Here is a 72,089-nt window from a genome sequence, read left to right as displayed (position 1 = left end):
TTGGGGAATATAGATCGTAAACTCCACTGGGGCAGGGACAGATGTGAATTTTCAAATGTCTGTAAAGTGCTGAGGAACATGTGTGCGCTATATAGATAACTGGTAAAAATAATAATTTCAAATATATATATATATATCAATGGATAGAGAGCTTAACTCTATTATTTGATTATATTTGCCTTCTGCCTATTTGTAATTTGAGTGTATTTGATGTTAGTCTATTCTCAAACTAAGGTATGAACAGGCTTACCTACAGTATTTATTTACCCCTGAAGAAGTCTGTAAGAATGAAACTCGTAGGGCTAAAAATACATTGTTCACACATTCAGCTGGAAATCTGATTATACACTGTTTATCTTCAAGGAGATCACAATGACCAGTAATTAACCTTCTACTGATGTGGACATGTACTGTATATTTAATTTAGGGATGTCCACCGGCCACTTTTTTGCATTTTGGGTTGTGGGTTTTGGGTTCTAATTACCTTCAGGTTTTGGGTTCTAATAGATTTTTCTTTTAAAAAGCATAAAACCGTTAAATTGCATAATTTTGGTGTTTTTTTTTCCCTCCTACGCTATTATTAACCTCAATAACATTAATTTCCACTCATTTTCAGTCTATTCTGAACACCTCACACCTCACAATATTGTTTTTAGGAGAAAAGGTTGCACCAAGGTAGCTGGATGACTATGATAAGCGACATACTGTAAGTGGGCGGCACAAACTGGACTGATATAGCATATGACAGCCACATTTCAGATGTCTATATTGTGAACATTTTGACATTATTTCTGAGGATGTTTACAAGCTGATGTCAACATACAGTAAATGAATAAAGACATAGTAAATGTCCATGTTGTGGCAGGATAGCTTTCTGAGCAGTGTATCCATGGGAAATTATAGACTGTAAAATATTTGTATTAATATTACAGCACAAGTCTTTCACAGAGCCTTACAGTGACACAATATTGTCACATGGCCTCATTCATCTATTATTGAGCTTAGTACCATATTCCATTTAATAGCATTTACAGTGTATTAACAACACACCTTCTATTTGATGCATTTAAGGTCTATTCAACCTATAAATGTTATTCATCATTATTGCACTGAAGTCTTATAGTTCATATAATATCGCATATTGAATTCTAATATAGTTACTCATTGTTCAGTTCAAATTGTTCTTCATCTTATGTTTCTTATCTATTTTGCAGTCACAATACTCCTTACCTCTTGGATGATTTCAGATTAAACTGTTCGGCACTCTCAGCTCACTACACGGCAGATTTCAGATCATAAGGTTACACTGTGCCAGATGGCTTATCCTTGTTACCTGTGAGCATGTATTTGTTCCTGCAAATTGCTTTAGGGAGTCAGGTAGTGGTTTATAACCCCCGGTGATCACTGCAAGAACCTACAGCCTGAAGACAATCGTTCAGGTAGAGGCACAATGTTGAAGAGCCAGTGAAGGTTCAGACTATACCAGCTGTGAGGTGTGTGGAGGCGTCTGATAGTGCCAGGGCTACAGTTGCCTGTTTAATAAGCAAATAATAACATTTGATTACATAAAAAAAATTGTGTATGATTCAGGGATGCAAGCAAATAAGGAAAACAATATGTTGCTCCGAAAAAAAAGGCAGCACAGAAAAAAATATGTACATACAGTATGCACTGTATGCACAGCTATACACATCTTGAGATACAACCACCCCTTTGTGTATGTATGGCTGGTTAGCTGGTTGTTGTCATCATCATCAGTGTAGAGTAGTACCTGCCAGGACTATGTACAAACTGGACCCGGACAAGACCCCAGACCGCCGGACTGGGCATCAAAATCTGCAGTCCGCAGCTTATAGTGTTCGGTACGGGGGGGGGATGGGGTGCCCTGTCCTGGGGGTATCTTGTCCGGGGGGATGCCTGTGAAAGCTGGGAAAGGAGGAAGGGAGATTACAGCTTCCCCGTGTGGTCTGGACAATTTCGGTTTTTGCTACATGCCCGGACCATACAGGAAGGCTTTATTCTCGCGCTCCTCCTCTCCCTGGTGACAGCTGTCATGTGTAGCGCCCCCCCCCCCCCCCAGACAGGGACACCCCTCCGAACAGGACACTACAAGCTCTGGACTGCAGATTTTGATGTCTGTGAGTCCGGGGTCTTGTCTGGGTCCAATTTTTACACATACCTGTACCTGCCATATATCCGGTGTAAACATTATATTTCTAAACAGTGTTTTTTTGCTTATGTCCAGCTCTACATAGCCCATAGTGGTATCACTATCAATGCGCCCTCATTGAATTGTACCTACTGTTTGTGAGAGTGCCCAGTCACACCTAGTTGTGCCTCCTCGATCATCAGTGCAGATGCAATAATCGCTCTTACAGCATATGAGCCATACTTGTATTCTCAGTACCGAAGCATATACAGTGCAAAAATTCACAAAAAATATACTAAGCAAACATGCTTGAATGTGTAAGTCAGCTTTAATTATATAATAATGGATAACCTTTAATTTTGTATAAATGTATTTTAGCTTCAGTTCTACTTAATTAATTTTCTCTCAGTCCTTGATCTCCTTCCTACCAGACAGATGTTTACATTTCAATGCAGTTACTACAGGTGGTGGGTACTGAAAGGCAAGGACTGCAACAGCTGCTGCAGGATGCCATCTGTTCCTCACTCACTTCTGCTTTAGTAATAATGAGAAAAATACTGTAATAACTCATTATACATAAATGAGCCATAACCTTTCCACCACAGTTTGTGGATGTGCAGCCAGACTAAGCCTGCAACAAATAGAATCGACTGTACTCATTGGGTGGATTCTGTAAACCATGGCCTTACTGCGGAAGTTGTGCAGGTGTTTAATTAACTCCATAGCTACTACTAACCAGATTTGTTTATTGCTGGACGGGAGTGGTAAACAAAATGCTTAAACATCTATTTTAATGTGTATATCACATTCCAAGTCATGTTTCACATGGATGGCTCTGTTAAAGCCCAAGCTAGTAGGAAACATGTTTGCATGGCTGATTACACTAGACATTACCACATTTCCAAGACTAGTTTAAGAAATATTTGCTTATTTTTAAATCTTACTGGCTTAGTTGGAGCCAGTGCTGGAGAAACCCTGGTCTGGTATCCCAAGGATAATGTGCACCGTGCTGTGTACATTACACCCCGCAAGGTAGAATAAGAAGACAGGCTGTCATTGGGGTCACTGACACATCTATAATCGGTGCAGTTTGTGTGGTGCATATGGGCCCCTAGGTCCAGAGGTGCACACCCTGTACCCATTATTGCAATTTTTACCTCTCCTGAGTTCAATGACAGCAGCAGTGACTCTGAGCATTAGGTGGTGTGTTGGTCTTCATGAAAAAATGGCACAGCTAACATTTTATTGTCTGTTTTGTGCATGCACAGTGGGGAAATCGCTGTGGAAATGGTACCAGCACCACCACCTACTGCTCAGAGACACAGATGGAGATTGCACATACTGTACCTCCCAACAGTCCCAAAAACCGCGGGAATGTCCCGGTTTTCGGGGATATTCCCACGTCCCTCCCGCAGCCGGCAGTGTCCCGCAGCGAGGGGGGGGGCTGTTGGGAGTCACCCCTGTCGGCTGCTGAGCAGCGGGGAATAAACGCTGTGCGCATTCCCGCAGCCAGGGGGCTGGGGGCATGGCTAGAGGCTCACAGAGCCTCTGGGTCATGCCTAGGGTGACCAACTCATCCCTTTAATCCGGGACACATATTAATTACACAGGTTCTGTGGCAGTTTAAAACCAGGTGAAATGGAGTCTTGAGGTGTGGCAGTTTAAAACCAGGTAAAAGCCAGCCACAGAACCTGTGTAATTAATATGTGTCCCGGATTAAAGGGATGAGTTGGTCACCCTAGTCATGCCCCCATAGCGTGGCCTTGCGGGGGATCCGCGTGTATAGGCCACGTCCTGAAATTAGGATACGCCCCTCAAAATTATCGGCGGGCAACACACTGTCCCTCCTTGGTGCCCAAGAAAGTTGGGAGGTATGGGGTAGCAACTGTGTCACACCCTTGCTTTGAGCAGTACTAATCAAACTCTCACTACAGTATGGCCCTTGTTTGGCCTTAATTTTCCAATTCCTTAATCAAACACACCATAGTAAGTAAAATAAATGATCTGTCATTTATCCTGGTTAGGTAATTTATTGTAAAATCTTCAAATGCAGGGGGAGATTTGTCAAAGCTTGGAGGGCAGTAAAGTGGAGAGTGCTAAAATTTCCACCAATCTGCTCCAAAATGTCATTTTGCAGGCTGTTTGATAAATGACAGATAGAAGTTGATTAGTTGATTTGGTACTTCATTTGTCTGCACTTTATTTCTCTCCGATCCTTGATAACTCTCCCCACTGTATAAAATGGAATCCCATCCATGGACTCCATTCAACATCACCGAAATGTCCTTGTTACTAGAACTTGTAATGCTTGCATTATCTGATGGTAAAACCAAAATCCCAGAGTATACATATGTCTGTACAATGAAACTCGCGGCAAGGTGGGGGGCAACAATATGCATTTGCTTTTCTACCCCCACTCGCTCTGTTACCTGAGCTGATTTACTGATTTACAAACATAATTTAATTCCCCAGTACAGCAAAGTACACTTAGTCAGGAAAATCTCTTGAAATCAAGCCTGTAGCAGTGACCCTTCCAGAGGGGGCTTTATCAAATCAGAGTGTAATGCTTCACTGGTAAATGCATGCAGAACATCACACAGCCTCTTGAGCACGACAGGCCTGCAGAACATCTCCTCATCTTAGAGATGAGATCTAAATTGTGCCTGATTGTTCTTATTTTCCGTAACCTTCTTAATGGCTTCAGCCAAGTGGGTTAACTCAGGCAACATGTGCAGAATTAGCTATTGTGGAACTACATGTTCTAGCATGCTCTGTCAGCCAAAGGGAAATTACAGTAGATAAAACAGATATCATCAGAGACACACACAAAAAACTAATTGTGCACTAAACAATGAAAAATGAGGGACCCACTGTCACTACCAATAGGTATAAACATTATTAGATTCTGATTGCAACTCTTTTATCACCAAATAAAAACACATTTATCAAAATACAAAATATATAGCGCTTTCCGTGTTGCCAGGTCAGTCTCTGCATTGTGGGCCTAATTCAGACATGCACCTCACGAGCAGGTAGCCTCCACCCTTGCCAGTGCACTCACTGCATGGCTCCCACCAATGTGCACGGCTGCAAATGCAAATGCAGCTGTGCACATTCAGTATTAAATCATTTTACCCTACTCGCAGCACTGAGTGGGCCAGTGCTCACTCAGCAAAGCGAAGGCCGTGGGGAGAAGGAGGCCGCTGATGATGTCAAACCCCCCAAATGCCCATAGGGTGTCAATCACTCTGAGAGAAGATAGCGAAAGCTAGCCTTCGATCTTTGACTTTGGGGAGTGAATGCATTTTGGGGTGCACTGCTATCGCAGTGCTCATGCACGGTCATTCGATAATCGCTCAGTCTGTGAATTCGCAGCCTCGCAAGCGGGTCTCAATGACCCACTGTACTTGTGAACGCGTTAACTGGCTTGTCTTAAGCATATTCAGGGACACTTGCAAAGCCAGCAGAATTTTATTGATGGCACAGTTATTACTGTAATTAAACAATTCAATAATGATCCCTATGACTTATATATAAAAGAGCCACTCATTTCATAAGTCCCGAAATCAAATCTATATGCCTCTATAGATGCTGAGGCGCACTTGACTAAATTGAGGCACAGACCAACTGCTTCCTAGTGACTTTCTTTGTTTGACATTGCAGAATCATGCTAATCTACAGATGGAGACATGCTTATCATTGGTCCCGGCATGCCGCAGCATCCTGCCTCAGCAAGCAAATGACGAGAATGGGACGTATGTGCATTTGAGATGCTTGCGCACCCCATTTGGCGCAATGGGGTGTTTGAGCATCTCACACGCACGTGTGTGGCCCATTCTCGGTGATCGACGCGTCAAGGTGGGATGCTGCAGCGCACCAGGAGCAAAGATAAGCATGGATCCATTTGTATATGAGAGGTGACAATCAGAACCAACTCTAGGATAAAGGGCCTTGTTATAGAGAGCCCGCCCTGCGGCCCCTCTAAATACTCGCCTGCCACCTATCCTCTTCGCCCCGGCACATATCGTCCCGTCCCTGAAACCATGAGAATGGCCAGCGTTTTCACGGAGACACCCATGAAATGCTATGTGTTCCCATGGGTGGTCCCCGGGCCACCCTGATCCCTGCGAATGGCTCGTCGACTATGTAAGTCGGCAAAGCCGCTCGCAAAGGAGACCTGCACATGCGCATAAAACACCATGCACATGCACAATCCCGCAACCATCGGGATGGGGCTGAACTCGCATCAATACGAGAAGATTAAATTCACACCCAAAGTGTATACCTGCAGATTGTTTTATTCTGACAAGAAGTACAGAATTATTTTACCGGTTTCATTGCGACAGCCAACACCACACTCTAACCTTTCCATTGGGAGAGTAGAGAACATTATCATTACACCAATTTTATTAAGATTTAACAGTAAACGCCTGACCCCAAATATCAGCTATTATTGGTCTGCAGGGTTACTCTTGTAGCTATGGAATTATTATCAACACTGTTATTCCTTTCATCTCTGGGACCATGGCTACATCATATTGTAAGTTAATATGCAACAACTGCTCCAAATGCTACACTCTCCGGAAGAGAAAAAATTATATGTGTTTCCAAGCAAACGTTGATCATTTCTTGTTTTATTTTAGAGGAGGAATGCTGAATTAACTCACTTGCTGCCAAGTGCAATTTAGCTCAGAATGCTTATACAGATTTCTCCATTAGGAATATGTTTGTGGGCGAAAGGTTAAAGTTATCTCCAAAGGAATCAACCCAGTATCTGTGGTTGGCATCTCCGCACTGCTGGCTGCACAATGCAGACCTGTGTAATCAACAGAGGGAGAACATATGGGCCCCATTGAGAGCCAGCGGCCCATCCACAGGGGCTTGTGTTGTTCTTGGCATCACAGATACTGACCACAGCACTGTTCACAATGTGCGGCCACTGGAGGAGAGGGGGGTCGGTTTAAGGACACACATGCAGATCCTTTCACAAAATACATGTACAAGTCACATATTTTACATATACACAGTGCCAACATTATGCTGTGAACTTTAAAAAAAAGAAGTTATAATTCAGTCCAGAAATCATAACACATTGGAGAAAAGCGCATGATATGTTGATCGACCACTTCACAAGACCCCAAAGAACCCAATGGGCCTCTTTTACAATGTGCAAAATGGCTTAGTCACAGTGCAAAGTCCTGATTGGTGGCGCACACTGGTGGGTCTACTTTACTTACAAAGAGCATGGTTTAGCCAAGGCAGAGCTAAAGGCCCAGTGAGGGCTAATAGCAAACATTTATACTGACCAATAGGAAGCATGTTCCTTGTTATGCACTGGTGTGGCCAGGTTTAAAGAGCAGCACATATATGACATTACTACACTGAGATATACTAGACAAAGGACATTCTTTGGTTTGCACACTGGAATTTTGCAACAAGCCTGAGTCACTAGGTATTACCACTAGTGGCTATCACAGACATACAGTAGGGAAACAGAATATCTCGTGGGAGTGGTGGCACCTGTTCTGTCCATATGCTACCGCATTCACAAGGTGGTGATAGCAGCTGTGGTAAAAAAGAAGATATGTTTATTCTAACTGTATTACAGTCATACTTTTTCTGCTTTTGTAACATTTAAGAAAAAAATATACTTCTTTTATCTGTGGTATGAGTGCTTACTGTGACTATGAAGGGTATGTTAAATATTATCTGTAAAGGTGTGACAGGGTAGGGATATCCAGGTGATAATTATCAGACACATAAGTAAAGACGTGTTCTGGGGATCACTTCCCTATGAACCACAACAGAACCCTGTTTTCAAGCAGGTAAATAATACATGACCACTGGCGTTTCTTCCATAAAAGAGATTATTTATAGATAGTGAAACCCAGATAATTTCTGGACACAGTGCCCCCAACGTCAGACATTTAACTACAGTGTGCAAGGCATCTAGGCGCCCTAGGCAAACCTACAGGATACCGCCCCCCCCCCCCCCATAGATTGAGGAAGCACTACCTTGAAAAAAAAATGACTGCCAGTGACAACCCCCCCCCCCCCCCCCCATAGAGGGAGGAAGCACCACCTTGTAAAAAAATGACTGCCACCATCCAGAGGATAACAGCACCACTGCCCCCCCCCCCCCAACCGCAGACACATTACCCTTACACTTACATCCTAATAACAGAAGCAGCACCTTTTAAAAGAATGACTGCCACCATCCACCATGCAGGATTTTTTCTGTTTCCATGGCAGGCATCTTGGACTGTCCCTGAGTAGCTGGGCAGGCCAGAGATTTACAAGTAAGCAGCATTGCTCTCTGTGCCGCCTGTGTCGGTGTCTAGTCCAGCGCACCGGGTGCGGGGGCAGTGGATTGACGCTGACTGGGTGGCGGGGGCAGGGGCAGCCGCCGCCCGCCGCCGAAGTTTCACGCTGGCTGCTGTAGGCCTGATGACTGGGGACTGACTAGACTGACTACTGTCTGTCAGCGGCTGGCAGTGCAGCAAGGTACATGGGTGGGGGGGAGGGTCCGGGGGGAGGGGGGTCCGTCGAATAACTTAATCACCTAATAGATGCTCTTGTTGTTGCTGTAGTCTGCAGCAGGCAGTTTCTTTTAGTTTTTCTTCCGGACTCTCCTCTGCGGTGTTGGCCGGCTGCAGCTCACTACCGCCCTGCAGTGGCCCTCCAGTGGCCGGCGCCCTAGGCAAATGCCTAATCTTGCCTAGTGGTGGCTCCGGCCCTGACAGTATGGCCCATTTTTTCTTACATTTTAACATATACTTTTTTCAAAATATGGTATATGTGCAATTCATTGTGTTATTATTGCATTGGTCATTTCTGATTGTTTCTAAAACATGTATTTTATATATAGGGGTGCCTAAACATGTTATCAAATAGTAATTATATTGCTTATAAATTTTTAGTTTTGCAAATGTACAATTAACACATACTGGCTGCCAAAGGATATCCAGATGGGAAATTACAGAGAACCACTTATTATACATGTTTCTTCTTATTCTAACTGTACTGCAATAATTGTGCTCTGTTTTGTAACATTGATGCAATAAAAAGTGATTTAACCTGTTTATTTTGACCCAGATGCATTATTCACTCATGGTCTTCACTTGAGTTTCCATGGCATCTGTAATGGGTCATTGTAATACCTGCACTGGCATTCTGGGCATTTTAAGAGCCTAGGCAACAGACTAGAAAATAATTATATAATGATCAGAGCAATTGGGGAATGAGCAAGCCAGGTTGGAGACCAGATCAGCACAAAATTCAATCTGTGGTTTGATTGGTGCTCCTGCAACCCTTCTACCTCTTATACACATATTGCCTACTCTTCACATTCTCAACTTGAAATGGGTATCAATGGGGCATTTAGCCACATCTCATAGCTAGTGGAAGTTTCTCACTGTGAAGAATTATCCCTGCATAGTCACTGCTGATACGATTACAGAGTTTATTAAAGAAGGTGATATATTAAAGCAGAGGCCTAACTCTTTGGGCAATAGAGTCATCTGCGTCCGGGCTCCTGCTCCCAAGTGGGCACCTCCCTCCTCTGTGAGTTTTAAACAGTTAATTAAAAGCCATAACTATCACTTCTGTGGATGACTCAACCTCCTAACATGATTTTTGCAAGTGTCACACCCTGTATTAAAACCCATGACCTGTCTTACTGGAGACAGACACCTTAACACACCTTACCGACTGAGCTATTTGGGGGGCACCAATATTTATCTTGCCTCTTGGCAACTGCGATGAACTTACGCTACTGTACTAAAGGGTAAATTGTGATGTTATTGCATTAGAGAGCTTTATGTTTGCAGACACTCCTGAATCTTCAATGACGGTCCCTAGGACCATGGGGATGCTGGGAAGTGGGTGTAGTTCAGTATACTGTGTGTTTAGTGCTAGCAACATAATAAAGGAGTTTAGCAGTGTCCTAATGATTGGTATTATAAACATATCAACATAACATGATACTAGCGCTCAGAGTGTGAAGGATCTGCAGCTACCTGTAAACTCTGCTCTATGACCTTGTCTCATCAACAAGTGAGTAACCATGGATACATTTTTTCCTCAGATAGGCATGCTTATGTCTGGGGATCTACAAAGGAAGAACATGATTCTAGAAACAAGTCATGGAACTTATCAAGAAAGTGAATCTGGCATGAATACACTTACCTTTATGGGCAATGTGGTCTCAGATAAAGGTGTAAAACCTGACCCAAGGAAAATATCAGCCATAATAAACACAGACAGACCAAGACAATGTCAGAAGATTCCTTGGAATCTATATGTCGGGACCCATGTAATATCTGCATTGCTGAAATGTTTTCAATGTAATGTTATCACTAATTTTAAACCTAATGGTAATGGTAAGCCTAGCCCTAAGCCTACCAGATATATTACCATTATGATAATGTAGACATTTTCTGTATTGGCAGTATGTCAACATGACTAGTGTTGACATTTTTGATGCTGACGTCATGAATGTTGGCATTATAACTGGTGGCATCATGACTTCAGGATGTGGCATAAATGAAAGAGCTATTTTACAGAAACACTAGTTTACTTGTATTTATATTTGTATGCAAATGATAATTCTAGATTGTGCATTCACTAACTACTGTATATGTGAGGTTAGCAAGCAATAATGACAGTTACAAGTGGGTTCTAAGTATAGTGTTGGCTTATCATACCCTATTACAGCTTGATGCAAAGCATCCAAATCTATAATAAGGTGGTAAGTATTCATTTGCATATAAATTAATATGACTTACATAACCCCAATGAAAATGCAATCAACTCATTACTGGCAATTTGCTTGGTTTTGAATTCAGACATAAACTGCAGTGCCACCGGGTGATACAGAAAGTATACTGATATACATATACACACACCTTTTGGTCACACAGTATTTATCTTCCATTTCTTATCTGTTTATATTGAATTAATAATCAAGAAATGTTTCTTTCGATTATGTTATTATGTATCGTATAAAAAGTTATTTTCATTGGTATGTGAATAAATTGTACAATTTCCCTTCAAAAGCCACCCTTATTGTCTATCTGCATCTGACAATAAAGTTGACTGCATTATTAGATGTCATAGTTTTACCTTTTTCATTGTTACCTTTTTATCGTTATGTAAATTGGTTTTTCTGCATACAGTATTAATGTGTTTCCCCATAGAAAGAGCAATTGGCAGCAGTGTTTTTCATGGTCACTGGCACCTGTGATGTTAAGTAAAAAGCTGATCTTGTTGCAAAGTGAAGTAAGGCTTAATTGACTCTGAAATTGGAAGCGCAATGCCCCTTTAACTTTCATTGCCTTTAATTAGAAAAGTTCATCTTGCAAAATAAAAGCTTATTTTATTTCCATGTGTGAATCATGCACTATTAAGGAAATACTGCATTCTGCATGGAACACCCTCATCATACTTGCCTACTTTTATTGTCACCTCTCCGGGAGAACCCCCAAAAGGCAACACTTTGGGGTAGCGGACTAGGCTGACCACAATAGTCCTCGCCCCATGCCCCTGAAATGCTGTGATTCGCAAGCCTGCGGAAATGGGGCGGGGCTTAAATGACGTGATATGCAGCTAATTATGTCATTTTAGCCCTTCTCCGTGAACCTGTGAATTCCTGTCAATCAGCGACAAAGGGGGGTGTGGGGCTTTGCCCACCTTCCCAAGGGGCCGGGAGGTGGACACGATTATCTCGAGCCTCCCGGCCATTTCAGGAGGGTTGCCATGCCAGACCCAGATACGACCAGTTCTGACATGTTTCACTTAGGAAGGAAGAGTTCACCCTATTGCATATATTACCATGATGCTATGATAACTCGTGCATGTGTCCATTAAATCATGCACATTGCCAGGTCCATGGTAACTTAAGAGCATTGTCAGCCCCAGGCAAAGGCCTACATTCATGGGAAAAAAAATGTAAACAAAAAATTCATAAACACACCCCTCCTGTGGTCCAGTGCCATGCCATGTGATACTGGTGCACAACACCATCACTGATTGACATCATAAAGCAGGAAAGCACACAAGTTTTTGTCAATTACAATCTATTTATGCTCTGAAACCAGCGATGATGTACAGAAGAAGACATGTAAATGTAACTCTAGCACAAGCGTCAGAAATCAGGGGCTGGCTGGCAATACTCCTGGGGGGCAGACACAAGCATGTGAATCTAACATTTCTAACAGCAAATTGCCACAAACTTTTTGGCAGGGGGGAGCAAAATCTATAGTTATGCCACTGCAGCTGCTCATATAGCGCTGGGCATGCCCCCCAGCAGGAAAAGAGGGGCTTGGCTTCATGGTCACTGACATTACCTTTTACTCCACTACACTGCCCCTTTTTTTTTCAAAATTATTTTTATTAAAGGTTTTGTTCCGTTATGCACGGAAGGGGAATTGGGTACAGAATAAAGATGGGGGGGGGGGGGGGGGGCATACACTGGTGTGATTTCTCCACTTTGCACCTGATTCTGATGGATCAAGCCAAGAAATCTGGTGAAAAGTGACCAAGTTGAATGTGTTTGACATCTGATCCGATGCATGGTCCCTTCCGCATTGAAGTCGGAGATCGGATGTGCTGCATGGTCGACCTGGGGTGAGGAAAGGGAATGGGAACGCATAGGAATGGGAATGCACAGGATATATCATATGTGAAAGGACCGCATACGATATATGTGATCCTGTCACCTGGGAAGCTCCCAAGCAGTTCAAGGGGCATCACATGCGACTTCTCCCCACGGAAAAGTCGCATAGTGTATGGAGGGCTTAAGATTTAACTCTGGGACATACAGTAGCACCCCACTATTGAGAGGCTATAGTTTTAATAAGAAAAAAACATGAACTTTGTGCTGTGTAACATAAGTGACAGACATAAATTCAGGGCCGGAGCTACCACTAGGCAGGATTAGGCAGGTGCCTAGGGTACTGGCTGCTAGAGGGCACCCCTTGCTCAGCCCAACATTTAATTGACCACTGGTTTTATTTTTTCATACATTTTTGTGGGTTTTCTGGGGGGGGGGGGGTGGCAAGAAGCCCATCCCTCACCTGGAGCAGCGCTATACAGCTGACTGCACTGCAGCTACATGGAGTGGTACCTGAGTCCTTGCCAGCAGCAGACTCTCAGCGGTAGCTGAGCGGTGGGACCACGCAAGGGAACAGTAACCAGCAGACATAGATGATAGCAGCAGGGAGCAGTAACCCCCCCACTACAACCCGGTCATCGGTAAAATACTATTTGTTTTTATTGTGGTGTGGTGTGGTGGGCTGGGCAGGTCCTGTATGCTGATCCTGACAGCCGGGTAAGCTCCTCTGCTGACTCCACGGCTGTCAGGCAAAATGCTGTGGTTGTGGTAAAGATGGCACCAGGGCATTCTCTCTTCGTTTTGGTGCTGATTTTTCCTGCTATTATTACACTATAGAAATACATATGTTCAGCATGCCCCAGTATAGCCAGGCAGGGACAGGAGTCATCAGCGCTATATCTCCCTCAGGATGCAGTCGGTCAGACAGGTTACATACAGAGTGTTTACTAGATCTCACGCTGGGAGCCAGGGACAGTATGTAAACTATTATCTCCCTTTTCAAGTATATTCAAATAGTGTTGAATACACTTGAATATTGGCATGTAGTTTGCAGACTACCCCTTACTCCCAGAGTTCGTGTGACCTCTCAGACCGGGAGAACGCAGACGAGCTTCCCAGCAGTAGCAAGATAGAAAAATAAGAATTATGAGTATGCTCAGCTGTATGGGGAGTCGTGGATTTAGGTAGGTGCCCTTATCACACTGTGTGAGTGAGGTCCCTTTAGCCTATGCTAAATCCAGATGATCTGTGTCCTCACTACTCCTCCTCCTATCCAGTACATTCTACTACTCCCACCCTTACCTCACCAGCTCCCCCAGCTACCATGTGCCACTATAACTACCCCCCATCCAGTCCCTACTACTACCCTCACCTCCTCCCCCAGCTACCATGTGAAACTACATCCTTACTACCTCCCTCACCCCCACCAACTCCACCAGCTGCCATGTGCCACTATATCTACCCCCACCCAGTCTTTACTACTACCACCCTCACCCCACCACCTCCCACACCTGCCATGTGCCACTATAACTACAGTACCCCTACCCAGTTCCTACTACTATCACCCCCACCACCTCCCCCTGCTGCCATGTGTCACTACAACTTCCCCACACAGTCCCTACTAATAACTCCCTCACCCACAACATCCTTCTGTGTCACTACTACTCACAACTACCTGTCATGTGTCCATACTACTATTAAATCTCTGGATGGCAATATGAATTAAAAACAACAACAAAAAAACATCTTCTCGCTAAACATTTTTTTAAGGACTTTATTATTTTATTTTGTAGCATATTTTTTATCCAATTTCTTTTATTATGCATATATTTAATATTCAACTATTTCACTGGCATGCAAAGGTTTCTAGTGCGCAATGGTTGGGTACAAAACCCGATGCACAGCACAATGACGGTCAGATACTTCCAGACCCCATTGAGTATTTTTATCCTAACCCACCCTTCCTACCAGGACCATATAAATAATGGATATACTGTATGTATGGATGCAGTGTATAATTGTATGTATGTATGTGAAAGGAAGTATATAGATGTGTATATATTAGAGATGAGCGGCGGGCACTTTTTCGGGTTTTGGTTTTCGATCTGGATCTCCCTTCGTGTTTTGGATCTGGATTGGTTTTGGCAAAACCACCCTTGCGGGTTTTGGTTTTGGATCTGGATTTTTTGGGAAAAATGCTAAAAATTGCTAAAATAACAGAATTTGGGCCTGTTTTTGCCCCTAAAGTGTTATTAAGCTCAATAACATTAGTTTCCACTCATTTCTAGTAAATTTTTATCACTTCACAGCTCACAAAATTGTTTTCATTTACTGTAGTTGGGCCAATTTCCCCAGTATAAGTTTCCTGCTCTTCCGCCGGTCTGTGCAGAGACTGACTTCTAACCTGCGGCAAGTGTTTATCTGTTCTGATCAGTTTAAAATCTAATAAGACCCCTATCTGTCGTGATCAGGTTGATGAACTCTGGAAACATTACCAGTTGCCTCCTTATCCATCACCTAATGGGTGGAGGAGAGGGGGGTAATTGGTGGCAGATAACCGAGTTCCTCCACCTCTCTAGGACCCCTGGTTTGAAGATCCCTTTCTAGTCTACCCTTATAGACCCCTATCTAGGTTGTGAGGTCTATCAGTCTGCGACATCTGTCACCCAATTTACCGCTAAGGTTAATTCGTTTGATATAACTGGCTAGGCGTGTGTTCCCTTACCTCCCTCACCACTTCACAACTTCACGTGTCCCTCCCGAAGCCACACACTCGGTCTAATTGGATGACCATCCCCAGCTGTTTGGACTTCCTCTCCCCACCATTCATCCATCATATCCCCAAAAAATATTTATTGCTCCAAAGAGCCAAAAAAAGACGAAAAAAGAGCAAGAAAAAGATTTGCTGGGGCTCTCCCACCCAGCCATCCATCCTGGACATCCCATCCAAAAAAGAAGTACGATAGGAATGGATGAGACCATGGATGTCCGTGAGGACATATTTTCATCCATAATGGATGATGTGGAGAGAGAAATCACCCATCTCCCCACCATTCATCCATCAAAGATTTAAAAATTAATGACGCTACAAAGAGCCAACAAATGACGCAGAAAGAGGTGCAAGTAAAAGAATTGCTGGGGCCCTGCCACCCAGCCATCCATCCGGGACATCCCATCCCAAAAAAAAGTACGATAGGAATGGATGAGACCATGGATGTCCATGAGGACTTATTTTCATCCATAATAGATGATGTGGAGAGAGAAATCACCCATCTCCCCACCATTCATCCATCAAAGATTTAAAATTTATGACGCTACAAAGAGCCAACAAATGACGCAGAAAGAGGTGCAAGTAAAAGAATTGCTGGGGCCCTGCCACCCAGCCATCCATCCGGGACATCCCATCCAAAAAAGAAGTACGATAGGAATGGATGAGACCATGGATGTCCATGAGGACATATTTTCATCCATAATAGATGATGTGGAGAGAGAAATCACCCATCTCCCCATCATTCATCCATCAAAGATTTAAAATTTATGACGCTACAAAGAGCCAACAAATGACGCAGAAAGAGGTGCAAGTAAAATAATTGCTGGGGCCCTGCCACCCAGCCATCCATCCAGGACATCCCATCCCCAAAAAAAGTATGATAGGAATGGATGAGACCATGGATGTCCATGAGGACATATTTTCATCCATAATAGATGATGTGGAGAGAGAAATCACCCATCTCCCCACCATTCATCCATCAAAGATTTAAAATTGATGACGCTACAAAGAGCCAACAAATGACGCAGAAAGAGGTGCAAGTAAAAGAATTGCTGGGGCCTTGCCACCCAGCCATCCATCCAGGACTTCCCATCCAAAAAAGAAGTACTATAGGAATGGATGAGACCATGGATGTCCATGAGGACATATTTTCATCCATAATAGATGATGTGGAGAGAGAAATCACCCATCTCCCCAGCATTCATCCATCAAAGAGGTAAAAAATCAGGACGCTACAAAGAGCCAACAAATGACGCAGAAAGAGGTGCAAGTAAAATAATTGCTGGGGCCCTGCCACCCAGCCATCCATCCGGGACATCCCCTACAAAAAAGAAGTACGATAGGAATGGATGAGACCATGGATGTCCATGAGGACATATTTTCATCCATAATGGATGATGTGGAGAGAGAAATCACCCATCTCCCCACCATTCATCCATCAAAGAGGTTAAAAAAATTAGGACGCTACAACAGCCAACAAAACAACGCAGAAAGAGGTGCAAGATGACATTGTCCTTGGGCCCTCCCACCCACCCTTATGTTGTATACAGGACATGCCCAGTTTAACAAACCAATCATTTCAGCGACAGGGACTTCAGCGGCAGGGACTGTCAACTGTGGCTGAAATGATTGGTTTGTTTGGGCCCCCACGAAAAATAAATGGCAATGGGCATTGCACAAACTGGCTTTACAAGATGTCATCCTCAGCATCAGATTCCTCAGCCTCATCCTCTTCTTCACACACAATTAATTTGTCGTCGCTGGAATCAACCAATACAGAAGGACTGTGTGTATTAGGAGGACGTAAGTGCTGGAGAAGGAGGTCCAGTTCGTGGAATTATAAATTCATTTTTATGAACATCATCTTGTCCACGTTTTGTGGAAGTAACCTCCTACGCCGATCGCTAACAAGGTTCCCAGCTGCGCTGAAGACTCTCTCAGAATATACACTGGAGGGTGGACAACTTAAGTAAAGCAAAGCCAGTTCTTGCCAATAATGGAATGGACAATCTGACATACCTATATTGATGCTATCGGCAAAGTAGTCATCCACTATTCTTTCAATTGTGATAGCATCATAGTCAGTAGCAGTCGACATGTCCATTATGCTAGGAAGCTCCTTCAGTCCGGACCAGATGTCAAATATATTTCCGGACTGAATAGCAGTGGGTCTCTTAGGAAAATTTAGCTTTTTCCTCGCAACCCCAGTGGTAGAAATTGAAGGAAAATTTTTGTGTGCCTGCCACTTTCCGCTTCAGCTGACAATTTTTGGAGCAAGAGGTCTTTGCACCTCTGCAGATTTGTTCCCATTGGTAACAAAGACACAATGTAAGACTTAAACCTAGGATCCAGCCTTGGATCCTTGCTAAGTGAACTAATAGCGTGATCCACTAGTCCTACATATTTAGCAGATTGACTCTGCTTCAACTCCTCCTTCAATTTTGCCAACTGCTTTTGCAAAAGGCCTATCAAGGGAATGACCTGGCTCAAGCTGACAGTGTCAGAACTAACTTCATGTGTAGCAGCCTCAAAGGGCTGCAGGATCTTGTACACCACAGAAATTATTCTCCACTGAGCTTGACTCAGGTGCATTCCTGTTCCTCTCCCTATGTCATAGGTTGAGGTGTAGGTTTAGATGGCCTTTTGCTGCTCCTCCAACCGCTGAAGCATATAGAGGGTGGAATTCCACCGCGTGACCACCTCTTGCTTTAGCTGATGGCAGGGCAAATTTATCTTTTCTTGCAAGTCTTGCAATCTCCTGCACGCACTTGCAGAATGGCGAAAATGTCCACAAATTTTCCGAACAACTGACAACATCTCTTGAACACCCCTGTCCTTTTTCAAGAAATGGTGCACCACCAAATTTACTGTGTGAGCAAAACATGGGACATGTTGTAATTTGCCCACATGTAATGCACTCACAATATTGGTGGCATTGTCGGATACCACAAATCCCAAGAGAGTCCAAGTGGGGTAAGCCATTGCGCAATGACTTCCCGTAGTTTTTCTAGGAGGTTTTCCGCTGTGTGCCTTTTACTGCAACCGGTGATACACAGTGTAGCCTGCCTCTGAATAACAATGGGTGATGATGTTGCTGCTGCTGCTGTTGGTGCTGCTGCTGAAGGCAATACATCCACCCAGTGAGCAGTCACAGACATGTAGTCTTTTGTTTGCCCTGTTCCGCTTGTCCACATATCCGTGGTTAAGTGGCATTTTTAAGGACAGTAACAACGCTTTTTTTAATGTCCGTGTACAGTCTGGGTATTGCCTTCCTGGAGAAGTGGAACCTAGATGGAATTTGGTAACGGGGACACAGGATCTCTAGCAACTGGGTAAAACCCACAGAATTAATTGCGGATACTGGACTCACGTCTAATACCAACATAGTTGTTATGGCGTCGGTAATACGCTGTGCAACGGGGTGACTGCTGGCATACTTCATCCCCCTTGCAAAGGATTGTTTTACAGTCAGTTGCTTGGCTAAGTGATCAGGACTAGCATTCCTGGTCCCCCTCCTGGAAGCAGCAGCAGTTAAGGATGCTTCTGAGGAATCCAGGATAGGAGAGGATTCAGTCAGGATCATGACATTGGGTGCAGGACTACTTCCCAATCCCATAATCTCTGATGATGTGGATGATGCAGGTGTTTGAGGAGATTGTAGGCCCTTGGATTTAACAGAGAAAGGGGAGCAGGACGGTGACGCTGGGCAGGCTGCTACATGTTTGTTCACAGTTTCTTTTGACAAAAACTTCTGATGGATGCACTGCAAATGACGTAAAAGTGAGGAGGTCCCAAGGTGCTGCACGTCCTTACCTCTACTTACAATAGCTTTGCAAGCGCTACACACAGCTTGACAGTTGTTGTCCGGATTTGGGTAGAAATAATTCCATACATACGAGGTGGATTTTTTGGTCTTTTGCCCTAGCATGACAATGGGCTTTTCCATACTCCGGACAACAACTGTCTCCGTCGGTGCCTTAAAACAAACAACATCATCCTCAACATTGTCATCATCCGCATCCCTCTGTGTGCCAGCTTCACCAACAGAATCCACATCCTCATCCAATTCTTCAGAAGCATCCTCAATAACCAGGTCAAAATCTTGACTGGGGATGCTCTTGCACACACTTGCAGAGGGCATGCAAATGGTGGAATGAATCTCCTCTTCACAAACAGTATTTGAAAGGTTCAGCTCACATATGGCATCTGCGGACACACTAAAGGCCCCCTTACACTTGTTCAACTTATTGATCAACAAATTGAACCTGATTGACTCGAGATTTATCCTATGTGCAGGAGGATCAATCTCTTACAATCTCTTGGTTATACCCAATGGCACGGGATTGTGGATTGTGTCCTACACATCAGGCACATAAGATTTTGTCAGACAGGCACATCAGATCTTGTCAGATAAATTGACTCAATCCACCTGAATTGGATCAAATCTCACAAAATCTTACAAGTGTAAGGGGCCCTTTAGACTCTCCTCTGGGATTTGTGACATCTGTGAACTCGCCTTTGTCTTAAAAACTTTAATTCTTTTTTTTTGTAGTAGCAGAAGGGCTACCATCATTCTTCTGAGACGCTGTACCATCAGTCAGAAACAAAGGCCAAGGCCGTAGCCTTTCCTTCCCACTGCGTGTGGTGAACGGCATATTGCAAATTTTATTTTTCTCCGCACATGACTTAATTTTTTTTTTATGGACCATTGTAAAATGAGATTTCTGCTTTGCTTTTACATGGCCTCTAGGCCTTTGACCATCGGCCTTGCCATCATGAATCTGACTGGTGGTAGCAGCTTTAGTACTTCTATCAGGTTGCTGATCTCCCACTATTTCCTCCTCCATCATCCTCCAAAAATTAGTTTTTATTTTAATACTTTTATTTATTTTTCTTATTTTTTACACTGGACACAGCCTGTGACACTGGACACTGCCCCTGGTCACTGGACACTGCCCCTGGACACAGCCCGTTACACTGGACACTGAATATATGCCGTCACACTGGACACTGGATATAGTCCGTCATACTGGACACTGGATATATATGCCGTCACACTGGACACTGGATATATGTCGTCACACTGGACACCAGAAATATGTCATCACACTGGACACTGGATATATGTCGTCACACTGGATAATGGATATATGTCACACTGGACACTGGATATATGTCGTCACACTGGATATATATCGTCACACTGTACACTAGAAATATGTTGTTACACTGGACACTGGATATATGCCGTCACACTGGACACTGGATATATGTCGTCACACTGGACACTAGAAATATGTTGTCACAGTGGACACTAGAAATATGTTGTCACACTGGACACTGGATATATGTCACACTGGACACTGGATATGTGCCGACACACTGGACACAGGATATATGTCGTCACACTGGACAATGGATATATGTCACACTGGATACTGGATATATGTCGTCACACTGTACACTAGAAATATGTCGTCACACTGGACTCTGGATATATGCCGTCACACTGGACACTGGATGTATGTCACACTGGACACTGGATATATGTCGTCACACTAGACACTAGAAATATGTCGTCACACTGGACACTGGATATATGTTGTCACACTGGACACTGGATATAAGTCAAACTGGAAACTGGTTATATGTCGTCACACTGGACATTGGATATATGCCGTCACACTGGACAATGGATATATGTCGTCACACTGGACAATGGATATAGGCCGTCACACAGGACACAGACCGTTACACTGGACACTGGATACAGTCCCATCACCCTGGACACAGCCCCTGGACAATGGACACAGCCCCTGACACACTGGACACAGCCCCTTGTATTATGGACACTGCAGTCCCTGTACACAGTGTACACTCAGCAGCACTGCAGCCTCTGCGTGTGAGCACTGCAGCACCGAGTTAGTTAAATCACACAACACAGGGCTAAATAAACACAACACAAGGCACAGGGCACGGGCCAAAGGACAGCCCCTGGACAGTGGACACAGCACCTGACACACTGGACACAGCCCCTTGTATTATGGACACTGCAGCCCCTGTACACAGTGTACACTGAGCAGCACTTCAGCCCCTGCGTGTGAGCACTGCAGCACAGAGTAAGTTAAATCACACAACACAGGGCTAAATAAATCACAACACAGGGCACAGGGCATGGGCCACAGGGCACAGGACAGCCCCTGGATAGTGGACACAGCCCCTGACACACTGGACACAGCCCCTTGTATTATGGACACTGCAGCCCCTGTACAAAGTGTGTATACTCAGCAGCACACTGCAGCCCCTGCGTGTGAGCACTGCAGCACCTAGTTAGTTAAATCACATAACACAGGGCTCAGGCCTACAGGGCACAGGGCACGGAGCACAGGGCACAGGGCACGGAGCACAGGGCACAGGGCACGGATTTTCCCAACCACCCTCTTCCCTCTCCTAGATTGGAGTGAAGATGGCGGGGAGCGCGTGTGTCTTTTATAATATCCCGGTCCCGCGAGAATCCGACAGCGCGATGATGACGTTTTGCCTCGTTTTCGGTCCGAAATTCAGACGGGAACTCCCAAACAGACTCGGATCCTGACTCTGATCACAATATTCGGATCTGACGGATCCCGGAGATCCGGACCCGCTCATCTCTAGTATATATATGTGTGTGTGTGTGTGTATGAGACAGAATAGAAACAGAAATAGGGAATAGAAACAGAAATAGGTGTGTGTGGCAGAACTAAAAGGAGATAATATTTATTTTAAGAGAGTGAGACTGAAATGTAAAGGAATATGAGAGAGGCACTATATAGATATATATATATATGTATCAGAGACAGAATGAAATAGAATGAGATACTCAGCTGCATAGGGTGCCAAGATCTGGGAAGGGGTGTCACTAAGTGTGCCCATCAAATAATTATGGATGCTTTTGAGAGATACTTCCTTCCTCTCAGTACAGTCAGGCGGTAGGAAAATGTATGAGACAACACTTTCACCTGACTAACTGGGAGTGTGCGTGTGCGTGTGCGTGTGTGTAGAGTAAGCCAAAGTTTTACCTAGGGTGCCAAGAAACCTTGCACCGGCCCTGCATAAATTATAATACTAAAATGTGTTACAAACAGTAGGTTAAAAATATTAACGTGTTAAATAAGTGCAAAATAAAGTTTTACTGTGCAATACCCTGAAGCAGCCAGATCACACCAACTCAGGGGGACCCACGCCACAAACTGAAACCCAAAACTGACAAATTGTGTACATTTATTCAGGCCTTACCACAGGGTTACCTACCTGACCCTCTCCATGAGGGAGAAAATGCTCTGTTCCTGGGCTTTCATGGTACTGTATGATTGCCATCACCTGTGGTGAGCTAGTTAATTTACTATCTGAGATGGGAAGGCGGGGAAACGTGTCATTTGAATTGCTTAGCGACCTTCCCTCTTTTGAATACCTGGAAGTTTCCTTCATAAATCCTGGCACATCTGATTTCTGCCAGTCCAGCTCTAAACCAGAAGCCTGGGCCACTGTGGGCCAGATGCACTAAGCTTCAAAAGTATTAAAATGGAAAGTGATAAACAACCAACCAACTAATCAGCTCCTGCCTGACATTTTTCAAACACAGTCAGTGACATGGCAGGTAGGAGCTGATTGGCTGGCTATTTATCACTCTCCCTTTTACCATTTTTGAAGCTTAATGCATCTGGCCAAGTCTGGATGACACACTACTGGCAGGTATAGGGTGCATACCTCTATCTTCCACAAAGTGGACACAATTACCTACTATCCACCCCTAAGTAGGAACAATATGGATTCTGAGACACTAACAGTTTCCTATACAGACCTTATTCCTAAAAACTAATCCATTTGGGGGCAAAAATGAATAACTAATTGGGTTGGAATAACCACTACAATAAAAAAAGATAATCCTAACTTTATAGGATCATCTCCTGTTGTTATTATTATTATTATTATTATTATTATTATTATTATTATTATTATTGTTATTTTTCAATAATTTCTTTATATATATATGTACAATTTTTCCAGCTCATTCTATATAATTTTTCTACTGATAAGAAAGGTGTTTCACCACAGGTGATGGCAATCATACATTACCAGGGAAGTACAGGAACAAAGCATTTTCTCCCTGAAGGACAGGGTCAGGTAGACAACCCTCCCTTACCAAAATAGTGCCATGCCTATTCTGTAGTCTGTGTGTGCTTAAGGCCCATGCTAATTAAAATCAACCTTGGGTAGGTCTTATTTTTGGCTAACAAGTATGCCAAGATCCTGGTGTCATTATATATTCTGTGCAGTGCTTGGTACTATGGAGTGTGCTTCTGCACTTTTTTCTTTATTTTTGGAACTACAAGTCCCAACATAACATAACACCTCTCATGTTTGAAAAAGGTGTGTGCAGTCCATCCCCCAGTGGCGTAACTAGAAATCCGTAGGTCCCATTGCAAAAGTTTGTAAGGGCCCCCTATTTAGCAACTGATTGTGACAAATGTATGTAAATCATATTACTTAGACAGTAAAGATGGGCCCCCTTCAACACTGGGCCCCATAGCAGCTGCACCCCTTGCACCTACGGTAGTTACGCCCTTGCCCCACCCCACCCCCCATATAACCTTTACAGAATGTATGTGTGCTTTGTTATACATGATGTTTGCAACACTAGCTTTTGTTTTTAGCATACTATGTCATACCTCCCAACATGACCCTCTCCAGGAGGGAAATATTGCTCTGTTCCTGGACTTCCCTCTTTATGTATGATTGCCATCACCTGTGGTGATACACCTTTCTTATCAATTAACCTGTTCAACACAGATGAGGGCAATCATACATTGAGAAGGATGTCCAAGAGCAGAGCAATGTGTCCCTCCTGGAGAGGATCATCTCGGGAGGAATGCAATGTTCTATATCAAATGTTTTATTAAGGCTTCTATGCATTCCCTGAACCATATGCTGTCGTAAGAAAAAAACAAAACAGAAGAACTTTTGCTAATAATATGATGCATAATATAATCAAAAAGATAAGCATTGGGTTTGCGTGGCTATATTATTTTTGGGAACAGATACTGTAGGTTGATAGACATCCCCTTCCCCCAACAAAGACTCTGACACACATACACATAAGTATACACTCTGCCAGATCTTGTTTCACAAACAATTATAGGTCTGTAGACTGCGTATAAACAGCCGTCTCACTCAGACTCTAGATGGGGAGACCCACACACGGATGTTTGTTATTTGGGTTCTTGGCTGCAGGGAAATGAACTTGGTAAAAACGTTCCAGCTCACCCTGATTGCTGGGTTCGTTATCAACACAAAAGTTAACTCCTTAGGTGCTGCGTTGGATTTCATGTACATTAAACATTTTGTTATTTGTTTTTAGGCAGAGAAATGTATACATCACATGGCTGAATCTATATACAGATGATCCCGATACAACTGCTTTTGTTGTCCATCTTTGAGAGTTCCCTGCGGTGGTGATAAGTGATTCTTCACAGCTCTTCCAGTATTGATGAGTGATAGTTTGCAGAACTCGCTGTACAACAGCAACCTATAATACTAGATTTCAATACATAACCCCCATGAGGGAAGGTAATTATTCCCTGTCAGGGGGAGTTCACATTGGAAGGAAGAGCAAATTGGGTATAAAGTTCCTGATTCAGACCTGTTCGCTAAGCTGCGTGTAATCGCAGCCTAGTGAACAGGTAAACGCCGCCAATCAACAATAGAATCAACAATAGCAGGGCTGGGCAATTGCGGCCCTCCAGATGAGGAACTACACATCCCAGGATGCTTTGCTTTACTTTTGCTATGTGGCCATGCTGAAACTGATGCAAGGCATGCTGGGATGTGTAGTTCCTCAACATCTGGAGGGCCGTAATTGCCCAGCCCTGAACAATAGTGAGACCCTAATCAGTGTGCACAGCATCCTATATAGTAGTGTACTAAACCCTTCACCTAACAGAATGCAAACATAAATTAGTACATAACTTATATCAGTCGGTTGTAGTTCAAGCGACTGATTGATACAGTTAAGCGCTGCCCGGCCAACCCCCCAGTGAATGAATCCCTCACTTTCATGTGACGGGATATGTAAGCGAACACATCTCCTTGCATGTGCAGAGTGAAGGAAACATCATTAGATTTTTGCCCGGGCCGCAACATCATTAAAGGGTGCGGGCCCGGCCACCGCCATCATTAAAGGGTGCGGGCCCGGCCATCGCCGTTACCAAAGGGGGCGGGCCCGACCCTGCCGAAGTCACTGTGCTGCCGGGGAAGCGCCAGGCATCGCCCTCTATGGCGGCGCTGGGCTTCCCCTTGCGGTGTGTCGGGGCAGACACCAGGCTGTTTTAGCGGGGCACTGCTAGAGGGGCAGGGAGCATTTTGCCCTTTAAAAATCGGGCATGGCGCAGCGCCCTGCTAAAACAGCCTAGCGGGAACACTATGAGGGAGCCCTACTCCTTTTGTCCCCTGCATTTTGGGAACCAGGACCGAGCCAAGAGTCTGGTGCTGGTTATAGAAATACAGGGGGATCCCATTTAAATTTTTCCTCTTGTATTTCTGCACCCTCAATGAGCTGAGGGTTGGTTATGATCCTGAGGGGGTCCCCACACCATTTAAAAAATATATATATTTCTCTTTCCTTTTATTACACCGAGAAGCATCACACGATCTGACTGATCCGTGTGAGGCCTCATGTTCTCCCTATTTGGGAGCCAAATACTAATGACTTCACCATTGGAAAATACAAATCCGGAGAATATGGCTGCTTTGTAAATAAGCTGTATTCTCCATTCTCCATCGATTACAGCAGATCCCGGTTGTACCCGTTTGTACATGGGATCACCTGTAATCGGCCTACTTGGTGAATTTCCCCCTATACAGTATATCTTATGATAATGTTAAGTGATGCCAGCTCTCCTATGCTTTTTCATGGGAAATATGTCTGAATGATTTGAAGCTACTGTATTGCTTGCAGTAACAATCTTTTTGCCAGTGAATAATATACAATACTTCAAATTTTGTCCCGTTTTTGTCTCCCTAGAAAGCAGTAGGTATGAAGTTGTTTAGGTTATATGTGGATAAGAGGAAATCAATTCTGCCCAACTGTTTAAGTATAAACACTGCAAATGTTCAGCTGGCAGAATATATAGTAGAACTCTCTACAAGCCAATAACAGTAAAAGGGCTGGATGCATTAATAAAAATCAGGGTTGTTACCGCATTTTTTAATGCACTAACTCTCGATCGCCAGGTTATCACGAGGGGGAGGTATCGCCAGCAAAAGCTTATAGGCTTCTCGCCGCCCGGATCAGTGACCTCCTCCTCCCTAGCCCTATACATCTCCTTCTGGGTGCAGGGAGGAGGAGGCAGAGCCCCGCAGCAGCAGGCAGTAGACAGAGAGGGTAGAGCCTCAAGGACCCACTCAACCATTTAGATTTGTTGTTCTTAGTGTAGTTTTAGTTTTTTTAGATATTATATTCAAAATAAAATAGACAATATAAATCAAATGTTAATTATAAATCAAATGTTGGTACAGTAGTATATATCATATCCTGTAGCACTCAGAGTGGGATCAGTGTTCAGTTGACCACATACTGTACAAGTTTGCCAAATGTGGACAGATAACAGTCATGTGCTAGTTATATTCCAAATGAATTAGATCACATTGGGATCACACATATTAGCAAGTGCGTCAGTACAGATGAGTAGTATGTACAATTTAAACACCTTTAAAATATTCTCTATTGCTAGTTAATGGCTGGATTCAGGGGGAGGAGATCACCGTTGAGTTAGTATTACTGCCTTTTGCCATATTTGCAGGTGTGTTAATGTGCAAATGTTAGCTCCAGCCTTCCCTCTGTAGTCAGTAACACCTATGTGGCTCCAGTCAGTAAACCATTACCGCACTATCATGTTCCACATTTGAAGCAGTCCCATGGCAAATGCAGGGGAGTACTAAGATGGGAGTTCTATTGAAGTTGGGATGTTGTCCATAGCAACCTATCCGACTATGGGGGTAATTAATTACTGCTCACTAAGCTGCGGTCCGCCGCCACTGAATCACCTCGATCTCAACTCAACTGACTTTTATTTACGAGCAATAGGACGAATACTGGCTGTGATATCCCCCATCCCCCGGCAAGCATCAGCCAGCCCGCCCCCAGCAGTCATCTGCCCGCCTGCATTCCCAGGGGAATGTCCAGCATTTTTATGGGTATGCCCATAAAAAGCTGGGTGCTCCCCTGGTCCGGCCCCGTTTCAGCCCCTGACCCTAGCTCCCCGCAATGAAAGCCCCGACGAGTGTGTAACTTCCCAAACCTGCTGTCGAGGTTTGGGGCCAACCATCAGGGCTGTGGCTGAATACAGATCCCTATGAGCGATCCTGAATTGGCCTCTATATTTATCAACTTCTAGAAGGTGCTAAATAAATAAGAGGTAAAATCTGATTGGCTGCTATGGGCAACATCACATCTTCAACAGAACTCCCATCTTAGTAAATTTATTGCAAAGTGACTCATATGAATATGGACTCTGTGTATGCGGCTCTGTACTTGAGAATGCAGGTTGCTTGCGGTGGCACATATGCGACACTCATGTAACACACCAAGGCCATGTCTTTCTTTTGACACCGACCAGGCAATGCCCTCGATAGCCCATTATTTGACTCCCTGGCTCTGATACCAGCTCTCAAGTATACAATATTTCCAGGATATGTTGTGCATGTGCGGGGTCAAATAGCCGCTCAACAGCACAAACATCAGCATTGTGTGTGGTTTACATCAACCCAGGGCCGGCTCTACCACTAGGCAGCTTTAGGCAGCTGCCTAGGGTGCTGGGATCTGGGGGGCACCACCAAGTCTGAAAATATAAAAATCAAGCATATCTATGAGGTTTCTTGTTGTACTGCAGATAAGGGCTGTGAAACTACTAAGACCTTACCTCCATACTTTCTCTTGAGACGTACTTCCCTACTTTGCGGCCACCTCCTTCTTGTACTCTGTTGTGGGTAGCACATGATTTAGTATTTTTTGATGTGGGGGTCAGGAGGGGGGGGTGGAGTAGGGTGAAGTATTGCCTAGGGTGCTGAGAAGCCTTACACCGGCACTGCATCAACCTCTGAATCAGATGCTCACGATCTATCAATTCCTCCAACTTAGACCTCATTGGTAATGAGAATTTTAATAACAAAACAGAATGTTTCTGAGGCGAGAAAACTTCCAGTAATATCCTAACATAGGCCCTTATTCTAGTTGACTCGGACGGATGCGTATTTTTGAACGGACACCAAGTGTTCTTACCGTCCGAATGCGGTAAGATGCCGTGCAAATGGACCGCGAGTGGATGTTTCATGTGAACAACTCCCCTATCTGTGCGAACCTCCCCCATCCTCCGATGGTCGCCGACCATCAAATGATGGACCGAGCGGTCAGACAGCTCTGATTGCTTCAGACAACTCGGACATTTCTCTGTGTGAAAGCAGGGATATGGGCGGGCAGCTGGCATCCGGCTATGTCAGCTGTCTGCCCCCACACATGCGTCACGCCGGATTACCATACGTGCGCCCAGCATTTTCATGGGAACGCCCATGAAACGTGGGGCGTACGCATATGGTAATGAGCCCAAACAGCCATTCACGCCCCTCTCCACCCCCTGTTTGATTGTTCTGACCGATCATTTTCTGTACAGAATTCACGCCAAAATCCAGACATTCACGGCATTCGCACATGCGCAAAAACGCCTCTTCACATGTGCAAACACAAAACATCAGCCATCCAACCAAACACCCAGCCATCCGACTCAATCAGAATAAGGATCAAAGTGTAAAGCAAAGTCCCTGAAGCACGTATGTCTGTCTGTCTCTCTGAACTAGGGATAAGCGAGTTCAGATTATGGGGAATCCGGACACCCCCAATACGAACCCACTCTCCGAGCTTGTTCGGGATTTCCCGTCCAGGCTCGGAGCGAGTGTCTCAGAACCTTTAATAGATCCCACCGTCGGATCTCATGAGATCCAGCCCCTATATATATATGTGGGAGGTTGTGTCATTTTCTCACTGTAGCTTAGGAGAGGGCACAGGAAGGATGTACTGTGCTGTGCTGCTGTGGTGTGGTGTCGTGAATCGTGTCTTTTCCTGCTGAGTCCAGTGATACTGACGATGAAGTCCAGTGGTACTGCCGATAAACTCAAGTGATACTGCAGTTAAAGTTCAGTCCAGTGATACTGCTACATACAGTAAGTCTAGTCCAGTGGTACTGCCATTAAAGTCCAGTGATACTGCCATTAAAGTCCAGTCCAGTGATACTGCTGCATAAGTCCAGTCCAGTGGCAATGAAAATAAATTCCAGTCGAGTGATACTGTTGCATACAGTCCAGTGGTACTGCCATTAAAGTCCAGTGATAGTGCCGTTAAAGGCCATTGGTACTGCCGTTAAAGTCCAGTTATACTGCCATTTAGTAAAGTCCAATGATACTGCTGTTAAAGTCCAGTGATACTGCAGTCAAAATCCAGTTCAGTTGTATTGCCATTAAAGTCCATTGGTTCTGCCATTAAAGCCCATTAATACTGCCATTTATATCCATTGGTACTGCCTTTAAAGTCCAGTGTTACTGCCATTATAGTCCATTGGTAAGACCATTAATGTCCATTGGTACTGTCCTTAAAGTCCAGTGGTACTGACTTTAAAGTCCCGTCCAATAATACTACTGAATAAGTCCAGTCCAGTGGTACTGCCATTAAAGTCCAGTGGTACTGCCATTAAAGTCCAGTCCAGTGATACTGCTGCATAAGTCCAGTCCATTGGTACTGCCGTTAATGTCCAGTGATACTGCCGGTAAAGTCTAGTCCAGTGATAGTGCTGTATAATTCCAGTCCAGTGATAAACAAGAAAGGGGGAAAGTTAATTGCACAGGTGAGTGATATAAGTATATCTGGAGAGTGGACCCCAAGTTACTGAATCGAAGAATTAATCAGAAACCTTAATCAGTGGGGTGTTCTACCACTGGACATCGTTTGAAGGCAAAGGATTTATGCAAAAGCAAATAAAGACATGTCTCAGTGTGGTGCACCTAAGAATTGACACATTAATACATAACTTTTTTTGTATCTATTATTAAAAACTAAAGCGAAGTAAAAGACACAAGGTACATACAAAACGTAAAGACCAGTGACATGCGGTGAGTTCAGTGGCTGGTGAGGCAATGGCTAGTATGAGGTGCCCAGGGCACTTAAGACAGAGGCCATCCTGCCAGCATGCTGGGCCTACTCCCCATGTGCAGGTTGTATATATACCAATACATACCAACAGCTTGCACCTCAATTTGTCTTGCTTGCGTGTGGCCGAGGAAGGAGTGGGGGGTTAGATTTAGGCACCAATGGGGGAACTTAGGGTTGGCTGTGGGCAGGGGGGGGGGGTTAGGGTTAGGATGCACAACGGGGATTTCAAATTTATGTATTGGGATATTGGGGTTAGCTTTAGGCAGTAGAGGGGTGGGTTATTGTCAGGTTATAGGTGAGGATGGGTTAACCTGCGGAGCCCCTGATGAGATTCTCTTTACTGGGATGCTGACCACTGGCATTCTGACTGCTGTGGTATCTTATGTACCATATATATACTGTATATATTCCCCTCCCAGGTCAACTCATATCAACTCCTCATATATTGAAGATCACCCCTAACCCCCAAACCATAAATATTTAATGCTCCCCACTCACCCCCAACATATATATATATTAGCTTTTTCCACTCCCTCCTTTTAAAATATAGTTTAATGATTCCCCATCAATAAACTGACCTTTTCCCTGTTGGAGCAAAGTCGGGCAGTGTCACACCGGTTTCCAGCACCTCAGTGTTGCAGACACCTACTAGTTATCACCAACGCCTGCAGCAGCAGTACAGGAGCAAGCAGCGCAGTGGTCCGTGGGTACAGCCACAGGTGTATGCCCTCGGGACAAGTCTACTTTTCTTCCTCAGCAGCACTGCTCCTGTACTGCTCACACCAGTGATTACTAGAAGAAGAAGCCGGCGCTGGCCCCCGAGTAAGTCCTCACCTTAATGTATTCCTCCCAACGGTGGGCTGCTATATTCTTCAGCCCTGAATGCAGGGGGTGCCCAGGGTCCGGCGTTAGAAGCGGGTGTGCCGGTGTTTACAGTATCCAGGGAGTGCGGTTGCCGCGCACAGCGGTGGCCTGAGAGCGGGGTGCTGTGAGCAGGTTTGCCAGCACCAGACAGGGTCCTAGAGCTGGGGTTGCTGGGGCTCAGCAGTTTCTTGAAGTGCGTTGCACACAACAGGGTTATGGGATGCAGTGTGCAGCCATATCACTCTCTAAGTGGCTACATACCTGTTATAATTGTCGGTCCTGAGTGGAGGTCCCGTACGGCAAGCCAGCTGTAGTCGGATGGCAGGGAAACTCAACTGTCCTCCCGGGAAGAAGAAGGGGAGTGGGTAAGTGTCTGCTGATTGTTCCTTGGTGGCTTGATGCTGCAGGATAATCTGATGCCCAGTCATATCTGCCTCAGTGACAGGGGCGTGCTTTCATATAGGCATAATGCACGTCCCTGTCACTGAGGCACTGCCATAGGTGCCGCTTTTACAGCTTTTCTAATGAGCTTTTACTGCCCGGTGCTCGGGTCCGCCCCCTACCCTTCCCCTCTTTCTGGGTCTTTTACATCGAGAGCCGGAGGCACCGCACTCAGTGCCTCCGAACACAATTTTAAATAAAAAAATGTAGTAAAAATTATTTGAATAATATAAAGAAAATACTTACAGCACAGAATATGTGTCATAAGTATTTTCTTTGTATTTTTGTATTATTTTAACCATTTATGACATCGGAGGCACTGCCTCCCCTGCCTCCCCTGACTGCTAGTCCCTGATAAAGACACAGACATGTGTTTTAAAAAGGATAAGGTATCCTTACAACGTGGGGCTCCAAACCCAAATGTACTAATTCAAGGTAATTTTATTAGTATAAATATGATGCTTTTTTGACTGTAGTAATCTCAATACACAGTAGTTGCGTGTTTCATACACATTTGCAGAATAAATCGGATATGATCTCCGATATTTCAGCTGGTATTAGTATGGCAATAATTGGTAAATTGGAGCGATCTTGCAGCCAATCTTAGGCAGGGTCGCCTGTATAAGGCATATAATGTCTGCCCTTGTTGAGCCAATACTAATACTTCTAACCTGACCTGCTAAGTGCAGCGTGGTACGGAAGAGCCGGCGGCGCCGGGTAGCAGCGTCACTTGCTGCGCCCGGAGGGGTTGCTGATTGTGGATACTTGTGGTGTCACTGAAGCACCCGCTTGGCCGGAGCCGAGTCGTCACGTGTGTGTGAGTAGCACACCATGATAGTCAGCGGCAGGACTCACTAGTAAGGAGCCTGCCCGAACGCACAACTGCTGAAAGAAATTTTTTAAAGCTAAACAGATCAAAATGCATTTGTATGTGGGGAGGGGATGGAGCACACGCACAAGGTGTACGGTCAGCGTACGCTTCGCAAATGAGCTTCTTCAGGACTAACCTGAGGATTGCCAGGAAGTCCATTAAATATCAGTTCCTTAATGAATATTCATAAATTTGATGGGTGCGTCTGAAAACAGGGATTTTATTATGCTCCTCCCGGCTGGTAGTCAGAGTACAATGGAATGTCTGTTTTTTTACGATATCACCATATGCTCTTTAGGATTTTAAATGAGAAAAGAGGCTTCTAGCGCTCAATACAGTTAGGTAGAGAGGAAATACAAGATGAAGTACAAGAAATGGGAAAATAAATAAATAAATAAATGTACCCCTGTTAAGAAGAAAAGAACAGTTCTTTATTTAATATGTTGCATCGCAAAGATGCCCATGATGGTATATGTGCAAATCAGATGCTTGCAGAAATAGAAGGCAGACCAGTGCCTATGTGTTCTAATGCTGTCGGGACTGGGTATTTGATTTTTTATTTTGTTTTATTTATTATTTATTAAGGGGGAGAAAAAGAATTAGCGTACAGTGGCGCCTAATATCCATCTTTGGTAATGCCTGTCACGATTGGTATATTTGACAATATATAAGAATGTTATAGCATCAAGGAGACATACCCAGGGATAATGGGAAAAGAGGGGAAGGGAAGGAGTGGTACATGTGAAATGGTTGATGCTGTGAGGTCCAATTTGCGAATAATATCGGGTGATCTCAGTGAGATGATATGGTATCCACAGGAGGGGTGAATGTGTACAAGGTGGATAAATAAGATGGTAAAACGGGGAAAATGGTGGGTAAGGGAGCTGTGAATAGGGAACGTGTGTGGCCCCTTCTCCCCGCGCTCAGGTCCCCCAGGAATTACGTGTGATATATTAAGACACACGCAACTCTTGTTTGGCTGAGGCGGAAGGCAGGTACCACACTACTGTTCCTATGCAGAGTGGTGGGTGAAGTGATGTAGATGAAGAGAATTCCCTTGTACTGGGATTACTGAATATTTCTCTACACGTGATGGGGATGATGTGAGCAGAAAGAGAGGGAAAATAAGTGCTGGATGTTGTGATAGAAATAATATCACATAGTAGGAAGGGGACAGATGTCACATATTACAGTAATGCAATGTCCTATATGTCAGGCATAATAGTGGGGTCATGTACATCGTGCAATAGTATCGAGTAACCAGGATGCAGAGACATGGAAAGTGAAGGTTAATGACAATATTGTGAAATTAAATAGGAGTGAGATGTATGATCTCAGGTATGTGAAGGACCAATAGAATAGGCAGTCCATTCGTTGGAAAGCAATGTACAGATAGTCTCAGGTGATCTCAGTGAGATAATATGGTTCCAACAATGAGAGTGTATGTGTACAATGTGGAATAATAATGGGCAATCTCGTTGAGATAGTAAAACGGGGAAAATAGTGGAAAAAGGGGAAACTGTGGATCGGGAATGTGTGTGACACCTTGTCTCCGTGCTCAGGTCCCCGAGAAGTTACGTGTGATATATTTAGACACACATAACTCTGGTTTCGCCAAGGCGGAAGACAGGTACCGCACTGCTGTTCCTATAACTAGTGGTGGGTGACGTGGTGTCGATGAAGGGGATTCCCTTATACTGGGATTACTAAATAATTATATACACATAATGGGAAAGCCGGTGCTGTGTGTTGTGATGGAAATAATGTCACATAGTGGGAAGGGACAGAAGTCACATATCACAGTATTATAATGCCCGATGTGTCAGACATGGTGGTGGTATCATATACATCGTGCAGTGATGTCGGGTAACAGGGATGCAGTGACATAGAAAGTGAAAGGTAATAACAAAATTTGAAATTAGATTAAAAAAGAGAATGAGATGTGTGATCTCCGGTGTATGCAGTGGGAAAGGCCAATAGAATAGGCAGTCCATTTGTTGAAGAGCAGTGTATAGATTTGGAAGGGCTATTTGTATTTACAAGAAGATAGTTTAGTTATTTTCTTCATTGATGCCTCTGGGGGACATGGAGTCCATCAGGAATATCAGACAGGTCTCTTGTTTAAGAAGCTCCCTGTCCCGGTCTCCTCTGCGAATATTCATGGTGATTTTGGTCATCCCAAAGGCTTTAAGTCCCTTGGGACTGCCTTGATGACATTTAAAAAAGAGTTTGGCCACCAGCGTAAGAGTTTTAAATTGCTGTTTATCTCTTGACGCATTCTTGATGCTCAAGAGATGTTTAGACAATCTTTTCTTCAGTGGTCTCTGTGTCTTCCCAATGTAATGTTTGCCGCCGGGGCACTCCAAATTGTAGCTTACCCCTGCGGTGTCACAGTTTATATAATCACAAATTTTCCATTCTTTGCCAAATTTATCAGTATATGATTGGCATCTTATCAAATATTGGGCAAACTTTACATGTACTGCTTTTGTAAGATCCTTGTTTGTGAATTTTGTTTGTGGATTCCATCTCAAAGTGACTGTGCACTAGGACATCCCTCAAATTATTGCTCCGTCACCAGTTAATATCCATCTTATCTCCAAGGACCTCTGCCAGATCCTTATCTGTTTTCAAGATATCTAGGTGTTTATTTAATGCCTGTTGTACCTCTCGCCATTCTTTGCAAAAAGTTCCAATGAACCGTATTTTTTCACTGGTGTCAGAAATTGGATTTTTTTGGGCAGTGAAGTTGTTCACTTTCATAGCGGGATACTGCTTTTCTTGCTTTCCTTTTGCTATAGCCCCTGCTCTTTAGTCTCACATCCAACTCATCTGCTCTTTTTTCATAAGTGTCATTGCGGGAGCAGTTTCGCTTAGTTCTTAATTATTCCCCTTTGGGAAGTCCTCGGATCACGGAGGGGGGGGGGGGGGGGGAATGTGCGCTCTCATGGCGGAGCAGGGAATTGGTTGAGGTTTTTTTGCGGAACATGTCAGTGGTAATGGACCCATCCACCTCCACATTTATGCGGAGGTCCAGATACTCCACCTCCTTTTGACTGACATGGTATGTGAGCTTGAGATTCAGATAGTCTGTATTGAGTATTTTAATAAATTTGAAGAATAGATCTATGTCACCTTCCCCTATGAGGAGCAGATCATCTATATACCTGAGCCAGATTAGGATGTGCTGTGTGTAGGTCTCATGGTCTTCTGTGAAGACCACCTCACGTTCCCACCACCCCAGGTACAGGTTTGCATACGTGGGGGCACAGGTGCTCCCCATCGCTGTCCCCTGTACCTGGAGGTAGATATGGTCTTCACATATGAAGTAGTTCTTAGATAGCACAAAACGCAGTAACTCAACAATGAGATCATGGAGTGGTGTGTCTTTATCCATACTTAAAAAAATATCTGGTTGCCTGTATACCGTATTTGTGAATAGTTACATACCTGTAGTTACATAGTAGGTGAGGCTGAATAAAGACTTGCGTCCATCTAGTTCAACCTATGTTTATAGTAGCTTATCCCTTGTTGTATAGTATGTTATGATATTTTAAAGACAGATTTTGTTATTTATTCGTACCCATGGATGTTTTTAACCAATAAATGTTTATCCAACCTTATTTTAAACATATTATAGTGTCTGCTGACACCACTTCTCCAGGAAGAGAGTCCAAAGTTTGACTGCTCTGACTGTATAGAATTTTTTTCTTATAGATAAACAAAAAACTAATCTAAACTCATGCCCTCGCATCCTAGATTCCTTTCTAGTAGAAAAAAGGGTGTTTGACAGTTCCTTATATTGGCCCCTAATATATGTATACATGTTGAGCATATCCTCCCTTAAACGTCTTTTCTCTAGTGTAAATAGGCCCAAATTGTTTAATCCTTCCTCATAGTTTAAATTCTTCATTCCCCTAATAAGCTTTGTTGCTCTTCTTTGGATTTTTTCTAATTCTATGATGTCCTTTTTATAGTGCGGGGCCCAGAACTGCACTGCGTATTCGAGGTGTGGTCTAACCAATGATTTGTACAGAAGCATAATTACTTTTAAATCCCTAGTTTCCATGCCCCTTTTAATACATGCGAGAATTTCGTTGGCCTTTTTTGTTGCTAAATTAATTGAGCACTACACCCCAGTTTGTTGTCTATTTGGACTCCTAGATCCTTTTCGAGTACTGATTTACCCAATTCATCCCCACTTAGGTAATAACTAGCACACTGGTTATGTCTCCCAAGGTGCATGACCTTGCATTTGTTCACAATGAACCTCATCTTCCACTTTTTGCCCACTCATCTAGATTGTCAAGATCATTTTGAAGCGTAGTGACATCCTCTGATGATTTAATAACTCTGCTCAGTTTTGTATCGTCCGCAAAGATGGATACATTGCTAAATAACCCCATCCCAATATTGTTAATAAAAATGTTAAATAAAATGGGCCCAAGAACCGAACCCTGTGGCACTCGACTCAGTACTGGTATCATATTAGATACGGCACTGTTCACGACCACCCTTTGTTCTCTATTACACAGCCAGTTCCCTATGGGAAGATGGGGGTTTTAGAGGACTGCGCTATCCCTGTATATGTGGTTGCAGCTGAGTAGAAGGTACACTACAGGGCACTTCGGGTAATATTGTACAGGAAAAGAGCGGGGGTGTACTCTTCGCAAAACCACATATATTCTAATGACAAACACACTATGCACCTGGATAGGTTTTGAAATAAAATGTATTTATTTAATTTGTACGGTACATATAGAGAAAACACGATTACTTTTAAGTATTTAAAAATAATATGTGGCTTAAGAAAAGCTAAAAGTATTCTTATAATAATATAAGGTTCTGCTATTACCGTATACACACTGGGGATGGTATGACAATACAAGACAGACTTACATTAAACACATATGGTACCAAATACATATAAAATCCTCCTTTAGTGGGTTACATAAAGTCTCTTATAGTTAGCTTTGTATTCTGTATCCAGTTAGAAGTTTGATTTTATTTTAGTGCAGTTTTGCACCAGGTAGCGGATAAGGTATTAATGTCCAGATTACAGGTGTTTACCAGGGCGTTGTGGTGGCTGAGGGTATCCACAGACTAGCAAGTGCACTGATTTGATATCAAAGGCTGATAAAAAGAGAGAAGTGGCAGAGGCACCATACCGATTCAGCATCCTGATGAAGCCGACAAGGTGAAACTAGTCGATCTGGAGAAGGTTGGATCCCACTTGGTACTGTGCAGGATATCACACTACCTTCTTGGCAGACCCTCAGCCACCACAACGCCCTGGTAAGCACCTGTAATCTGGACATTAATACCTTATCCGCTACCTGGTGCAAAACTGCACTAAAATAAAATCAAACTTCTAACTGGATACAGAATACAAAGCTAACTATAAGAGACTTTCTGTAACCCACCAAAGGAGGATTTTATACGTATTTGGTACCATATGTGTTTAATGTAAGTCTGTCTTGTATTGTCATACCATCCCCAGTGTGTATACCGGTTGTTAGGCGCCGGACCTAACGTCGCCGCCGTCCAGGTCCCTCGGCAGCGTCTGCGCTGCTAGGACGGCGGCCATCTTCCGACGCGCGTCATCAGGAAGCTTCGGGGACGTTGCTAGGCAACGCCCCGAACTTCCGCTCCGGCCGTCTCTGCAGGGGGAAGACTCTGCAGGGCGGACAGGAAGTGATGTCGCCACAGGGGGCGGCTAATTCAAATATAAGTCGGCGTCTCTCTCACACAGACGCCGGTTATAGCGTTCTTTCAGCCTGTTGCTGAGATCGTGTTCCTGGTCCTGGACCCTGTTGGAGAATCCCTGTTTTTTCCTCGCCTGGTCTGCCTTGCCTGGTTTGGTCCTGCCGTATCCTGGTTCTTAAAGAGTGCCGTGCTGTGAGAGTTCACCATCCTCAGAAGTCCGGAGGGGCTTATCTGTGATACCGTCATCTTTTCAGATAAGTCAGGGGTCACCCTGTGTTCCCTCTTGCTATTTGGAACATTTCTTTATAGTACATCTCATTAAGCATTGTTGCTATTTTCTTATATTACATCTCTCAAGCATTGTTGTCATTTTTGTATATCTTCTTCTGAGCATTGTTGCTATTTCTCTATATTACATCTCTCAAGCATTGTTGCCATTGTTATATCTTCTTCTGAGCATTGTTGCTATTTCTTTATATTACACCTCTTGGGCATTGTTTCCATTTATCCCTTGATCCATCGTTACGCATGGTTGCGCCCTATAAGGGTTACCGCCTAGTATCATCACCCCTCGGGGAATCCGGGGACCCCTCGCTTAGTGTCAGGTCAGTTAGTTGTCCCCTTGCTCTCCTCTGGCCTTGGTGGGCGTGTTGTCACTCTCAAGACCAGTTGGCATTGGGGTTGGAGCTGGACTAACCAGCTCCTTCAGACGCGGCTATTATTGGCGAAGCCTAGTTCCACACACGTCCGCTAACTCCAGCTCGAGGCAACGGAGGTAGGGCAGGGTAGGTGGTCCCTATTCCCTTACACCGGTATTAGCAGAACCTTATATTATTATAAGAATACTTTTAGATTTTCTTAAACCACATATTATTTTTAAATACTTAAAAGTAATCGTGTTTTCTCTATATGTACCGTACAAATTAAATAAATACATTTTTATTCAAAACCTATCCAGGTGCAAAGTGTGTTTGTCATTCGAATATATGTGGTTTTGCGCAGAGTACACACCCTCTCTTTTCCTGTACAATAACAGCCAGTTCCCTACCCATCTACAGATATTTGCCTCTAATCCCATGTCCTCCATTTTATTTATCAACCTCTTGTGTGGTACTGTGTTGAAGGCTTTAGCAAAATCTAGGAAAATCACATCTACAGCGTTTCCATTATCAAGGTTTTTGCTAACCTCTTCATAGAAACCAAGTAGATTAGTTTGGTATGAACGATTTTTCACGAACCCATGCTAATTATTACTGAGTAAACTTTGAAGGTCTAAATATTCCTGGATACCATCTCTTAAAAATCCTTCAAATAGTTTACCCACTATTGATGTTAAACTAACAGGTCTGTTATTAGCAGGATCCTCCTTTTTTCATTTTTTTAATAATGGCACTACCTCTCCAGTATATAATAATCCTAGTATACAGGCTTTCCACGTCACATGTTATCAGCCAGGTGCCCGGGTTCAGTATGATGTATTGTATTTTATTCAGGACGTCCATCGTGTCTCTTACATAAGATAGTAATGTGAGGACGAATTTCCTGAGGTGGTGGTCCACAAACTGGCTGGCTTTTTCGGTTAGTCCTCCCATACCAGACACAATTGGCCTTCCAGGTGGCTTGGTGTCATCCTTATGTACCTTTGGCAACAAGTATAAGGTTGGGATCTTGACTTGTTTAACCTCCAAGAAGTCATATTATGTCTTGTTAATGACTACTCATTGTTCTTGGATTGTGTTATTATTTTTTGGTACATTTCAAGGTAGTTTTCCGTGGGGTTAAAGGTTAATTTCCTATAACATGTCTTATCCCCTAATTGGCGATCGAGTTCTTCTTTATAAACGATGCAGTGTGATTTGTATAAAACAATCAATTGCTCCCTTCCCAGCAGCTTGTTTCCTACCTCCTACTAGTTAAATCTTCTAGTCAAGAAATGCAGAAAAAAAGGGAGTATGGAAGGGGGATCACAGGCGCTCGGTCTGATGTTTGAAAATTCCAAGTCCAAGTAAAAGTGAAGATATATTTATTGTTGTCACACTTAAAGCACAGAAAGAATAAAAATAAATTGTCTCCTTTGAAAAAAATAAACTGTCTCTTTAAGGATACATTTAAAAATAGCACAATCCAAATACAATGTAATGTTCCAACCTAAGGTTTGAAATATCGGGTTCTTATTGCACTGAGAAGGGCACGGGGTGGGAAAGAGGATATTGAAAGTTCGTACCTCCACTCCCGTGTCTGTTTTGTCCCAGTCTGCTTGTTTGAAGAATAGTAGTTAGCCACAGGCGGCAGAAGGTGGATGTGGTCACCTTGACTTTTAAAGGTTTTTTTTGCTGTTTTTTCATATTTTTGTGTGCTGTTTTATGCCCAACCTACCCTGAGAGGATACAGTTTGTACAGGTTGTTTTTTGCAAGCAAGACACCATCTTTTCCCAGTGCCTGTGAATTGACAGGCAGGATAAAATTCAGGAGCCTGCTACAGATACGTCTCCAACTACCGCTGGAAGCCGGATCCACGGCTGCGGCAGTGAAGAGACCGTCTTCTCCTTGCGGCTAACTACTATTCTTCAAACAAGCAGACTGGGACAAAACAGAGACGGGAGTGGAGGTACGAACTTTCAATATCCTCTTTCCCACCCCGTGCCCTTCTCAGTGCACTAAGAACCCGATATTTCAAACCTTAGGTTGGAACGTTACATTGTATTTGGATTGTGTTATTTTCAAATGTATCCTTAAAGAGACAGTTTCTTTTTTCAAAGGAGACAATTTCTTTTTATTCTTTCTGTGCTTTAAGTGTGACAACAATAAATATATCTTCACTTTTACTTGGAATTTTCATACATCAGACCGAGCGCCTGTGATCCCCCTTCCATACCCCCTTTTTTTCTGCGAGTTCTTCTTTATATCCACACCTGGACCATAGCACTACGTTACCACCCATGTCAGAGGGATTGATGATTACATCCTCCCACTTTTTGTGCAGCGAGCCCGCGAGGGTCGGCGGTATGCGTCCTCCGACCTTTTCATACCCCCACTATCCACGTCGGCGCGGAGTTGAGAATAGAAAGTGTGGCGAGCGCAGCGAGCCACCGAGCCCGAAGCGTGGCGAGGGGATGTAGATACCTTCACAGCTATACGCGTCCCCTCGCGGGCTTCACAGGTATCCGCATCCCCTCGCGGGCTCGCTGCGTTCGCCACGCTTCGGGCTCAGTGGCTCGCTGCGCTCGCAACACTTTCTATTCTCAACTCCACGCCGACGTGGATAGTGGGGGTATGAAAAGGTCGGAGGACGCGTACCGCCACCCCTCGCTGGCTCGCTGCACTCGCCACGCTTCGGGTTGACGTTGATCGTGGGGTGGCGTTAACAATTGGGGGGGGCATTTCACACTTCAGGGTGGCTATTTGGGGTCTGTGGGCCATTTAACATTGTTCCCTATGTAAAATCGGGTCAATTGGGCCATTTAACATTGTTCCCTATGTAAATCGCGGTAATCGCGTCGGTCGCATCGCATGCGTTTTTTGGCCGCATGCGATGCGACCGACGCAATTTACCTTTTACCATTAATTTCTATGTGAAATCGCGGGCATGCGATGTACATGCGATGCCCGCGATGGGCGCCGTTCTAGGTAACAAGTACCAAAACTTCTTCAGTAAGAGTTTTCTGACATATAGATTCAGATCTTTTTGATATTGGAATCTATCAAGGGATTTAGTGGGGAAAAAACTGAGGCCCTTGTTGAGGACTGAGGTTTGTGCGTCATCAAGGATACGGTCTGTTAGTTTTATGATTTTGAGGGAGTCATTAGGTACTATTTCCTGTACCGTCTCGTTTCTCTCCAATCCTCCCTCCAATCCCTTGGTCCTCTTTTGCCCTTTCTTTCCCCTCCTGGTCCTCCTAAATCTCGTCCCAGGTTCTCTCTCGGTCTCGTCCCAGACCCTCCTCGGTCTATTCTGTTGATATTGGTCAGAACGCTCACTGTCTGATGAGTCCACATCAGAGGTGGTGTAACCCATGTAACCCAGTAGGTTTCCTTATGTTGTTCATATTCCACCTGTATACTCTGTTAGTTTGAAAATCGTGTGAGTCACGTTGCAGTTTGTTCTTTTTACGGCTGACCACCTCTTTCTCTATGTTTTCAAGTTCAGACTTGATCCTATGGTAGGCTTTTTGAAATTTCTCTAAGCCTTCAAAGTTCTTTAGCTTATCACCGAGTGTGTTGATTTCATGTGTACACTTGCTCAGCATAATTTCGTCGTGTTTAATCAAGATATGGATCAGACCAAGGGAACAGGTCGTGTTTTCTCCCATTCTGTTTTTAAGGAGTTATTTGCTAGTTCGAATGATGGAAACACTCTTGGTCTAAGCCCTCTAGGGGTAATCTGCTGTTTTAAGTAGTTCTCAAAGGTGGCCTTGTTCCAAAAGGTCCTTGTCTGTTTTGCAAGAATGGTTTTGAGGGTGTGTATGTCATTAACCCAATCTTCCTGTGTGGTATCAATCATAGTTAGGTCTTTTTTTTAACATATTGTCTAGGCATTTTTTGAGATTATTTTGTCTCTCATTAAGGGGCAGATTTATTAAGCCTGGAGAAGAGATATACTGGAGATAAAGCGGAGAAAATGTAAAAGGAGATAAAGCACAGCCAATCAGCTGTGTTTGAAAAAGACAGTTGGGAGTTGATTGGCTGGTGCTTTATCTCCTTTTACCTTTTCTCCACTTTAACTCCAGTTTATCTCTTCTCCAAGCTTAATAAATCTGCCCCTGAGTTCCTGGCTTAAACTGAAAGTCCCAGTTGACTGTGTGGTGGTTAGAAATAATGACATCTTGGCAGGTTTTGCTGGTACTTCCGGGCAGTGATCCTCAGGTTAAGTGGGATCAGTATGTTTAATCATTATTTACACTTATGTGCCGTGCTGATATAACTGAGGGTGAGCTGGTCACCTTAAATTGAGGATAAACAAGAAAGGGGGAAAGTTAATCGCACAGGTGAGTGATATAAGTATATCTGGAGAGTGGACCCCAAGTTACTGAATCGAAGGATTAATGAGAAACCTTAATCAGTGGGGTGTGCTACCACTGGACATTGTTTGAAGGCAAAGGATTTATGCAAAATCAAATAAAGACATTTCTCAGTGTGGTGCACCTAAGAATTGACACATTAATACATAACTTTTATTGTATCTATTATTAAAAACTAAAGCGAAGTAAAAGACACAAGGTACACACAAAACATAAAGACACAGACATGTGTTTTAAAAAGGATAAGGTATCCTTACAACGTGGGGCTCCAAACCCAAATGTACTAATTCCAGGTAATTTTATTAGTATAAATATGATGCTTTTTTGACTGTAGTAATCTCAATACACTTTAGCAGTAGTTGCGTGTTTCATACACATTTGCAAAATAAATAGGATATGATCTCCGATATTTGAGCTGGTATTAGTATGGCAATAATTGGTAAATTGGAGCGATCTTGCAGCCAATCTTAGGCAGGGTCGCCTGTATAAGGCATATAATGTCTGCCCTTGTTGAGCCAATACTAATACTTCTAACCCGACCCGCTAAGTGCAGCGTGGTACGGGAGAGCCGGCAGCGCCGGGTAGCAGCGTCACTTGCTGCGCCCGGAGGGGTTGCTGATTGTGGCTCCTTGTGGTGCCACTGAAGCACCCGCTTGGCCGGAGCCGAGTCGTCACGTGTGTGTGAGTAGCACACAGTGATAGTCAGCGGCAGGACTCACTAGTAAGAAGCCTGCCCGAACGCACAACTGCATACTTGTGATACTTCTGCATAATTCCAGTCCAGTGGTACTGCCTTATGTCACAGTCCAGACAGCAGGAACACTCCGACCCCCATACTTACCAGTCCATGTACTCTGGCGAGTGCCTTCTTAGGGGGCATGGTGTACTGGCCACTGGCAGGAGTAGCTGGCAGGCTGTCAGGGGTCTCTGGACTCAGATGGGGGTCCGTTTGAAAACCAGAAGTGCCGCAGCCACCATCTTTGTTTTGGGCATATTACTTGTTTGTTCACTTCTGCTACTGCTGCCTCTAGCCAATCAGGGAGCATCAGGGGGTATTTATTGACCCCTCCTAAAGCAGCAGGTGCTACTGTATAGTCTACCCAAGTGCTATGTTCTAGTCCTCTAGGTACTTTATATCACAGCTTTCCAAGAAGCTAATTCTCTGCCAGTGATCCAGTTTTCTGCAGCACCTGTTATTGTGACCAGACCCACTGTAAGACCTGCAGTCTAACCACTTCCTGCCTGATAGCCACCTCCTCTTGCTCCTTCCGGATCTCTGTTCCAGACTGGACCTTGGTATCAGTGACCTTACAAGCATTTCAGCCTGTTGATCTTTGGGAGTTGTGTCAGTCTTGCCTGATTGCTGAATTCTTTGTTTATAAACACATGAAAATGACTTTTATACATTTGGCTTGGTTATTATTTGAAAGCAGCACCGAACTCTCAGCTCACGACTCGGATTCACCTAACACACCAGCCCTGACAGAATGCACTAGCTGAAAGAAAAAAAGAGAAAAAAAAAACTCAAGTGGGGTGCACGCTAAATTCCTAAAGTGAAGTTATTCTATGCTTGTTTAGAATTATTTCTGTTAATGTTTTTTGTTAATTTTTTGCTATATGTATTTTTTTATCTAATATTATATCATTAATTGTGAGGCTTTAATGTCCAAAAATATATTTAATTAAGTTGCCTTAATCCCTGCAAATTTTTGAATATTTATACTGATATTAATGATAAAAAAGGATTGGTATAATTGAAAAGGTTTGTTATTTATTTGTTAAATATCTGATTGACCATCATATATCCTTAACATCGATACACCATTGATCTTATATGTGTTTCACTTAATCAATTTGAGATAAGGATTTAATCATAGGTCAAACAATAATAATTCAAAAAGATAGACAAATAAAGTATGTACATTTTACCATATATATACATCTATCCAATTATACAATTCTCTCCTCTCAATTATTATGCCTTATTTTACCTTGATTATGGAGAAAGAAATACTGTCATCACATATATAACTTAAGACCCAAGGGCCAATATTGGGATGAGATCTTAAAATATAATTAATTTTGTGAACAATAGTCAGTTATGTCCCCAAGAATATTCATTGAAATTTTTTTTTTACTGAATACACCCTTTGTGGTTCCCCCAAAACCTTTTTTCCAGAAAACCAATAGTGGCTGGGACACCAGCTTTCTTAGGGGCCACCTAGCACAGGTATTGCTAAGGATTCAACTATTGTCCTTTATTGCTCTCTCTCTTCAGAGCAATAATCTTCTATTTACATTGAATTGGAGGTAACCTCTATAAGAGTATCATCAAACAATATGAGTTTCAATCTGCGTGCATGCATGTATGCATCCAACCAAGCAGGCAGCTAGCTAGCTAGCTTTGGGCCACTCATTGTAGAGTTGTGTGGTGTCCATGGTGCTGATCTCCACTACTATGTGTCCCCAAAATTTGGGTGCCGTGCTTTGCTTGGTCCCCATTCGGGTTATCGCTTATCGGCCTTTTGGCTAAGATCAAGTGTAGTATCTGTTCTTATCAGTTTATTCTGAGAGGCAGCTCTGCTCCTTGTTTCTTGGTCCGACAACGGTCCTTCTCAGGGCTACCACTGCCAGGCCGAGAAGAGCGAAAGAGCGAAGACGTCAAGACTGCGAGGAGGAGAAGACATCGCTGAAGAGGGAGAAGCCCTGAGGGTCAGACTTGCTCTGCTCTGCCCTCTGAAGGCGACTGCTGACCCCTCCTCCTCTTGACACCGAGAAAGAAGCTTCGCCCCAACTGTGAGGAGAAGAGGACTTCGCCTGAAGAGAATTGCAACGCACTCTAGCCTCCTGGGAGAGGCAGACTTGTTTGCTCTGCCCTCTCGAAGCTTTGCAGCACTCCCGAGCTGCCTAGGAGGGTCAGACTTGTCTGCTCTGCCGTCTGAAGCCTCCACCGCTCTGGAGCCACCACCGAGGGTCAGACTTTCTGTTCTGCCCTCTGAAGCTCTGCAACACTCCCCAGCCTCCGTGGAGGGTTAGACTGGCTTTGCTCTGCCTTCTGAAGCCATGCATCGCTCTCTAGCCTTCTTGGAGGGTTAGACATGTATTGCTCTGCCCTCTGAAGCGACCTCTTCATCTCATCCTCTCAGCTGCCCCGAGATGCCAGAAGGATGGCCACAGCCTCCACTTCGGTCACCGGCCGAATGTCCGACCAGATTGGCCTGCCCTAGCTTCACTGCCACTTCTGCGACACCACCAACTGTGCCCGTCCAGGACCACTCCAAAGGCATTCCAGCCCTGGAGCCCTGGATGAGGTAGACCATGGTGATTAAGATAAAGGAGGTAGAAGGACAGGTGCCGGACATGACGGTTGAGTACTTCAGCAAGAAGATGGTCATGGAGCAAGGATTCTCTGCACCTGAAATGCTTAGCGTCCAGAGCTTCTTCAGAGACATCTTCTAGGCCTCCATCGCAATAGGTATTGGGAAGCGGTGAAAACGGTGAAGCCTGAATCCCCCCTCTCTCGCTTTGTGGGCAACTGTCCTATTCAAGGAGAGGAGAGGCGGGTGATGGTTTCAATGCCTACACACGCCTGTCAAGGACATCGTCGTATTTCTCTACCGATCCTGCACCGTAATAAAGGACCCCCTCAAGGATCCTTTACGAGAATGGACTCTGGACTGGAAAGTGGTCGGTGATTGTCAGGCTGCAAGCACCTCAGATCATGCTTCTCCCTGGGGGGAACAGCAGGACTCATCCACTACGTGGACCAACCACGCACCTGCAGAAAGTGCGATGGAAAGGACCACTTTGGGAAGGAATGCAAGGTCCTGGCTTGCAGGATTTGTCGACTGGCTGGCCATGAGACAAAGGAATGCCCCACGAAGAAGACCTGCAACCTGTGTGGCTCGGTGGATCATGTCTACAAGGATTGTCCAAGTAGAGCAAGTTCCTACGCCGCAGCAGCATCGGGTGTGGTCGTCCCTCCAAAGGTGTCACCCACACCTGTACAGAGAAAGAAGGTCCCGCAAAAACAAGGTGGTAAGAAACCTTCCCCTACCATTCCTAACCCTCCTCCCCTCCCTCCCTCTGTGACAGCAACTCCCATCCCGGCTGCTCGCACCACCCCGCCTCCCTCACTCTCCCGACCTGTGATCCAACCCACCCTCCCTCCCACCACCCCCTCTATCCCCACCCCTGTCCCTCTCCTCTTCGAAGAAGAGTTTCCACCTCTTGCTCCCGCAGGAAACGTACAACCCAGAAGGATAAGGAAGGCGTTAGACAGCCCATCTGCTGACCCGGAAACCTCCAAGAAAGCAGCAGTGGAGTTGGTTGAGCCGGTTCAGAACTCCCTCCCCCTCGAGGAGGAGATGGGGGCCTATGCAGAGGTCTTTGAGGAGAGTGGAGTACCTGAGCTGAACAGCCTCAACAACATAACGTAAATGTATTGTAACCAAAATCCTAACCTTTTTCTCTTAACAAATGGTAGCTTTTAACCTTTTTACCATTAATGTGAGGAGTATTATGGATAAGTGCAGACGTCAATCTTTTTTTGCTTTTCTTGACATTCAGAAATGTGATGTGTATACTGTATGTTGAAGGAATGCTCTCTCCCTTTTTCCAAGTCCTATAGGCATCTGGCCCTGCAGTGGTCTCATGGTCCATCCTACTGGTCCGGTGGAGGTGAGGGTAAGTCTGCAGGGGTAGCCATTCTGATTAGGGGTAGCCTCTTCATGCTAGACTATGTTCAGGAGTTTGTATGTGGCAGGTTACTTGTCGTAGATGGCTCCTGGGCAGGTGAGACTATCAGGCTAATCTGCGTGTATGCTTCACCTTTTAAGAATGAGCATTTGGAATTATTCCAGACCCTGTGGACCCAGCTCGCCACCACCAGGGCTGTAGTGATGGCCGGGGACTTCAACTGCCCGATTGAAGGGGATGGCCAAAGCACCTGAAACTCTGCGAAGCTGGACATCATGTCCAACCTGCTCAGGGAAATGGTGGCTGAAGCATCACTGTGGGACGCTGTGGGCTCCATGGGGGCTGGCTCCGTGAATTTCACGTGGAGCCGCCCCGATGGCTCAGTGCGTTCTCACATTGACTTTGTGTTCACATCCCGGGCAGTGCAGCAGGTAAAGCATTCTATGGTTCCCTGCTTCTTCTCTGACCACAGGGCCATTCTCTTCCAAGGGGTTCTGGGCCATGGTTTTCCATCTGGCCCAGGCTCCTGGAAGTTGAACTGTGCCCTACTGGAAAGGGAGGAAGTACTAGCTGAATTTAAGGATGCCTACATCACATGGAAGAATGACAAATGTTATTTTGACTGTATGTCTGATTGGTGGGAATATGCCAAATCTACCATCTGCAGTTTCTTTCAGGTCAAAGGGAGTATCCAGGCATGCCACCGTAAGAGGAACCTCAGAAAACTGCAGCGTGAGCTCCAGTCCCGGGTGGACCTACAGCGGTGCGGCTGGGATGTGAAGGACGACCTGGACGAGACCAATAAGAGCCTGAAAGGGCACTTTGAGGAGGAGTCCAGATGTATCGTCTTCCGTTCCAAAGTGGAGAATCTGGATAAGGGTGAGAAGTGCACTTCTTTCTTTTTCAGGAAACTCCACTCTGGCCACACGCCCCTGACCGAGCTGCGTGATGAGAATGGCATCCCCAGACAGGGGAAGGAGGGCGTGATGAAGGTCGTTCGCGACTACTACAGTGACCTCTACTCCCCTAAGACTACAGACACTGATGAGGCAGTTATGTTCCTGTCAGGTATCTCTAACTCTATTGATCCTGCAGGTAAATCGCCCTTGGTGTTGAAGGAGGTGCTCTCTGCTGCTAAATCCTTTAGGCAAGGCAGGACTCCGGGCAGTGATGGTCTTCCAGCAGAGCTTTACGTTGCGCTGTGGGACCTCATTGGCCCGGACCTGCTCGAGCTGTATGAGGAGATGGTGGTGGAGGGCAAAATGCCTCCTTCGCTGAGGGAAGGAATGATCACGATCTTGTATAAGCGTAAGGGGGAGAGATGTGACCTGAAAAATTGGTGTCCCATCTCTCTTCTGAACGTGGACTACAAGATCCTCGCCAAGGTACTGGCCAACCAGCTGAAGGCTGTCATTGGGCAGATTGTTCATCCAGATCAAACCTGCGCCATTCCCGGGCGCAGATCGCAGACAGCCTTGTCCTCCTCAGAGACACGGTCCATTACGTGAAAGACCGTAATGTGCACACGGCCCTGATAAGTCTTGATCAGGAAGAGGCCTTTCACTATGTCTCCCATGCGCTGATGGGCAAGGTACTGCGTAAATTTGGTCTTGGTGAGCTATTCTGTTCTTATGTTAACCTGATGTACCTTGATATCCACTGCTCAGTGTTGGTGAACATCTGGAAGACTGACCACTTTTCGGTCTTGTCCGGGGTCAGACAAGGCTGCCCTTTTTCACCTCTTCTTTTTGTTTGTGTTATAGAGCTCTTCGCTGTATCCATCAGGCAAAATCAAGAGATCAGAGGGATCACCGCACCGGATCCAGACCACCCAGAGGCCAAGTGTTCGCTGTACATGGACAACGTCACTGTGTTCTGCGCGGACCAGAGATCAGTGACGGCCCTCGTGCAGACCTTGCTTCAGGAGCAAAGGTCAACCTTGGGAAGCCAGAGACTATGCTCTTCGGAAAGTGGCACCTGTCGTCCTCCGCTCCATTCCCATTCACGGTAAAGCCAGACCTCATCAAGATCCTTGGTGTCTCGTTCAGGGGAGATGGAGCGGCCCTGAAGTGCTGGGATGAAAGGCTGGCTACGATGCATCAGAAATGTGGATTGTGGAGTCTCAGAGAACTTACCATCGAAGGGAAAACCATTGTGCTGCGGAATGAGATTCTTCCCGTTCTTCAGTACACTGCTCAGGCTTGGCCACCTCTAGCCACGATCTGCAAGGCCATCACACGGGCCATTTTCCACTTCATCTGGGGCTCCAAAATGGACAGAGTGAAGCGGATTGTTATGTACAAAGATCCCCTCAAAGGTGTCAAAGGCATTTCAGACATTCCAACTATGCTGAGTGCCTTCTTTGCATGTAACTGTATCCGCAGAACTTTGATTGACAATTGTGCCGGCTCTGCGGGGAACTCCATGTCCCGCTTCTTCCTCCTACCAATGTGGAGGACCCTTAAATGGGACAAGTGGGACAGCTCCATCCCTTACAACTGGACTACTCCATGGTTCTCCCTGGACGTGTCCAAGTTTGTGAGGGAACACCAACTGGAGGGATTGAAACCCGACTTGTGGAAGCCAACAACTGTGCACAAGCTCATCAGAGCCAAAGACGTTATTGAACCGATTTCTGGGCTCCCTTCAGCAACAGTCAAGTTTGTCTATGTTTCTATGTTTCTATGTTTGTCTGGGAGTATGTGGCCTCCAAAAGGCTCACAAATAGACATAAAGACATGTCATGGATGGCCATTCAGGGGGGCTTGCCTCACCAGTAATTCATGCACTCCAGAAACTCGTGTAGGTATAGACATTGTCCCTGGTGCTTTGTGCATGAAGAAACCTCCATGCACATTTTCTGGGACTGCGCATATGCACAGTTGCTGTTGGATGCACTTGTGACTGAATTTAAAGACTCTGTGCCCAGGAACTGTCTTTCGTACCTTTCGGTAATGTATGGACTATTCCCAGGCACCCACACGTATAGGGCGACCCAGGAAGCCTGGCATCTTATAAACTGTGTTAAGGACACTTTGTGGTTTGCCAGAAATTGTCTCATACTGCGGAGGGAGATAATGTCCGTTCAGGACTGCCGCAGGCTGGTTCACAGCCTGCTCAGAGACTATTCCATTTGGGATAGCCCTGAGGAAGAAGAGGACTAAACCCTCCTTCTTCTGGTCATTTCTCCTTGTTTGGACTGTTTTATAAGACTTTGGGACCGTGACCCCTTCCCCCTCACTTTACATTGTCTATTGTTTTGTTGATATCTTTCTATTTACAGTCCCCCCCACCCCCTTTATATGTGTCTGTCTGGTCAAAAAAGCTTCGGGCATGTGATTCCCCCTCCCTCACCCCCCTGCCCTCCACATCCATAGTCTTGTATATTGTTGTGTAAATGTTACCGTTAGAATGCATAGTGCATAGTATAGTCCAGCGGTTCTCAAACTGTGGGTCCTGACCCCAAAGTGGGTCCCAACCTTCTCAGCATGGGGTCGCGACTCCATGTTGCTGACCATCAGGCTGATGACTTTTCTAATGTCAGTCAGTGAATTAATAAATCTGTTGAGTTGTCTGTTATTTTAGACTCCTCCACAATGCTGCCATGTATGTGCTGTCTACACGTAACATGAATGTGATGACCTTCTGCAGTAATTTGCTGGGGTCGTGTAATTTATTTTTATTGTCTGATGGGGTCCCAGAGCAAAATAGTTTGAGAACCCCTGGTATAGTCTATAGTGTGAGTTTATCTTGTGCTGTATTTTATAATATGTACTATACTGTTGGCATGTGTACTGTGTTTTGGCTGTGCTGCGACACGGTATATGTGTGATATTTGTTATTTTGCATTCTTTATGTACAATAAAGACCTGATTTTTCAAATAAAAAAACACTCTGTTACATCAAACGAGTGCCCATTTTCTATACACAGTTGAAAATATTCCAAAAAGTGAGTTCTTACGACTCATTTACGAAGAAATTGTTCTGATGAGCGACATTTTAAGATCCAAACTCACATTGCGTGTACGGGAAAGGGGATATAGTCACACATCCGCAAAGAAAGCAATGAGAAATGCTCTGAAGCTGGATCGAGAGACCTTGATCTTTAAACCAAAAGAGATAAAGAAAGCCGACAATATGATACATTTTGTAGGAGATTTCTGCCAGGAATGGAGAGCTGTGAAAGAAATTATACAATGACATTGGCCAATACTTTTATTAGATCCAATACTATCAAATAAATTCGGTCCAAAGGTAACAATGAGTTGGAGCAGGGCCAAAAATCTTAAAGATCAGTTGGTCAAAAGCCACTTTCAGTAGCGCACGCAGGGGGGGTTCTGAGTACCCAGAAACCCCCCAGGAGTCTAAGGGCCCTAGGCTGAAAGCTGAGGGTCCCCTCTTTCCATGGGTACAAGAATTTTAAAAATCGGCCCTTGGGAACTGGAGATATCTGACTTCAAAGTAGTGGTCCCCATCCAAGCCTGTTAATTGCTATTCCCAGTCAGATATTTCAGGTTCTGTCTGAGTTAGATAGACACTAGTAGCTTGTCTCTACTTTTCCCAGAACCAGAGATATCAGCCTTCCAGCAGCTGGTTACTGCTCCAGCTCCACACACCTGGTATGTAGTTTTATATACTCGTTGGCAGATTGCTCTGCCTCCTGAACTCTGATTCCCTAGTCCCTAATACCATTTGGTAGGTGGGATTCTCTAGTTTTTAATTTTATTAAAATCTAAGAAATCTATTTCCAGGAACTGGAGATATCTGCAGTCAAGCAAGGTGTCCTCCCACCAGAAAATTATGAATAATAGGCCCACTCCACTATACACCCCTCCTCTGCATATTAAACATCCTCTACCACCCTGGAAGTTATGTATCAGGGCCCCTTCATTCAGCCCAATGCCCCCTTCTTCCACCTCATCTCCCACCATCTGTGCAGTAAAGGGGTAATTAGTAGAAATTACTGATCCAGGCCCTACATGCGGAGCGGTTGATATAATACCCACTACCACCCGCAGGACATCAAAGCTTCTGCTCAAAGAACCCCCCACCCCTACCACTGGAGGATTGGTAGGGGCCCCAATACATTGATACTGTATGCCCAGTGGTCTACACTGCTGTTGACGCCCCTGTATGTATATATATATATATATATATATATATATATATATGTTTTTGATCTATCTATAATACTTATATACATATACTGGGTCACCTAAGTGTCTATCTCCGTGCTTTGCTCCGCCCCTCTGGAAACCCCCTTCTGAAAATCCTGCGTTTGCCCCTGACTTTACAAGAACTCAGCCATCAAAAAATCTAATAAAAGGGACTTATCCATGTGGCCAATGTAAATCTCACCAATTTATGATAACCATAGATCATATTGTGGATAGATTTGGCAAATTCATTCAACCTTGAGATTCAGCTGCAAAATGGAGGGTGTTGTATATTGCATAATATGTGGATGAGGTCAACGATATGTCTGGATGATGACATTTCCCCTTAAACAGCGCATTTTGGAACACATAGGGACAATTCGAAATGGAGAAGTGGATTTGAAGAACTCTAAGAAAATAACATTAGTCGCAAGACATTTTATGACAAGACATGGCAGTTCCCTAAAAGGATTCAAAGTTTGTGGGTTGGAGAAAATTAGCTTAGGAATCAGAGTAGGAGATCTTACTGACGCTCTAGTCAAGAAGGAAAGTCAATCTACATTTGAATTGGGAGCACTGAATCCACAAGGCATGAATGAGTTCATCAATTATGGGGTCTTCCTAACAGGCTAACTCTATTTGGTGAACTCTGATGCTTTCCAGAATAAACAAAAACAATAAAGGGGTCATAAAATACAGTATATCGAAGATATTCCGGTGCGACTGGCAAAACCCTGTTTTGCTTGTAGCTAAAACATGCATTATAAATATTCTAATAATCAAATATAATTGTATTACTCTTCTGTATTAACCTTTCTATTTAACAGCAATAAAAAAAAATGGAGATGATTACAATCATAAAAATTATTTTTAGTTTTTTTGTTTCCTATCAACTACTTCAATCACGTTTTTCCTAATTTTTTAGTAATTACATACACTACACTTAGGCAACCTTAGCAATTGCCCTTCATGTTTGCACTTTTTTGTTTGAGTAGCACTGTAATTAGATTAAAATACATAATTTTATTATCCTTTAATAAGGTATAATTCGGGGGTGCACCATTGACCATCACATATACAACTTAAGACCCAAGGGCCAATGTTGGGATGAGATGTTAAAATATAATTAATTCCTTGAACAATAGTCAGTTATGTCCCCAAGAATATTTAATTAAAATACATTTTTCCTGAATACTGTATATAGTGCGGTTCCTCCAAAACCTTTTTCCAGAATGAATTAGCCCCATGGATCAAATAAGTTGGTCAGCATTGGGAGCATATCTGTTATAAAGCATTGTGGGCTAGTTGGAGGGTTTGGAGATATCTCAACAGCAGTTAGCCCGATGTCACCAGGATTTGCTGGCTCATCAGGACACAATTCAAGCTTCTTTGGCCCCAGTGGCCGCTAGGCAACATGTGGAACCCCCAGATACTCCTCTAGTTCCTCAACCATCGATGGCAAGTCCATCTTCTCTTCATTTGCTTACTCCAGCAAACTATGACGGAAGTTGTAAAATGTGCAGAGGCTTCATCAATCAATGTGAAGTCCATTTCACACTCCAGCCCATTAACTTCCCAACGCAAAAGACTAAGGTGGCATATATGGTGTCATTATTCTCTGGGACTACTCTTAATTGGATGTCTCCCTTGTGGGAACAGGGAGATCCATTCCTAGATGATTATGCCAAGTTTCTATCTACATTCCGGAAAATATTTGATGAGCTGGGGAGGACGACCTCTGCATCCATTGAAATTATGAGGCTGCGACAGGGGGGTCGGCCAGTGGGCCAGTACATCGTCCATTTCCAAACTCTCATCAGTGAATTACATTGGAATGAGGATCAATTAATATCAGCATTTTGGAATGGCCTCTCTAACCGCCTCAAAGATGATTTAGTTGTGGAGTAATTACCAGCAAAATTAGATGATTTTATCTCCTTTTGTGTAAAAGTTGATCTTCAATATCAGGAGCGACAGTCAGAAAAAATGAGGGAGATCATTTCTGCTCAACCTCTATCTCCATCTAAGAACTCACCGGTGGTGCCTCCCCCAGACAAACCAATGCAAATGAATAGAACACGGCTTATGGCAGAGGAACGCCAGAGCTGACACCGAGATAATTTATGCCTGTATTGTGGAGCCTCGGGTCACTTGGTAGCTGCATTTTCTGCTTGTCTGGGAAGCTTCCTCTCCTACCCATGGCGGGAGACAATAGGTAAGAAATTCTTTACAGTCTGAACCTAAATCAGAAGTCTTGCTTGATTTACCCTACAAATCTAAAGTGCTTATTTCTTTCCTAGATACTGGAGCAGCGAGGAACTTCATATCATCTTATGTAGTGTCACAGTTGCAAATTCCTGCAATAAAGTTGGATCACCGCAGTAGTTGGAAGCCAAATATCACATGGTCCTATTACTCACCAGACATTCCCTGTTCGACTACAAGTGGGAGCCCTACATAAAGAAGTTATAGACTGTTTAGTTTTTCCAAAGACTTCTCATCCAATAGTGCTTGGGTTACCTTGGATTAGAAAGCATAATCCTCACACTGATTGGCAGAGTATGCAAATCCTTAGTTGTAGAGAATCTTATATTTCCTCCTGTCGTTCTTCTGTTAAACCCCTCAATAAATTGATATTTCACTTTCAGCATCATTACAATCGCAGTATGCTTCATTCTCCAATGTTTTATGTAAGCAAAGGAGCTGACGTCTTGCCTCCACATAGAGATTGGGACTGCGCTATTGAATTTTAGCCTGGGAAGACTCCATCTTGGGGGCAAAAATATCTGTTGTTAGTTCCTGAAAAGGGGTTAATCTTGTCACAGGGATAGGGCTTGATGAGGTCGTGTGGTGTTCAGGAATTTTAGACAGACCAGCGGAAGAGGGGTTCAAACGAGCAGGTTTAATGTGAGACTACATGCAGACAGTAACGACTTAAATACTTTGAGGAACAGTCACTGGTAAATAAGAAGCAAACTAATAAGGTACTTTAGGATAAGGAGGATACAACAGTGTGGGTAATATGATTAATGGAGTTCGTCTGGGTATACGGATAGACTCGGGTTGAAGTTGGCTCCGGAGAGGACTGGGTAGAAGATGATGGCACAATAGGATCCAAGATCAGAAGAATGGAGGATACCGGAACTTTGGATAACCAGACCAGGAGGTGAAAACACAGACAAAGGTTGGAATACTGTCTGAGACCGGATTTGGCTAGTACTGTGGCAATGGGTTCGGAGATCGGCTGAGCTGAAACTGACGGCAGGGCAGGGTGGCCAAAGGCAGAAGGAATAGTCAGGAGTTTCTCCCAAGACCTGAGCAGCTCAAGAGACTTTTTGCACTGACCCAGATTCGCATAGGCAGATCCCATATATCCCTAGGGAACACCTGCCATTGGCTAACAGGGCAGTGTGGGAGGAAAAACCCTAACCTGGCCCAATCATCCTCTTGCCCTCAACCAAGATGGTGGTGCCAGCCTCTCGGCGCCACTAGTCACACAGAGCCAGCGCAATGCCTTCCTGTCTCCCCCAGCAGCCCCACATCCCTACAGAGCATGAACGGGTAGGTACCCTGCTACGGCGGCATGTAAAAAATCTGCCCTTCCACTTCCCCAGCTGGGGCAGGGTTTTTTTTTGTATAGAAGAAAGATGGTGGTCTCAGATGGTGCATTGATTACCGGGGCCTGAATGACATCGCAGTAAAAAATCATCACCCTTTGCCGTTGATTCCATAATTGTTTGGCCGAGTTAAAGGGGCATACAATTTGATCAGTATCAAAAGGGGGTGATGAGTGGAAAACTGCCTTCAATACTCGAAATAGACATTTTTAATATTTAGTAATGCCATTTGGCTTGAGCAATGCTTCTGCGGTTTTCAAACATTTCATGAATGAGATTTTCAGAGATTTACTTTATCACTCGGTTGTAGTTTATTTGGATGAGATTTTAATTTTCAATAAGAACCTTAACACCCATTGTTGACATGTTAAGGGGGTCATGTCCTGTTTAAAACAAAACCATCTCTACTGCAAATTGGAAAAATGTATTTTCGAGCAGACATCCTTGGATATATAATATCCAGACTAGAGATGGATCCAAGCAAAGTCCTAGCAGTCTTGGAATGGGCTGAACCAACTTCTCTCAACTCCATTCAGTGCTTCATTGGCTTCGCCAATTACTATTGGATATTTGTTAAGGGATTTTCTAGACTTATTGCTCCATCACAGCCCTTACACGAAAAGGAGTTGATAAGTGGCCTCTTTGTCTGCTTTCCAGTTGCTGAAACAGGCTTTCATCTCTGCTCCTGTCCGATGACAGGCTGACACAGATAGTCTTTTTCTTGGAGGTACAGTAGATGCATCATCGGAAGCAGTGGGGGCAGTTTTGTTGCATAAATTTGAAGACAAACACCTACATCCTTGTGGCTTCTTTTCAAATAAATTTTCCTTTGGCAAGAAGAATTATACCATTGGGGAATAGGAACTGTTGGCTGAAAAGTTGGCCTTCTCTAAATGGTGATATCTTCTGGAAGGAGCTAAACATCCAGTCATGGTGTACATGGATCACCAAAACCTAATCTTTCTCAAGAATTTACAGTGCCTCAGTCCTCATCTGGCACAGTGGTCCTCTTTCTTTTCCCGCTTCAACTGTATTTTAATCTTTTGTCCAGGCTCCTAAAATGTCAAAACGGATGCATTCTCCCGCCCCTTTTCCTCAGAACAGTTGGAGGCGACTCTTTCCTCATACCCAGTTTTGGATTCTCAAGCCATCGCAGTTACCAAAGTCCTGCCTCTTTTAGGGAAATCTTTTGTGCCTAAGGCTAAATTGGGCTCATGTGTCCAATTTTGTGGGGCACACTGGAATACATAAAACATAATTCATCAAGCGCTCCTACTAGTGGCCTTCCCTGAGGTCAGACCTCTCTGATTTTATCTCCTCTTGTGTGAAGTGTCCCCAGCAAGTAGCAGCAAACACAGGGCCACAGCTCTCCCCATCACCAGCTGCACAGGGGCAACAAACAGGTGGCTGTAACAATGAGAGCAATTATGAGAGAAAGGGACTGATAACAAGATATCTGATAGAGGCCTAGAATGTGGAGCTGTTCTGTCAAGCTGTAGTACGGAAATAAGAGGGTGTCAACAAAAGACACAAATAGAGAAATACTGTAGATGACTGTAGCACTAAAGGTGAATAAACAATTTGTACAGAGTGTTAGTACCATAAGCAATTAGAGGTAATTAAATTCATATAATTTCATAATAGTTTAGAGAGAGAGGGGGTCGAGGAGTGGCCACCGCTCCACTTCCGTTGCATTACTTTAGACCTCATATAGTGTGCAGCGATTTGGGATTCACACTACCAAAATGCCAATCGCCCCACTTCCGCTGCATCATCTCCACCTTCAGGTTGACACAGCGCACAGTGTTCTGAAAGCAAGACAGAGCAAATGGCCCCTGGGCCACTTCCAGATAGCTGGAAATGGGGAAATAAAATATTTAATTGAGCTATCCTTCTTACAGTATTTAGTTTATACAAATTCTTTTTGTATACAATAAGTTGTCTAAGGTATGTCTGTCTCCTGTTCATCTTTATCTATTTTAGAACATAAGTTTTGAAATGTACCCTCTCACTAGCTGGATTAGGAAGGGCATATAAACCCACTAACACCCCAGGAACACCTTTAGAAAGCTCCCTAGATGAGTGAAACACGTTTGTAGACTACCTGTAGTTGACTGCTCTCTTCCAACTCTGCCACACTTATTCTTCCATTTGTGCAACCAGACCAGCCACTGAAGATCCATGTGCTCATTCTATCCTGCGATCCATCCTTCCCAGAGGACCCCATTTCCAACTTTTGGCTACAGATCAGCATGAGGTTTGCATCCTCCATCAAGCCTCTTTGTTGGGGAAATACCACCCCGGCACTGCAGCAGATATTTATTAATTGTTCATACTAATATTGTTTATATATATATATATATATATATATATATATATATATAGAGAGAGAGAGAGAGAGAGAGAGAGAGAGAGAGAGAGAGAGAGAGAGAGAGAGAGAGAGAGAGAGAGAGAGAGAGAGAGAGAGAGAGAGAGAGAGAGAGAGAGAGAGAGAGAAAGGGGGATGTATGGCGCCACCTGTGTTTCTGGCCTAATAAATAACCTAGTAGTATGGTTATGATAGGTAACCTTTATAAAAAAGGAGGGGGTTGTCAGCTGGTCCTTTAAGGAAAAACACCTTGGTAAGGGGTGTAAATAACAATTAGCAGCAAAATTGGATAAAGGATAGCGACCACCTGTACCTATATAAAAAACTTATTCAGTTGTAAAAAACAAAGGATTGTTATTCAAGTACACAGTACTAGTTAAAAGAGCAAACAATGGGTAAAAATAGAAAAAACACTTTTACGTAAAATATGCAAAATATTATAAAAAGGCCTACAACAGAATTCGCTATAAAAAAGGGGGTGAAGGGGGAGAGAGATAAAGCTGTAATAAGTAAATAAAACAGGATCAAAGAGAAAAAAACCTTTTGTCTTAAAAGCTGAAGTGGAGTGTCACTTATCTAAAAGGGAGGAGTCAGCAGGCTGTACCCAACGCGTTTCGTCGTAGAGACTTCATCAAGGGGTGAGGGAGGTGAGTGCCTGGAGCTCTATTTATACTGTATAGGTATGATAGACATAGTTATGAGGTCACTTCCTGTGGGATGTGCCTATCGTTTCTAAAGTGGGCAGAATCGTGAATACCTGTCTATGATCTAACTAGGTGTTTATGTGGCACGACCCTGATGCTTACTGTCTAAAGCAAAATTGTTAAAAGACACATTAACCCCTTACCGACACAGCCTGTTTTTGCCTTCCTGACAAAGCCCTTTTTTTCAAATCTGACATGTATCACTTAAGTGGGGATAACTTTTTTTTGCTTTTACTTATCCCAGTGATTTTGAGATTGTTTTCTCGTGACACATTGTACTTCAAGTTAGTGGTAAATTTTGGTCGATACAGTCTGTGTTTTTTTGTGAAAAATACCAAAATGTCGTAAAAAAATTGAAAATTGTGCAATTTGCAAAATGTTAAATTTTCTGCTTGTGAGACAAATAATCATACCACTCAAAATAGTTAATAACTAACATAGACCATATGTCTACTTTATGTTTCCATCATTATTTCAACCTCCTTTTAATTTTTTTGGACACTAGGAGGCTTAAAATATGAATAGCAAATTCTCAAATTTTCAAGAAAATTTCAAACACTGATTTTTTTAGGGACCAGTTCAGTTCTGATGTGACTTTGAGGGACTTGTATGTGAGACACCCCCATAAATGATGCCATTTCAAAAACTGCACCCCTCACAGTATTCAAAACAGCATTTTGGAAGTTTGTTAACCCTTTAGGTGTTTCACAGGAATTAAAACAAAGTGTAGGTGAAATTTGAAAATTTCATTTTTTTTGCAGATTTTCAATTTTAATAATTTTTTCTAAGGAACACAGTAGATTTTACTAGAGAAATGTGACTAAAAATTGATTCCCCCAATTCTTTTGTTTTCATAAATATCCTATATGTGGCCCTAGTGTGCACGTTGACCAAATCACAGGCTTCATAATAGAAGGAGCACCTACTTGATTTTGGAGCCTCCTTTTTATGAGATTATTTTTTAGGCACCATGTAGGTTTCTAGGCACCATAAGATGCTAAACGTTAGGAACCCCCCACAAGTGACCCCATTTTGCAAACTACACCCCTCAGGGAATTCATCTAGGGGTATAGTGTACATTTCAAACCCCCAGGGGTTTCACCAATTGTGGTACAACTGGGCTGTGAAAATGAAAAATTACATTTTTTACACAAAAATGCAGTTCTGGCTCAAAATTTTTCATTTTCACAAGGAATGAAGGAGACAAAGCACCCCAAAATCTGTGCCCCAATTTCTCCCGAGTACGGCAATGCCTCATATGTGACCAAAAAATACCATTTGGGTGCATGGCAGGACTCAGAAGGGAAGAAGTGATATTTGGATTTTGCATCACACATTCTGGTGGAATGAATGGTGGGTGCTATGTCGCATTAGCAAGACCCCCGAAGCACGGTGAAATGATGAACCTAATAATCCATAGATGTGTGGTATATTTTAAAGCACTCCTTCATACAAAGGCCGGGTTTGTCGGGGCAAGTTTCACAGTGGAAAATAGTTTGCTTTCGTATTCCCTTTTTATAGCAAACTTTGCACCTTTTTTGTGTCCTGCCCTTTTTTCCAGTGGAGGGGATTTCGTTAGGAAAATGCTGCCCTGATACAATACGGGGGCCAGTACTAGAAGTACTGGGGCCAGTACTAGAAGTACTGGGGCCCTCTGCCTGCTGGTTCCCAAATATTAGGCCCTTTATGACTTCCTCTTGAAAGTGCATAAAGGTCCCCGTCTGGCTGGTAGAACGGAATAGTACGTAAGCGTTATACAGTGCCATCTGGATGATATACACGGCCAGCTTCTTATACTAGATTTTTGTTTTCCGCAGGGCACTGTACTGCTTCAGTACCTGATCTGAAAGATCCACTCCGCCCATGTACTTATTGTAATCAAGGATACAAATAGGTTTTGAGGTGTGGGTACTGGTACCTCGTACAGGGACGGAGGTGGTACTGTCTCCGTGAATTGTTGCCAGTATAAGGTCATCCCTCTTGTCCTTATATTTGACCAACAACATATTTTCGGTGCATATTCCCCTGCTTTCACCCTTTCTCAGTAATTGGGCAACGTGCGTTTTTGGGAGGCCTCTTTGGTTCTTGCGCACAGTACCGCAAGCTGCTGTACCTCTTGAACCAAGGGCCTTAAACAGGGGGATGCTGGTGTAAAAGTTATCCACATAGAGGTGATAACCCTTATCCAGGAAGGGGTGCACTAAATCCCAGACAATCTTTCCACTAACACCTACGAGGGAGGGGGGGCATTCTGGCGGTTCAATTCTTGTGTCCTTCCCTTCATATACCCTAAACCTGTGGGTGTACCCTGAGGTACTTTCGCACAGCTTATACATTTTTATGCCATACCTTGCCCTCTTATTGGGAAGGTACTGGCGGAATTTAACCCTTCCTTTAAAATGTATAAGTGACTCGTCTACACAAATGAATTTTTTGGGGGATGTACATCTCAGCAAATTTGGCGCTGAAATGATCAATGACTGGCCTGACTTTGAATAGCCGGTCAAAGGTGGGATCATCTCTGGGTGGGCACTGTGCATTATCGTTGTAATGCAAAAATTTAAGGATCGTTTTAAAACGACTCCGGGTCATGGCCATACGATGAAGTGGGATGCTGTACAGAACATCTGTACTCCAATATTGCCTAATTTCTGGCTTTTTAACTATGCCCATATGTAACACCAGACCCCAAAACGTCATCATCTCTACTGCATCTACAGGGGTCCACCTAGCAAATGATGACGTGGGGTTTTGGGCAATAAACTGCTGGGCATATAAATTACTTTGGTCCACCATTAAATTTATAAAATCATCAGAGAAAAAGACTTTGAAAAAGTCAATTTCTTTGAGGCCTGTACTATCAAATTGGATTCCTGGGTTGGCCAAAATCTCAGGAACCTGGGGCTCAAAATTGTCTGGTGGTTGGGTCCATATGAGATCAATCATTGGGGGGGGTCTCAGCTGCTCTACGGGGGCGTCTTTGAGGGGGTCCCTCATCACTAGAGGAGGAAGAGGAGCTTAAGACAAAAAACAATTCATCGCTTACTTCACTGGCTGTGTCAGTGTCAGAGGCAAGAAGGGCATATGCCTCCTCCGCTGAAAACAGTCTTTGCGATGATTGGGACATTTTTATTATTTTTAAGTGTAGTGTTTCAGCACGTGTATAGTGTAGGGGGGGGGGTACAAACTTTATTTCAACACGGGGGGTATGTAGTGTGTATGTAGTGCTTTAACACGTGTAAGTGTAAGAAAAAAAAAAAGGTCCTGCGCCAAAAATTGAGCACAGATGTTGGTCAGTAACGTCCGTCACTGATCAGCGCTCAGCGGGCACAGGACACCCACAAAAGCACCGTGGGTGTAAAAACTATTTAAAAAAAAAGCCCACAGCACTCTCCAAAAAAAAAAAATTAAAAAGACTGCTAAAAAAAAATTATATCAACCCTGTGCCAAAAATGCTGTTCAGTGATGTACGTCACTGATCAGCGCTCAGCGGCCACAGGACACCCACAAAAGCACTGTGGGTGTAAAAACAATTTAAAAAAAAAAGCCCACAGCACTCTCCAAAAAAAACAAATTCAAAAAAACTGCTAAAAAAAAATTATATCAACCCTGTGCCAAAAATGCTGTTCAGTGATGTACGTCACTGATCAGCGCTCAGCGGCCACAGGACACCCACAAAAGCACCGTGGGTGTAAAAACAATTTAAAAAAAAAGCCCACAGCACTCTCCAAAAAAATAAAATAAAAAAAAACTGCTGAAAAAAAATTATATCAACCCTGTGCCAAAAATGCTGTTCAGTGATGTAACACTGATTAGCAGTGAGGGGCAGCAGGGGCAGCAGGCACACAACTGTGGGTGCAACCTGACAGGGTATATATAAAAAAAAGTGCTGATCACTTAGTTTATAGTGATCAGCACAAAAGGGGGGCAGCAGATACAAAATTATAGCACACAATTTAAATCTCTGACACAATGACGCTGCTGCAGCAGCAGCAGCAGCACAAGGAAGTCACACCAGGAGCTGGCAGCACGGATGCCACCAACGCTGATCAGGTCAGTATAGGGCACAGATGGGCACGGAGACCGCTCTGCACGCTGTTCCTGACCAGAATGGCGGCTGCAGGGCTGTCTCCGTTATTTCATCTGAGGTGAAATGGCTGTGATTGGTCCGTCGGTCCGACGGACCAATCACAGCCTTTTGGGGGCAGGTGGGGTGACACCAGTGTCACCCTTACACCCGGTGGTGATTGGTGCTGTACTTTACAGCACCAATCACCACCGATCCCTGTGTCACCGGCGAACGTTATTCGCCTGTACACAGAAAACGCTGTAATTGGCTGTTCACATTTGAACAGCCAATCACAGCGATCGCCAAAGGGCGGGGGCATCGCTGCCCCCCCTGGGCAATGAGGAAAGATGTCTGCTGTCAGGGACAGCAGACATCGTCCCTCTGTCACGCGTCTCTAGACGCGGTGACAGTTAAATGGCATGACGTACATTTATGCCATGTGTCGGGAAGCACATCCCGACCATGACGTAAATGTACGTCAAATGTCGGGAAGGGGTTAAATAGCAGAAATAAAGTTAATAACAATCATGGGTACAATGCCCCACTTCCGGTGGGCGGACGTTACTTCCGCCCCACTTCCTGTGTACAGTGATGTTAATAGTCTGTTCACTTTCCACCACACATCGGCAGAAGTGTATGCATGCCCCACTTCCTTTTTGCAGTGGGCTGCTTCTCATTCGTTTATATATATATATATATATATATATATATATATATATATATATATTTTTTTTTTTACTTGATTCTTCTATTAAAACATTTAGTATTGGTACTAGCACTCTGTACAAACTGTTTATTCACGTATAGCACAAAGTCATCTACATATTTTCTCTTTTTACACCTCAGAGAACCACATGCACACATCAGCACACCAGCACATCAGCTGTAATAATACCCCGGTGCCTTTCCCAGGCTGTTTGTCTGTTGAAAACAGTCAATATGGAGCAGGAAGCCGAATGGCACTCACTCGTTTTTTCAGTATTATCACGGCGCCCATCGCATCGCATTGCATACCTTAATTAGTGGTATGCGATGCGATTTTCGGGTACACCCGCACAGTACAATAAAATATTGCATAGCATCGCATGCCATTAAAATGGCATGCGATGCAATGCCATGCGATTTTTAATTGTACATGCACCCTGATGGGTGATTACTATGTTAAATACACCCCTATTGTCAATGCCACACCCACTATCAACGCCAACCCAAAGCGTGGGGAGCGCAGCGAGCCCGCGAGGGGCGGTGGTACGCGTCATTTGACCTTTTCATGACCCCACTATCCACGTCGGAGTTGATTTTAGATAGTGTGGCGAGCGCAGCGAGCCACCGAGCCCGAGGCATTTCGAGCGCAGCGAGCCCCACGAGGGGACGCGGAATACATGTGAAGTAATCCGCGTCCGCTTGCCACACTTCGGGCTCGCCACACTATCTAAAATCAACTCCACACCAACGTGGATAGTGGGGGTATAAAAGGTCAGAGGACGCGTACCGCCGCCCCTTGCGGGCTCGCTGCGCTCGCCACGCTTCGGGTTGACGTTGATAGTGGGAGTGGCGTTGACAATGGGGGTGTATTTAACATAGTAGGCACCCATCAGGGTGCTTGTCTAATAAAAAATCGCATACCATAGCCATACAGTTAAAAATCGGTGCGATGCGATCCGATCAGATAAGATGCCCTGCGATGAAAATCTTGGGCGCCGTGATAATACACAAGTACCTACCTTTGGTAGATTCCAACGTTTCAAATCTTTATCAGATTTTTTGTCAGTGTAAGTGTAAAAGCTGCTTTAAATAGGGCTTACAAACAGTGAAGATCACACTCACCTGGTGCAGCGTTGCGCCAATGTCCAGCCCGATGACGTCACTTCCGTCTCTACGGCTCAAATCACTGGGACGCATAGTAACCGGAAGGATGCTTTCCATAGGTGGTTCCATGGAGAGCACTATACCCGAAAGTATGCGCTTCACTCAAGTTCCAAACCTCTGTATCATCATCCCTCCGTTATGTGTGGTTCTCAGAGTCCGAAGTGGGAGTTTTTGTCAATCAGGTTGATCGCTAGCTGCATTGGGTGTACAATCAAAGGTGGATTTGGTATATAAGCAATATGACATGGAGATGCTTATAAAAAGTTTCAATAAAGTGAATAAAAATTGTAACAGTACCAGTATGCCCATTATACATTATGGCACACGTGGTAATGCCAATTGCACATTATGCCACACATTACTGCCAATTTCACATTATGCCACACATTGTGATGTGCTTACACATTATGCCACACAACATAATGCCTATTACACTTTGTGCCACACACCTAATTCCCCTTACACAATATGCTGCACACTTTAATGCCCATATGACATTATGCTATGCGTAATGTCCCATGTACTCCTGCTTATACACATAATGCCACAGTAGTTCCCCTTACACAATACCCAGAGAAGTGCCCATTGCAGTATGCCTTCAGTACTGCTCACTGTGTAATCCAGTCTTGTCTAGCCCTGAGCCCAGCAGAGCCTGCAGAGGCACTGAATTGATTTTCAAATATGGCGCCAGGTTTTGAGCCAATCAGAGCTATTGGTCCAACAGGCAATCAATAACTGCAGCTGCTGGACCACATGATGTACCCACAGTGCAAATGGGCAAGGCACCACTGGCACACACCTAGTTATTGCCCTGCACAGCACCTAGAGCCCCTTATTCACATTACGCTTCACAATAGTGCCCATTACACAAAATGTCCACAGTAGTTGCGCTGCTTATACATATAATGCCCAGAGTAGTAGAACCCTTACACACACACACATTATGTCCACAGTAGTTGTGCCTCTTAAACATAATGCCCACTATTGGCCACAGTAGTAGCATTGCTTATACATAATGCCCGCTGTTGACCTCAGTAGTAGAGCTGACTATACGTAATGCCCACACCAGTTGCAGAAAGTCTTAGGGCTGATTAAACGTAATGCCCACACCAGTTGCTGACATTAGTAGCGCTGCCTATACATATGCCCACACCAGTTGTCGACAGTAGTAGCCCTGCTTATACCCAATTCCCACTCCAGTTGCTGACAGTAGTAGCGCTGCTTTTACTTAATGCCCACACCAGTTGCTGACAGCGTACCTCCCAACATGACAAATGCCAGGAGGGACACAATGCTCTGCTTCTGGACTTCCCTCTTAATGTATGATTGCCATCACCTGTTTTTGAACATGTTTACTAATAAGAAAGGTGCTTCACCACAGGTGATGGCAATCCTAAATTAAGAGGAAAGTCCAGAAGCAGAGCAGAGTGTCCCTCCTGGAGAGGGTCATGTTGGGAGGTATGTGACAGTAGTGGCTCTGCTTTTACTTAATGCTCACACCAGTGTCTGACAGTAGTAGCGCTGCTTATACCTAATGCCCACACCAGTTGCTGACAGCAGTAGTGCTGCTTTTACTTAATGCCCACACCAGTTTCTGACAGTAGTAGCACTGCTTTTACTAAATGCCCACACCAGTTTCTGACAGTAGTAGCGCTGCTTTTACTTAATGCCAATTTAACTTAACTGCATTTAGGCATATAAGTTCAAGGGGTTAAGCATGCACCCCACCGAGTCTCTTTTTTCTTGTTTGTTGTGTTTATAAACTAGTCATAACTCGGGGGTGCACCACTGGTTGTCACACAAAGTACACACAATAGGGAAATTGACCCTGATGTGAATAGTGACTAACAGGGAGAGTGTCTCCGATCGATCAGTTTTAACCTACAGTATATTGAACAGTAATACCATAAAAATTGTAATAAAATCCCCACTAGTGCGAATTCCCCAACCCCCTTTTCCTTCCAATGGTGTCAATGTTGAACAAAAGACACAAAAAGATGAAAAACTCATTTAATTTTTGTGTTGACCATTTTCATGTGGACATTGGGTGTTATTCTATTCCATTCGGTCATCTGTGCATTTGCACGGAGGACCGATGGTGTGCGTCAGTGCATGCGCAGGCGCTTGCTTGCGCAAGCGCGTTTATGCGCATGTGCACGCACCCACGGCAAACTTTTGGTCAGTTTCACATGCGTGCATGCACATCTTTCAATGGTCGGCGACCACGAAAAAATGTGGGCGGTTACCCGAGGCATGCAAATGGATGTTTATGCAAAACATCCATTCGCAGCCTGTGCGGGTGAACCCACACTTAGAGGGGGGGAGGGGGGGCGATCGTTCGCCGGGCGAGGTTTGGTGGAATCAACCAGAATAGCCCCCATTGTTACAAATGTTTCAGTGCACATAGTTTTGTCCATTAAGGAAGGATTGTACCTGATAATCTTGTTTGTGATCACATACACCAGGGGTTTTCAAACTCGGTCCCCACACATTTTTCAGGTCACTCAGCAGGTACACAGGTACATACATTACTTACATTTTAAAAGATCCACAGGTTGAGCTAATTATTTCACTTGTGATTCTGTGAGGAGACCTGCAAAACATGCACTGTGTGTGGGGTCCTGAGGACTGAGTTTGAGAACCGGTGGCATACATCTACTGTATCCTCAAATGACACCAAACAGCCACAGATACTTTTTCTTACAGTAGGTCTGTTTTTTGCATCACTAATGTAAATAAAAGGTAAATGCAAGGGAGCACTGACTCCTGTAGCTGCCATTTCATGTGCGACTCACTGGCTAATCTGGATGAAAAGGCAGAATTCTGATATGAGCAACCCACGCCATGCCTTATGCCTGGGGTAGCCAACCCTAGTCCTCGAGAGCTACCAACAGTGCATGTTTTTCAGGTCTCCTCACAGAACCACAAGTGAGCTAATTAGCTCAATCTGTGTATCTTTTAAAATGTGTCAGTGATTAATGAGTGCAGCTGTGCAGCAGCTAGGTTGTCTGGAAAATGTGAACTGTTGGTACTGTAACTCTCGAGGGCTAGGGTTGGCTACCACTGCCTTGTGCCATGTACCGTTATGCTTTGTCTGCAACTTTATTGTAATTCCTTTGCTATGGTAGTACAGCTACAGTATATTCTGTCTGGTACATTGTAAGCAGCTTTATATGCAGCTATACTGAAATAGGCAATATTTAGGAAAATGTCCATATCGGTATCCATGGCAGAGCTACTAAGTCATGCCATATGGCCTTAGATCTCACTCCAAAGTACTCTAATTAGGGCTCCTTTCATTTAAACAGCCCTGTCATTATTGGGTGTTCATGGGGCTTCAAGTTTGTAATTGTAATTCTTCTATATTGTGTTAAGCAGAGGCAGAACTCTGGGAGGCAATGGAGTCATCTGCCGCCGGGCTTCTGCTCCCAAGGGGGCATCTCTCCTCCACTGTGAGTTTGAATCAGTTAATTGAAAGCCGTTTATATCACTTCTGTGGCTGACTCCCCCTCCTAGCAGGACCATAGATGCCACACTCTCTTTTTTTCTAAACATAATATCCATAACATACATACATGCATACATATATTTATATAAGGTGGTGTGTGTGTGTGTGTTGGGGGGCACCAATTTGTATCTTGCCTCCGGGCAATTGAGACGAACTTACGCCACTGGTGTTAAGCTTTTACTGACAGTTACTGTAAAGTGCCAAATCTGACCCTCTCCAGCTCTTCCCATGTATTAGAAACTTTTCTGCAGATGCCTGCGTCTTACACACTGTTTTACATATATAGCAAAATGAATTTACATGAGCAATTTGTTCTAAAATTAGAAAACAATAAAACACAGAGACATCCAGAATGTGTCCTGCTGTTAGCCGACAGCGCGCCTTCCGACTTGCTCCAGTTTGCTTTTTCTGCTTACGACGAAGTCTGTACAAAGCAATTTCTTCTCTCTTCTCAGTGCAACAGCAAAACTCAAACACCATTCACATTATAGTCAGAGGGTAATTGCATCAGTGGAGCTTGTTCTGGCAACTTGTTAATTAATGCTCAACTTTAATTAACTACAGACTCAACACTTGTATAACTTGCCATGGAGAAGGCCCTGGGCTCATCAACTCTGAGGAAATTGTTGTGAGTGGGCAAAAAGGAGGCACAGCACAGCCGCCTACAGTCTAATAACAGCTGACAGGTTTAATTACCAATATTCTATTAGTAATCCATTCATCTGCTTACAGCATCAGAACCATTTTCTGCTTACAGAAGCCGTTACTCACCAAGGAGGTTACTAGTGCAAAGTGAGTATCTGACCTATGTCCACACACCGGGGATTACATGCATGCCAGACAAATATGGAGTTTCAACACATAACTTTGAACACGTGAAGCTATTTTTCCACTATACACATACGTAGGATCTCACGTTAATCAGGGTGGTTTAACCCTTTCAGGGCCAAGCCAATTTGTCAAAGTAGGTGTAAAAATGAATTAATCATATTAGCCTGTAATGTTTACCTTATATAAGAAATATAATCTTTTTTTACGCAACATTTTTTATTTAAATTTATATAAAATGTGGGGGACGCTGGGCTTCTTAGTGAATATTTTGGTACTTCCTCATCTTTGCGGCCACAGTTTGTACTATAGAACTTACGTAGCGTAACCCGCACCACCCTGGGTCCACTCCACCATCTATTACCTTTAGTGAGCAGAGCGATACTCTGAGCCCGCAAGGCGACAATGGTGCTATTCTGAAAGCGGCTAACATAATGTGTAAGCTGTGGCCGCAAAGATGAGGAGGTATCAATATTTTGAACTTCGCTCACAGAGATGTTGGCACTCAAAGGGTTAATAGAAGAGATGGCCCATGTGCAGTCTCCATGCTCCCCCATACCTTGCTAGCAGGTCCCTTGGGGTCTACTGCACATGTGCAGGTCCCTGGGAGCATGGAGCCCTTGCCATATCCCCACGGTTTTCTATGTGGGCTCCACAACAAGGATGTATCTGTTAGAGACATCTTTAAATTAGGGACCTCCTGGATCTGCCTAAAGCTGCCTAATGCTAGAGCCTGCATGTAGTCATGCCATACTGAAGGGGAGATGTATAGAGCTCTATATAAAGTGGAGAAACTGCCCAAGCTAAACAACCAGCTTCTAGCTATCATTTTATTTACTGTGCTTGATAAATGCTGCTCCAAACTGATTAGATGATATGGGCAACTTCTCTCCTGGAATGGCCCGAAGTTTTCTGAAACTCATGTGACACCCCAGGCTCCAAGGAAGGGTCGGCAAGTATCCCTCTTACCTCGACATTTGCCCTCCACTGCTCACAACAGGGTACAAGTGGACGGTCTGAGGGGGACCAGATAACTCAATTCACGATGAACTGTGTCATCATAGCCCCACCCCCTGCTTTACAGTACTTGCTTTTCAGCAGGGGCAGAGTCACAATGAAGTAATCATGATGCCTTTCCCATGCAAGGTCCACCTTCCCACCAGCCATGCGCCATATGCGCCTACCAGAAAAATGCTTCCCCAATATTTACGCCACTTGATACATAGAGGACTCTGGATACTGCCACAATATTGATTAATTTAAAACATCTTGTTATGTATTAGAATATAGTGTGTGTGTGTGTGTGTGTGTGTGTGTGTGTGTGTGTGTGTGTTCACATAATTAGAAACATATAACATTTTAAAAATGAGACAATAGGTATGTTTCTTTTGTCTAGCATCTTCTTACCATTAGATTGACTCTGATGATTGGTGATAATGTAAAACTAATTAGTAATTACTAATTAGTAACTAATTAAAATTACTATGGACTTTTTTAGGTACTTATGTAGTATCTGGGCTGCCGATTTTTTGATTGTATGCCTTAAGTTAAGGCATACAATCAGATGCGATGCGATGCGATATCGCATCGCATCGCATCGCATCGCATC

At 44.1% G+C, this 72,089-nt stretch overlaps 1 pseudogene; it reads left to right on the top strand.

The window, feature by feature from the left end:
• Positions 1-46,172: 46,172 nt before the first annotated feature.
• LOC146039969 (U2 spliceosomal RNA) lies at positions 46,173-46,279 on the top strand (annotated as a pseudogene).
• Positions 46,280-72,089: the final 25,810 nt, after the last annotated feature.

The sequence above is a fragment of the Crinia signifera genome, chromosome 9 (assembly GCF_055691185.1).
Source record: "Crinia signifera chromosome 9, ASM5569118v1, whole genome shotgun sequence".
Lineage (NCBI taxonomy): Eukaryota > Metazoa > Chordata > Amphibia > Anura > Myobatrachidae > Crinia > Crinia signifera.
The sequence above is the reverse complement of the archived record's forward strand: the minus strand, read 5'-3'. Positions and strand labels throughout refer to the sequence as shown.